This window comes from Vipera berus, assembly GCF_964194415.1.
Source record: "Vipera berus genome assembly, chromosome: 1".
NCBI lineage: Eukaryota > Metazoa > Chordata > Lepidosauria > Squamata > Viperidae > Vipera > Vipera berus.
Genome location: NC_138202.1, coordinates 54,481,472 through 54,553,560, shown reverse-complemented (window position 1 = coordinate 54,553,560; position 72,089 = coordinate 54,481,472). Strand labels below are relative to the sequence as shown.

General features: G+C 36.6%; 1 protein-coding gene across 1 annotated transcript; it reads left to right on the top strand.

Annotated features, from left to right (window-relative positions):
* Window positions 1–21,270: 21,270 nt before the first annotated feature.
* TTC6 (tetratricopeptide repeat domain 6) lies at window positions 21,271–65,588 on the top strand (the record flags this gene model as incomplete). The annotated part of the gene is made up of 17 exons (XM_081324375.1): window positions 21,271–21,371; window positions 23,764–23,933; window positions 26,415–26,535; window positions 27,110–27,260; window positions 27,309–27,312; window positions 43,002–43,162; window positions 47,385–47,519; window positions 49,360–49,509; window positions 51,370–51,510; window positions 52,033–52,146; window positions 53,279–53,398; window positions 54,080–54,153; window positions 55,753–55,963; window positions 60,090–60,242; window positions 61,012–61,182; window positions 64,684–64,909; window positions 65,452–65,588. 17 exons carry the CDS (start codon window positions 21,271–21,273, stop codon window positions 65,586–65,588), a joined length of 2,340 nt encoding a protein of 779 aa, XP_081180501.1.
* Between the last annotated feature and the right edge of the window lie 6,501 nt (window positions 65,589–72,089).

The window sequence follows — 72,089 nt, the reverse complement described above, 5'->3', positions numbered from 1 at the left end:
ACAGGGACTGATAACATTGAAAATGGAAAAGACTTTCTATATAAACCAGAAGAAATCTGAAGAGCAAGAGGAAGAACAGACTGAAGGGAAGATAAACATTCCAGGACAACTATGGGGAGATGGAATAATATAGAGACGATTTGTTAGTCCTCTGAAAAGAATGGTGATTGGATGGTCTCTTTTATCTCAAATAATACATACAACAGAGGAAGATCTATTTCATGATTTAAAAGCACGGACATGGAAGGCAAGTTGGCAAAGAAAGCAAGCTAGAATAAGGCTGAAGAAAATTGGGGTTTGGATTTATTAGTGAGGATGTTATGTTACTAATTAAAATAGAATATATTCAAACAGACAAGATGTGTACTTTGAATACTAGATTATGCTGTGAATTGAGATAAAGAAAACTTTGGTCATTTAAAACTTGGAAGTATAAATATCAAAAGTTAAATTTGAATATTGATGAAAAATTAAAAATTGGGGAAAACAAATAAATAGGATATTGATTGTCTATAAAGACTGAACGTAAAAGTAACTAAGATACATATAAGATAAAAAATATTGATAAATGTAATAAACATTTTTTTACTTAGTTGACATAATAAAAACTATTAGCTTAAATATGAGATAGTAGATATTAAGAGAAAAAGAGGAAGCATTTGATGTTGAAATAAGGGAAAATTTGGTCATTAAATTTAAGACATTTGGAAATTAGTAGAAAATAAGAATGTTATACTTCTATTATCAATTAGATAATGTAAGATGGTGAGAAATAGAATATATTCAAATAGATAGGATATGTATCTTGAATATTAGATTTTGTGATGAATTGTGGTAAAGGAAACTTTGGTTATCTAAAACGTGGACATTATAAATCTTAAATGTTAAATTTAAATATTGATGGGAAACTAAAAATTGGGAAAAACTAATTACAGGATATTGATTGTCTATAAAGATTGAATGTTAAAGCAATTCAGGATATGTATAAGCTAAAAATTATTGATAAATGTAACGATGTTATTTTTACTTAATTGACATAGTAAGAATTGTGTTAGCTTAAACATGAGACAGTAATACTAAGGGAAAAAGAGAGGAAATATTTAATGTGGTAGTTTGAGATTTGTACTAAAGATACTTGCATGCTATTGAATTTTTGAGTAACCCAGCCGCCACACTGCCTTTTAAATACTTAAATGTAAAATTAGAAAATCAATAAAACTTTTTTTTTAAAAGAAATATTAGTTCCAACTCTCACATACTGGGGCCTATCAATAAGAAAATTAAGAATCCAGTTGCACAAAGGAGTATTAAAGCCTAAAAGGCCCAGTTTGTCTACTAGATGCTGAGGAATGATTGTATTAAATGCCAAACTGAAGTCAACAAATAGCATTTGCACATGAGTGTTTCTTTCCTCTAAGTGCGCCAAGCTCAGATGGAGAACAGAAGAAGTAGCATCCTTTAGAGTAATTTGGATGGTAAGCAAACTGAAGCGAGTCAAATGCTGGAGGGAGGCTGGATATAATAAAGTATCAGCCTCTCAAAATGTTTCATAATGATGGATGTAAGTGCAACTGGATGGTAATCATTGAGACCCATAATTGTAGACTTTTTGGCACTGGCAAAATGATGGCTATCTTAAAGCATGATGGGACCACTGCCTGCTGCAGTGAAAGATTGAAAATATCAGTAAGAACACAAGCCATATATTCGCTAAGAACATGCCTAGGAATATTTTCTGGGCATGCTGCTTTCCAAATGTTAACTTTCCTCAATGTTCTCCAGACAGAGGTAACATCAAAGCTAAGCACTTGCTCATCAGGATGAGGCACAGTTTGACAAATAGTTTCCAAACTGCTATTTTGCTTACTGATTATTGCTACTTCCTATTTTACCTGGTAGATCTTAGGAGAACAGAAAGAGCTTGTATATGATATAAAGTAATAGTATCAATACATGGCAGTCAACAACACTATAAGATGTGTGAGGGGCATGGCACAAAATTCCCTGTCGTAACAGAAACGTGTGGGAGGGCTGAAATTCTATACATTTATAAAAAATAATGTAGCCTTTTTACTGCAGCCAAACATAACCTAGCCAGTTACTGATATTAAGAATAACGTAATTCCATACTGTTGCTTTGTTTCTGCAAGTGCCTTACTGTTACTGTAACTAGAGCTGTTACCAGTCCTTTCAACTACGGGTTGCTGCAATGCACAGAGAAGCACCTGTTGGAGAGAAGAGGAAGCTTTACCTCGGGACCTTTTCTCTCTGCTTTAGCTTTTGTGATCAGTTCTGGTGACTTGGCCAGCTGCCCTCGATGGCCTTATGACTCCCTCAGGGTTTATTTTGCAAATACTTTTTTAGGTCAGCCTGAGCTGGTTGGTTCCAGCCTGCTCTTTAACAATGTACTATAATTGCTGCATAGCTCCCCCTAGTGATGAGAGGTTGTCTCTCAACTCCTGAGTAAAGCCAGGCAACCTATAGGCTTTGCAGCTTCTCGTGTATTTGCATCTTGTTGGACACATGAGGACCGCAAAATGTTCATCTGTAGGCACAAACATCCATGAGCAAAGATGTTGTCATTAGCAAGTTTGTACCGTTGTTATAACTGAGGATACAAGTAGATTTAGTTTGGTGTAAGAGGGATGCTATGCAACCACATATTTCAAACTCTTCCTGTGTATTGTCACATGTAAACTACTTTGTATAATACAATATCTAATAATGGGACAATATCCAACTTTTATCTGCTACGAATCAAACTATCCATATTCAGTCTCGGATTTTTAATATATTTATTTTTGATGCGCCAGTATATAAAAAATAACTCATTCCAGAAGGGTGTACCTCATCTTCTTTTATGGGAGGATACTATTAGTAAGGAAAAAAAGTGCTAAATTGTCCTATCTTTTACAGCATTTTTTTCTTGAAGGATAGTTAGGTTGATGTGGACCGGTGAGTCCTTTTGGGCAACCAATTGTGGGAATACTTCATCTAAGTTATGAAAAGGATATGCTTTGCTTTCTTCCATCAACATTTTTTAACTTGAATAATAAATATTAACACAAATTTTCCTGATTTACATAATTGTAATTAACCAAGCTCATCATAAAATTCATACAGATTCCCTACAGGATCAGAATCTAAAACTGTTTTTCAGATAAGAACTATACTAGGCTTTTAAAAATCTTATTAATGTAAAAATATCAATTTTGTTTTTATTGTAGAATATTAGTGCAAATGGAAGATGTGGTTCCTTTCCAGAACTTGCTCCAAAGGTATCATAATTTTAAAATTAGAAGTATAGTTCATGATATGATTTTATCTGTACTTTGATAATATACTCTCAGTAGAAAACTATACTAAAATTAATTGCAGCATTGTGAACAAGAGTGATCATACTTAAATATAATTTCCGTTTCTGTGACTGTACATATTGTAAAGTTGATTTGTTGAAAGATATGATTACTTAGTAGTTATATTCAAAGAAGGAAAACCTGACCAACATAAGAATTATCAGAAATTTACATACTATTCCCAATCATGAGATGATATTGCTGTGGCTATGATGCTTAAAGTTGAAACATAATGCTCACAGAATAAAAGTGAATCAAAAGAACAATTACAATTAACAGATTATTCAGAAGGAGGCAGTTTATTTTTCCCAATCAAGGGTCAAGGGTAGTAGTATAGCTTCTATTTGTGTTGTTTCAGAACAGATTCCAAGGCCATACGCTTTGTTTTAAAACTCTTTGAGTATTCCATTCAGGCCAAGACTGGATGGTGGATGATTTCTTACCTCTATATCTGATGGTAGGTCTATAGGGGAGGGAAGCTTCTCTTCTTAGACAATGAGTTTCCAGTGTAAAATAACTTTCTCCAAGCAGAAAGAGACAGGGACAGAATAACAGAGCTGGAAGGGGCCTTGGAGGTCTTCTAGTCCAACCCCCTTTTTAAGTAGGAGACTCTATACCATTTCAGACAAATGACTGTCCAGTCTCTTTTTAAAAGCCTCCAGTGATGGAGCACCCACAACTTCTGAAGGCAAGCCATTCCACTGATTAATTGTTCTGTCTGGAAATTTCTCCTTAGTTCCAGGTTGCTTCTCTCCTTGATTACTTTCCATCCATTGCTTATTGTCTCTCCTTCTGATGCTTTCGAAAATAGATTGACCTCTTCTTTATGGCAGCCCCTCAAATTTTGGAACACTGCTATCATGTCGCCCCTAGCCCTTCTTTTCACTACACTAGATATACCCAATTCCTGCAACCATTCTTCATATGTTTTAACCTCCAGCCCCCTAATCATCTTTGTTGTTCTTTTCTGCACTTTCTAGAGTTTCAACATTTTTTTTATAATATGGTGACCAAAACTGAATGCAGTATTCCAAGTGTGGTCTTACTAAGACCTTATAAAGCGGTACTAATACTTCATGTGATCTTGATTCTATCCTTCTTAATGCAGCCTAGGATTGCATTGGCTTTTTTTGGCAGCTGCAGCACCTTGCTGGCTCATATTTAAGTGATTGTCCACTAGATCTCCACGAGCCCTCTCGCAGTTACTGCTATTGAGCAAAGTTTCAACTAATCTGTACGTGTACACTTGGGTTTTCTTATCTAGGTGCAAAACTTTACTTTTCTCTACATTGAATTTCATTTTGTTAGATAGGACTCAGTGTTCAAGTTTGTTGAAATCCCTCTGGATCTGTCTGTCTTCTGGGGTATTGGCTATTCCTGCAGCTTGGTGTCATCTGCAAATTAGATGTGTTCCCCTCCTATCCCCTCACCTAAATCAGAATCTTGGAGTATCCAGCTGCTTACTTCTCTCCATATAGATATAGTTCCATTAAGGACTACATATTGAGTGCTGTTTGTCAGTCAATTACAAATCCATCTGGTGGTAATGCTGTCTAACCTACATTTTTCTAGCTTACCAAGAAGTAGGTTGTGGTCTATTTTGTCAAATGCCTTACTGAAATCCAAGTGTATTATGTCTACAGCATTTTGTTCATCCACTAACTTGGCTACTTTTACAAGGAACGAAATAAGATTTGTTTGAGATGATCTGTTTTTGACAAACCCATGTTGGCTTCTGGTTATAACTTTGTTTGCTTCTAGGTATTCAGAGTTCTGTTGTTTGATTATCTTTTCCAGGGTCTCCCCAGGTATTAATGTCAAGCTGATTGCTCTGTAGTTTCCTGGATCCATTCTTTTTCCTTTTTTGAAGATGGGAACCACATTAGCTGTTTTCCAGTCCTGTGGTAGTTCCCTGCTACTTCAGGATCTTTGAAAGTTATAGTTCAATGGTACTGTGATCTGCCAGCTCCTTCAGAACTATGGAAAGTAATCCATCAGGTCCTGGTGATTTGAACTCATCTGGAGTGGACAGATGTTCTCTTACCATTTTCTTGCCTATTTTAATTTGAATTCCTAGTCTGTCTTTGGTCATTGGTAGGTTGGGCTATTTTTTTTTTGTGGGAAGACAGATACAAAGAAAGAAAACAGCTCTGCTTTCTCCCTGCTGCCTGTCACTTCCTTGCCATCTTCTTCCATTAGTGAATCCATTGTTTCTTTGACTTTTTTCTTGTTTTTGATATGTTTTATATGGAACATTGTTTTCTGCTTGTGCCTTCATAGAAAAACATGTTTCATATAAGAGAAATTAAGAAACACCTGCTTCTAAGCCATATTTTCATAGCAGTATCCTGAGGGAAAACGGGGGGGGGGAGCTTTCCCTCGGTCTGGCATATTCTAGAAGTGGGAGTTTACAAAACATATTTGGCTGGAGGTTCCCCAGGCCGAGGGGCATTCCCCATTCCAGCTGGTGGGATCCAGTAGAAGAGCCTTTTCTACCCAGCTGCTTTGGAACATCTTGCTCCCTGAGATTGGCTCCCACCCTCCTGATTTTTTGCTAGAGCCTGAAGACCTGGCTCTGCCAGTTGGTTTGGGACCCCAATGGGAGAATATCACACTGGAGGTTGATCGAACAATAGCGGTTCCCATCTCTCTCATATAAGGAGAAAGTTCCTGACAGTTAGAACAATTAATCAGTGGACCAACCTGCCTCCAGAAGTTGTGAACACTCCAACACTGGAAGTTTCTAGGTTTCTCTGGATTATTACCTTTAATTAATCTCTTAACAATTACATCTCATGAGCATGTAAATTTTTTTATTTAGGCTGTATAAAATCAGAATTGCTTTTTATTAAACATAATTAGTCTCTATATATTATTTGATAACTATTTTGTGTTACAGGATGAAGATATTACATATGTAAGTAGACCACTATAGAAGAGTGACTACTCTAGCAAATATGTATATTGGATTTCTAAGTCTTATTCAATTCATGTGACATTAGTATGTATAATAGCACAATAATTTTCTATGCAGCTTATTACCAAAATAATAGACTATCTGAAATAAAAATATAAAAAGAGATGCATATTTTGAAACTCCATATCCAATTATACTTACCGGAACATGAGTAGCATTTCCAAATTATTTAGTTTATAGTTATTTTCTTTACAAAAATTCTTTGGAAGTAATTTGTAGCAATTCTGAATTCATACCAGAAGAACATGTTTTTGGTCTGTGGTGTAGTATATATTTTCACAAAAGTTAGAAATTCAAAATTGTAATGTATAACATTAAGAAATAACTCATTCCTGACTCAGTTCAGCCTGCAAGGAATTTCTGTAGTAAATTTCTGTAGATGAAACATTTAAAAATGAGACCCACCAAATAGATGAGACTGTAATTCCCACAATTCTCAATTAGTTCAGGAATGTGAATTTTCCCAGGAATTTTCTCTAGCATAACCTAAATTCGATAGTAATAAATTGTTGGAGATGTTTTATAATTTTATTCTGTATATTGTCAAATGTTTCATCTCATACAGCACCATTATTTTATCAATATTTATTGAGTTGTGTTTGTTGGTCATTAAGGCCTTTTGGTTTGGACACAGTTGTTTTCAGTGAAGGCAAATGTATACTACAACTAGATATACTATGTTACTATCACAATACTCAGAACCAATGGTTTGGCCAGCTGTAATATTCACATAGAACAGTGATGGTGAACCTTTTAGAGACCGAGTGCCCAAACTGCAACCCAAAACCCACTTATTTATCACTGGGTGCCAGGTGGGTGTGGCCTACTGGGTGGGTGTGGCTGTGGTGTCCATGGAAGATTGGATGGGTGTGGCCAAGCTGGGTGTGGTCATCTCAATGTTGCTTGTGGTGAGGGACACCTGTGGGGGGCAGCTGGTTGAAGAGGGACAGTTGCCACCTCTGAAGCATGGTGCGGGTGCCCACAGCGAGGGCTCTGAGTGCTGCCTCCGGCGCCCGTGCCATAGGTTCGCCACCACTGACATAGAACTTTGCTTAAAGGGTACTTCTTGATTTAAATTGCATTATATATCAATATGTTTTCCAAAATGATGCCAATAAATTAAAACTTATTTTCTTGCAGGAACATTTGGTTAAAAGGCCAAAGAGTGCACCGGAATTGTCCTCATACAGAGACAAAACACTTATAAAGATTTCTGCAGATTTCGAAACTGTTATGGAAGAGCTTGATATCATGAGCAAACATGTTCCTTTAACAAAACCTAGTCCTGCAGTACCAGAAGCTAAAACCTCTCTGGAAAAGGATAGAGGAAGTCCTACTGCTAACCTTTCTAAAATTTGTTTTAGCCCTTCAAAACCACTGGTAGATACAGAGAAAGTTTCTGAAACAATTATGGGAAATACACTAAGACTCCCAAAAGGAAATCTGTTTGAAGTAGAGCCTGCTGAAGGTCTGCCAGATCAGACTACTCTTGCTGATGAATGTCGAAAAGCTGGAATTAAGTACATCATCTTCCCAAAGAAAAAAAGAAAATTGAAGAAAATGGGGAAAAGGATCACTCCCAAACTATTGGATAATATATTTCAAAAATTAAATGAACCTCCAAAGGTTCTTAAAAGGTTGTATGTTTAATAACAATTTTATTCTGTATTTATTTAGACTGTTGGACAGAACAGATTTAAATCACAGATCTATTGGTTACAAGATGTTTGGATTGGGAAAGATGTATGAAGGCTCTCTATATGAAAATAATTACTACTGATAGTATTTCTGGGCTGGAGCAAGGTAGTATTAATTGCTATGGAGTTGCAAACTCCTTTTGTTCCCCCAAATGTTACCAAGATCCAGACCCTCAGCTTTGTCAATCTTGATGTACAAGGTTTTGGAACCAATGTGAGGGGTGGTAGTGAAAACAAAGCTGACAGTGAAATCAGCAGAATTTTTCTTCTTCTTAAAGCTGTTAGTAAAGACACCTATTCTTTCTGTTGCAGAAAGAGCCAGCCTTTGGCTTTATGGTCAAATAATCCTCATTTCATAAGCACCAATATTGCAACAGCAAATATATTCTTCCTATTGGTATAAACCTTGCTTTATTTTGCCACAGTGAAGGAACTAAATACTTGTAAGCATTGCTAGGTTTGTCATAATTCTTTTTTACAAGCAACCATTTGAAAATGCTAAACTACGTGTAGACATCTCATATTCTTCCAGGTCTCCTTAGTATGTTTCGGGCAGTTGCTCATTTCTTTGAGTGATCACTCAGATATTCCATTGTTTCCAGAGGATATTCAGATCTCTGCTTGTGCCATGGTCAGCCCTGAGGAAAATAACCCAGTATGATTTCAAAAGACCTGAGTACTTGATTGCAACCAGGGGAAAAGAAAAGAAAAAGTGTTCCCAATTTTGGCTCAAGCAATTTCTAATTTCTCTTCATGATAGTCACCTCCAACTCTGTTCCTGCAAGTCTTGCTATAGATGGACCCTCCTATTTATACTACCAATTATTACTGGCTTCTCTTGAGGTATCTGAAGCTTGTCTAAATTGTGGAAAGCCACACTAAGATGAGTGAATAATATCTGAAAAAAAAAGACTCTAATCTTTTAGCTAAATAGCCCTTAAATTTTGGTAACTACATTAATGATTAATCACACATTGACCGCCATCTTTTGGAAGAGAATTATTATCCCATTTGGTAGAGGACAAAATATAAGCAGTTCAGTTTGTTTTTCAATGAGAAGCAGCATGATTTGCACAGGTATTAAATATAGTTCTTAATACAACTGACATCAGCAAACAGAGTCATGGTGTTGTCCATTGCTCTGAATTGCCCTGCCGGATTATACTGTACTTGACTCATACTTGGACCAATGCTAGGATTGAGGACTTTCTTTTGTATTCAGCAACAGGAATAAAATGTTTCTAAAGGGTCATAAAGAAATGCATAAATGTGAGCTGCATAACTATACTTTTATCTCTTCTTCCTCCTGTCCAAGATTCCATTGCCCTCCGTATTTCAAGGCATACCAAAAGCATACTTGGGGGCACCAGCCAGGCACTGGTACCACCAACAGACTCAGCACAGCAGAGCTCTAGGTATTAACCTCAAAACTCCAAGTCGCACCTTTGATCCTGATAGTCCCCCATATAAGCCACTCAGGGCCCAGTTCTATGGTGTGGGACTCTTCCATAATGTAGTGATTTTACTTTCTATAAATAATTATTCATTGCTACTATATGTAAAATTCTTAGCTAAACCCACACCAAGCCATTTTATAGGTCCTAGAAATCTCCAGAGTTATATTGATAGGCTTCTTTCCTTCAAGAAAAAAGGGGATTGAAAACACACCTCCAGAAGACTGCCAGCTTCTTTTTTGAGGAACTTTGCAATCCCTAAGATGATGCCCTCAGACCTTTTGGGTTTTTATTGTCCAAACAATTTTTTGAACCACTTTCATTTCAAATTTCTTCAGAATTCATTTCCGTTCTTCCCCTCTTGCAGAAAGGGATTCGCTCAAAACTATAGATGCGTAGAATGGATAACATATATCTTATACTATACCTTCATACTTTTTCTTCTTTTTATATTGTAACTGATGGATCCATGCACAGATGTTGGCCTCTCCACATCTCTGGGAATTTTCTTAAATGGATGGTACATACTGTTTTTCCTTTTCCTCCAGGATAACATTTCCCTTCACACACAGCCTTATCTAGCCAGCTGGCTTTTAACAGCTTATTTCAGCACTGACTGATCTGGCTACATGGTACAAGTCTTCTATTCCAACAGTCTCATGAGTTCTGAATAAGACTGTCTCTCCTTATTTCCTTTTAGTTTATTCAGCCTGTATAACAATAGATACTACCAACGGTGCACATTCTTAAATGCTGCTGGAATTCTGTAAATTTCAGGTGCTTGCACATAAGATATTTCTGTAGCACCAGTCAGAATCCATGATATTCTCTGCTACTGGCCCATATGATGTGATTTTGCCTGTTTATGGACACATATACTAGATAGCTCTTGCTTTGGTTATACCCTGGTTCAAGGAATTCTTCCATTGATCAAAAAAAGATGTTCTTTTCACGCTTTCTTTCTCATTAGATGTCCTCACCATTATTGCCTGATTCAGGGGCATCTGTCACTTCTCTTGAACTGGCTTTACATACAGCAGACAAGTTCCCTAAGCATAGGAAATGCATTCAGGTCCCTTCTGCTATGAGAGGGAAGTTTGACTGAAAATGGATGTGCAAAAAATGAAAGTGCTGCTCAAGCCATATGGGATTGTCTTTGTATGGGTAAAATGAAACTTTTATTTTACAGAATTATCCTCCTAGTTCACTGAGATACTACTTCAAGTTTCCCTTTGAACTGGCAAAATAGATTGAATTATTTCCATCAGAAACCAGTTATTTATTTGTGGAATGTATGTCATATTACATAATTACAAAGTTATATACTTCCATACTAATGGACAATTCTACTTGTATTTCAATTAGAAATTTTCTTACCATAACTTTAACATTATGTACTTAATCAGGGTAGTCCTTGTCATCTTAAATCTGTTTTAAGGTTGAGGTAATGTAAAATGATGTTATAAATTCATAAATAACAAGCTATTAAATGTTGCAGCTTATAACATTTCAAATTTATTTCAGTAATCTTCTGTCATTACCTCAATTACACATTGATCATAATTTTGCTTCTCCTTTTTAGATCTGTGTCTCTGATTTTCCAGAAGCTTAAGATGCATACTAAATACTCTATGAAAGTATCTCGAGCAATTAAACTTTATAGAAACCCTAGCCTCCCTTGTTTGTTAGACTTTGAAACATTTGCCAAAAAACAGGGTAAAAGATCTGAAGATTCTGATTATCTATGGGCCAGGCTATTGTGGAATAAATGGTTTGAGGAGCTATTTGTTCCCATTAAAAAAACTGCTGAAGATAAACAGATGTTAGACAAACGTTTTTTGGAACAGAAAATGGATGCTGCAAAAGAAAAAGAATTACCAAACTACGTGAATCCTTTTCTATTTGATGGCAAAAAAGAAGAACTTGCACAGTGTGAGCATGAGATTGAGAGAATAACCCAAGAGATAAATTCAGGATGTGCTACAGCGTTTAACTATTGTCGTCGTGGAGCAATATACAGAAAGATTGGAAAAATGCAATCAGCTTTGGATGACTTAGAAAAAGTTTGTGTTTAAAGCAAATACTTTGCTTACTTCTTATAAATTTTATTTAACATTGTATAGCTAAAGATTTCCAAGGGTGCCTTAAAAAAAGTCTTCCTCTTGCTTCTGGTATTAACTTTTCAAAAGAAAACTCCAGTTTTTAACATTGTCTATTTTTGTATTCTAAACTGTTTAGCAGATAATGTCATAGTGTTTCCACATATATTTGTTTTCATGTGCACATAGGTATATACAGTATGTGTACATATACAATCATTGATAATGTTCAGGTCATAAAGGGAGGTTGACAAAAGACATAAGCAAGAAAACACAAATCTAGAGCTCTGAAAAGGTGTTTCCCTTTAAGATTTTCTGGGTTTTTTGCAGATTTTGTCATTGAACAGTATCAGAGCATATTGCCTCACATGCAAATATTTAAAAAGTGTATCTGGGGGGAAAATACTAAACCTTGGCTTGTTGCATTTATTTCACAGCATCATTTAACATGTGATATACCAGTGTGAAACAGCAATCATTTAAAAATTAAAAGGTAATGAGGGGCAATTATGCAAATATTTAATTAAACAGGACTTATTTGGACAAATCTGAACTATGTCAGCCTAGTAAGTTTGACTTATAGTGGGTACTCATATAGAATCTGGAAGTATGTTATATCTCACTCAAATTTCTGAAAACTTCCATTAAAAATAATCATTGATGCTTAATTACCTGGTAAATGCTACAAAACAATTTCTAAAGCTTTGTGGCTTTATCAATCTATAGTCAGAGATGTAGTCTTAAATAATTTAAGACAATAGATCTTTCCAAGGGGGTATCTTGTCAAAAATACTCCAAGAGTATAGCATAAAACCATCATATATGTCACCTCCTGTCAGCCTTACTAGGTAGATCAGACAGGAGAAACAACCAGACAAGCTGCCATCTCCTTTACAGTTCAAGAAAGTAGGAATGGTGCTTTCTGAGCTTCTTGCCTCACCTACTGTTCAGCTGCTGACCATGGTATCTCTTATCTGTTTCCTAGGCAGCATCTCTTTGCCCCTCTCCCAAGATCTTTCCTAGATATATGACACCTCTACCTCCTCCCTCCCAACATCTAAATAATCTGCAGGCCTTTCTCATCTTGCCTAAAGTTGATTTTTACAATTCCATATCAGAGGAGCATAACAAGAAAGAAAGTGCTGCTCATAACGATGCTTATCTCAATTTTGCCAAAAAGTACCAAGATGATGATGCAGACTTTGGGGGGAATGTTATATGCATAGATGAGTCAAAAGTGATTTTTTCTGAAGCTACATCAGTATTACTGCATTTGGCAAAAACTAAACACTGTGCCCCACAGTAAGAACTTCATACCAGTTCATAAGCATGAATGTAGTAAAGTAATGGTTTGAGGATTCCTCAGCTGCCTCCAGACGTGGACAAGTTGCTATCATGAAGGAAAAAGGAATACTGCTGTACATTAGTGAATTCTCCAAAAATAAGAAATTTAACTGTTTTTTAATGACCACGTCAAAGTCCAGAGAATGTCAGGGAAACAGCGATAGGATCTAAAATGACCAGTTTGTTCTAGGAAATCTTCATATGTTATTGAGTTGAGGCAGTTTGCCATGGATGGATGGGCCAGAATTTCTACACAGCAGTGTGTGAGGCTAATTGCTAAATACAGGTAGGAATTTGGTTGCAGTTACTCCAAATACAAATGATTCAATCATTACTGAATCTAAGGGGATGATCACGTTTCACATTGCTACATCACACTTTGGTTTAACAATCTAGACTTTCTTTATAGATCAGTGAGACTCAGATGAAGCTCTTATAACATTCAATGGCAAAGATACAAAAAGTTCAGACAATTCAAAAGGGACTAATAATTTTTCATAGAATGGTCATATAATTATTTTATTATAAATGATAAAAGTATTTAATTCAAATTAGGGATTGTCTGACTCCGCATTTCTCTATGTAGTTCATAAATAACATAAAAACCAACATAATCCAAAAATAAGGTGAGATACAGGTAGAGTTATAAAAAATGCCATCAGCAGATTAATATCTGGTGGTGGTACTGAATAAAAATATATTAGATCTATAGCACTCACCTTGGATCAAGACCTTATGAAGTTCAGGCTAAAGAGAAGAAAGTGAGAAAGGGTGGTGATGGTAGTGGTAAATAAGTAAATAAAATACAATAACCAGCTAGAGAAGATGAGAACTTTAATGCCAGGCAATAATAATAACAGGACAACTTCTCAAAATGATCATGGGGATACTTCATCATGGGCAGAGAACAAAGAGAAATGCAAAACCACGAGCGTTTCATGAACACAGAAATTGTCTTTCTTAGAGCAGAGGGGAAAAGAGAAAAGGTTATTTTTTTCATCCTGATTGACTAGATGTGATCGTTATACCAATTCTCCAAGGTGGTCTACTTCGGGGGAGTTAGAGTCAATAAATTCTGGTATAATGGAAGTCTTTTGAATAAAGCCTTTGCAAGAAAAGTTCAAAAATGCAAATGGCAATTTATCATGTTCAGAAGAAAAGTTGCTCGTTGATGCTATTGACTAGGTGATCAGAGAGGTACGATACATGAACTGCATATATGATTCTGTTAATTCAATATGTAGTTTAACAATAACTAATTTCACTTGGTTAATCACATTTCTTGGTCAGAATATATAAAATATATGGGTAAATATTTCATAGTGAGGATTATAGATGTGCTATATTACCACGAGCCATATTTTAATATATTTTCATAAATAAAGATGACTATAACCAGCAGAGTAGAACAGGATGAAAATAATTCTTTCAGAAACACACAGTAAGCTGAAGAATTGACCTCGGTAAGTAATGCAAAGGACAATTATTAATGAATGGGTATTGCTGCTGCCACATGTGATGGAGCTGGCAAGTAGAGAATTTGTATACCACACTTGCAATATTATTATTGTAAGTATGGTCTGTGAGACAACTTTTGAAATAATAGTCCAAATGAAGCTGAGATGGATAGCCTACACTATGTTGATGAAGGCTCATAGCCACTTATTGAGATTATCTTGTAAGAAATAAGAAGGCTGCTAATAATGTATATTTCAATTGGCCTTGAACATACTTAAAATTAATTACCAAAACATAGTCAGGCCATATGTTAGAAGACACAAGTTACATTTTCTGTAGGAATATGCCTTACGTTTGATAAATTGATAGTATTTTATGTGTGTGTCAGATACAGTGTATAATTATTTACCAGAACTGTCTCCATATTCTTCTGTCTTCTCTGGGTCTGTAAGACTAATTGTTCCAGAATCTTTCTCAATTCTGTGATTATAGCCTTATGCATGGTGTTAGCAACTGTAACAGAGATAACCTCTTTAATGATTTTCAGGTTTTCAGGGACCAGCTCTTGTGGCATTTTGGCTGCTCCATCTGCATTGCTTCAAACAAGTACCTTTTCAGCTTCTACCAGATTTCAGTAGGACACACAGACTAATAGCAAGTGAAGCTGGGCAATGCAAGGGTTTCTCTGATGCAAAATCCAGCTGCAAACATTGTTTGAAAGGGGGATACAGTACTGAAGATTGTGCTCATGGAATGTCTCACAGACCCTGGGAAACCAGGCAGAAGAGGGAACAAGTCCATTGCAAAAGAGACACTTCAGCCCAGGGAAGCATGAGAAAGACACTCGGAGTAACCTCTTCCTAATTACACTAAGTATAAGTTCGGTGGGAGAATTACTTTGACAGGAGTTGGCCAGCCTTGCATGACTTGACATTAACTTTGAGAACCTCTATCTCTATGTTTTCCCGCTCAGGTAGTTTAAACCTAGAATAATTAGCTTGAGGTTACTTGGAATCTCTTTCTCCTGCTTCTCCCCTTCCCTGGGTTGTGAAACCACTTTTGCAGCAATCCTGTTTCTTGTTCTACTTTCCCAGGGTTGCCTGTAAACTGGTAGAGATGTTTGAAGAAAGTGCCTATGTTAAAAATATTTGCATTGAAGCCTGTGCCAGGGAATTTATGTCATGAAATAAATGTGTGGTAATTTGTATGAGAAAAATTAATGAGCAATTAGATGAAGAAATACAAAAGACACCATATGATAAGAATACAAACGCAAACTGATTTTTCCCTCTGTGGAACTAATAATATTTCTCATCAGGTCAGGATTTAAAATATTTTCTTCTACAATGTTGAAGTGTAGAAATAGTACAGAAATAAAATAATCATTCTGATTAATTATGTCATTTTCTTTGTAGGCAATACATTTGGAACCATTACTGGCTAATGCTTATTGGCACAGACACTTAATATTTGTTTACCAAAACAAAATTCTTCCAGCACTAGAAGATTTGAATTTTGTAATTAAATACAACAAAAGCTATACTGGTAAGTGTCTTTGAAATCCTGCCATAAGAACCACAATATGCAGCATATAATGTGATATTGACTTTATATAATGTATATCATACTATATATACTTACTGAGTTAGTTAGACTACTGTTTAAAACTTTGGCTAGTCAAATATTTGTGAATTATTTTTAGGTGTGATCATGAGAACAGTGTTAATTTAGATCAGGGCTTTTCAACCTTTTCACCCATTGTACCACTTTTAGGATATGGCAACATCTGAGTACCACCAGTCGCCTAGCAAGGTGTAAAAAACTTGACCAAAAAAAAAAAAAGCAAAAAAGTGATGAAGTACAGGTAGTCCTCGACTTACAACAGTTCACTTAGTGACTGTTCAAAGTTACAATGGAACTGAAAAAAAGTGCCCCCCAAGCCACAGCCGAGCAAGACACCTGCCTGCCCGCCCGGCGGCGCTCTTCCTCCTGTCCCTGTGGGACAGTTTGTTTTTTATCCCCCCTGTCTGCTGGGTGGTTACAGCAGGTTTTGGTCACTTCACATGACCCTGGGACACTGTGACCGTCATAAATATGAATTAGTTGCCAAGCATCTGAATGTAAATCACAAGACCCTGGAGATGCTGCAACATTCCAGCTGATCGGCGCTTCTTCTGGGCTCAGCAGAAGCACTAGAATCAGTGCCAAGCTCCAACTGGAGCCTGGTGCTGATCCTGGTGCTTCCACTGAGTCCTGACAGCCCTGAAGAAGCGCTGATTCTGGTGCTTCCGCTGAGCCCTGACAGCCCTGCAGCTCCAGCATCTCTCACTCAGGCTTGTGCGGTGCTGCCAGGGGTTCAGCTCATTCCCCTCCCCCACTACCACTTTTGTAGGATGGTTGCGTACCACCTGCCAGATGTCAATGTACCACAGGTGGTACCCGTACCACTGGTTGAAAAGCCCTGATTTAGATCATGGGTGTCCAACATTTTGGCTTGCCTGGGCTGCATTGAATGAAGAATTGTCTTGGACTGCATATAAAATATATAATGTAGTTAATGCATATAAATAACAAACTTCCTTTATTTTAAAATATTTCTTATTCTATCTTGTGGGGCACATTACTAGCTGCATGTGGCTTGCAGGCTGTGGGTAGGTCATGCCTGATTTCGATAGTATAATAATCCCAGATCATTGGGAAGAGGGATAGCCAGACAGGCAGAAACTTTATTTTGGTTTTTGATCAATAAAAATACATATGGTAGAACGAACAAAGCAAAGTTTTCCTGTAACATCAGTGACTGTTGGCAACCATTTGTGGGTGAAGCCTGCGCATAATGCAGCAGACCTTTGCTACTTTTAGAGAGATAATTTTATTTTGGTTGCCAAACAAATAATGTAAATAAAATTATCAAAGTGCCCTAGAAATTTAGATAAAAAGGGGTAATCAACTGGTGGCAGATGTCCCTATAGAACTGACAGTACAAAGAATATGGGCTATGGTTTCAATAGCACTCATGTCACAGGGCAGTAGCGAGTTTCATAAGGGGTTTTCCTGTATCTCCCTTCCAAAACAGCTGTGGGGAGAAGATTATGTCTGGCTAAAGATCTCCTGATTTGGGATGTGATGTGATATAAACTTGAATCTGGTTTAAGCACTAAAATTTGGTTATTTACAATTATATTTTGAGAGAAAAGCAGCAATTACTGTTTGGCCTTTGTATATCTAACATCCTTTGTTTTAATACGGATCTAGTTTCATCTGGCCCTAAAATTAAGATAGCATCTCTGCAGAAACCATAATGGCTTAGTTTTTGGATAGCTATTTTCTAAGAAGATTTGAAGTTGTCTGCCAATATTTGAAGAACAGTCCACTAGGATTGTGGTGCAGTTTTAGCCAGTAGGTAAACATATTTATCCAGAGATTGGATTCTGGTTTACTGAACCCTGCTTCCCAGTGAAGTGCTGCATTTGGGTGACTTTGAAGATGCTTTTCAAAAATTTTGTTTCAATTCTGAGTTAATCATGCTCTAACAAAGCCCCCTGTAGTAGGTATGCTTAGGCTTTAGCTGCAAATAACTTAAATGCAGCTTGGATGCATTGTGTTTGTCTGGAAAAATAATAAGGGGGCTGCTGCAGATCTCTGCTCATTACAAGATTAAAAATCCAGGTAGGCATTTCTGCTGCCTGAAGCTTGAAAAACTATCCCTATATATCTAAAGATCTTAACCTGCTCAATGGACTGCACACCTGAGTTATGGCTTTTTTTGGTCATAAAATACCCAGAACGGAGTTCCGGCACCTTTTTTGGATGGAACCTTGTAGGGCTGGCAAGGCGGGTTGTATGATGTGTGTGAGTTTCAGCACCTTTTTTTTTTACAAAAAGAGCATTGTATATATATATGTGTGTGTGTGTGTGTGTATGTATGTATAAAAGGTAATAAAGGTGTGACTAAAGATCTAATAAATAAATCATCCAATTTCCTATGAAAACTGGCATTAACATTAATTACATTAAATTGAAATTATTTTAAAAAGTGCATATGAATAATATTAAATTCCATTAATATTTAAGATATTTTTCTATTTTGAATTTGTAGATGCTTATTTGTCGAGAGCTCAGATATATAGAAAACAGGGGAAAAATCACTTGGCAATGATAAATTACACTTTGGCACTGAGATATAGACCCACAGATCCTGAAATATATTACAAGAGAGGTGAAGTCCATGAAGAAGAGGGTGAGTTAATACTGGCAATGGAAGATTATTCAAAGGTATGCATTATTACCTTTAATTTCATTATATATTGACCAGGACTTAAAGAATTGCATGACTAAAAGTATGCACCAAAAGAATTAATTAAAAGAACATTTCTTCATTTTTTCAACAGTGGTAACAATAGCTCTGAAATCCACATATTTTTTATTTTTTTATAAGAGTTTTATTAATTTTTAAAAATTACAGTCTTTAGTGCTTAGTAAACAATATGTTGTTTGGGTTCAAATATTTAAGATTAACTTCTCAATAGAAATCTTTTCAATATTACACAATCCAGTATTTTTTTTCCTGATCCTTCTTTCTTCTCCATATTTTTTCCATTTTCCCCTCATCATATTTTACTAATATACAAATAATAATATCAACTCATAAAGCAATAATGTCAATTCATTAATAAATATCCTGTTTTTTATGCTCTTGTTAAGGTTTGATTTTCCATCAGTATTTGAAATATCTTTATCAGTTATGATTTTCTCAATATTAATTATATTTATGTACCGTAGCTAAAAGTTTTATTCAAATCAATCCTCCTATCTTCATATTTTCCATATCAAAAAAGATAGAAAAAAATGCTATCTTAATTCTAAATCATATCTTTCATTATAAAAGTCCAATTATATCTAAGGGCCATCTGTTCTTTTAATCTTATTCAAACAAGTATTTAGACATATAATGCCCCCTCTAAAAGGTCAAATCTTCTATTTTTTAAATCTGACACTCTCTTTCTTTATTTGCCAAGTTGCTTTCCAAGCCAGGGCAGTTAGATCGCCCAGGAATTTTCTTTCTATATTTGTGAAAATTGCTTGGCATGAGGAAGACAATTTAGGTAGAGTATCTTTTGGGGGGAATTCCTTGAGTTACTTATAAAGTAATAAAGGTGGGATAAAAATCTAATAAATAAATAAAACAAATAAAGAATTAATTTCAATCTCCAAACATTAATTATATGAAAACAATGTAATAAATGCTACTCTAGTAGTATAACAAACAACAACAACAATAGTTTTATCAATCTTTTGGGGGTCAGCATGAACCACTTTGGGAAACCTTGATACTGTATATCCTAACCCCGAGATTTCCATCCAGGTACAGTAATGTGAACAAGTAAATATACCCTTTTTGACTTCTATGGTTTTATATATCAGGACATAGTAAAAATCATCTGGTCTTTAGCAGTTCTTAAATGTAAGTAAATGCCATCTCAGATGAGCAACATATGAGATATTATACCATGTCATCATTTCTTTTACAAAAAGTTAGCCAAAATGGAGAAGCCATATGTGTTGTGGGAGGAGCTGCACAGGCAGATGAAGCCATTCACCCACACCTTCTGTGAATAAAACCCAGATCACTTTTATCAATTTTCTTGCAACAAAAGAAGAAGCAATGAAACTTCCTCCCTTCATATTAGCATATCTGCTTTAGATGGCTGGGTATTCTATTCCTGTAGGATAGTGAAAAGCTAGCTGAGGGAATTCCTGATGGTGAGGGAAGCAATGCAGCTTCCACTTTTCTTCCAGTAACTTTCAGAGACTCAGCAGTCTCTTCCCTGTTCTCCTGAGTAGCTCCTTGATCAATTGGCTTTGGAGTTTCCTCCTTGCAATAGTGCTCCTAAGCTGCTGAATAATCAAATGAGCAATGGGCTATCATCACCTGCTGGTGTTGTGATTCAGGGTCAGCCTGTGGGTTCGGCAGTTGGGTCGGACGATTCAGAGGAGGAGGAGGGGGGTGTTGGAGAGCTTGCTGAGAATAATATTGAGGCTCCGCAGAGCCCTCAGCCAGGCCCCTCCCATCTGGTCACGACGCAGACCCAGCTGTGTGAGCCTGACAGCGTGGATGAAGATGACCCACAGCTGGCCCTGTTCAAGGATGCCCGACGCAGGAGGCAGTCAATCAGGAGTAAACAGAGGAAGGCAATGGGGCACCTCGGAAGGAGGCAGAGAGAAGCCATGCCCTGAACTGTTTAAAAGGGGAATGTGTGGGAGGGCTGGTTTGCTGAAGGCAACCGTTTGAATAGCTCCTGTTTCATGGTTCGTGTTTGCTCTCTTTGTTCTGTTTGCTGTTTTATGTTAATAAATTTGGCAGGCTTAGTTCCAGCCTCTTGCCTTCTTGTAAAGGGGTTGTCCCTGCCTTTTCTGCAGGGCCGGTAGCAGGCTGGTACAGAACAGCTGGAGACAACAAGGGGGTAGTTCAGCAATGCAGGCAATTGCACAGATGTCTGCTGATGCTAGAGCTTATCCAGTCTTGTTACATTCAGAACAAAGTAAATTATTCAAAAGCACTGTAATGTCAGCATTGTAATATTGTTGTAATGCAATTTTATATGTTTATATTCAGAAGTAAAAAGTCACAATACACAAAGGGATTTACTGGCAAGAAAATATGTACAACATCAACATCTCTGCTGCTTCAGGCAGAAAACAAATCAAAAACTTAGAAGCTGATTCATTAAAAGCAGTTATTTATTACCTTTTAAAAATGAATGTTATTTGCATTATTTAGAATTCAGATGAATATTAAAATAAGAGTAAACTTTATCAAGTGTTGTTTGTATTTTTTAATCAATTTAGTGCCTTTATTATGATCCCCAAAATGTTGATGCACATATGAAACATGGAATATATTATTTTAACAAATCAAATTGGGCTGTAGCTATGAATGATTTTACAATTGTGATTAAAAAAGATCCAAAACATGCAGAGGCAAGGTAAGCACAAATTATATTTTATTTGAAATATTTGTAGTTTATTTCTAAACTACACCTCTACAGGTATCTAATACAATGTCCTATTTAATTGTTTGCAAATTAACTCCCTCCTCTTCATCTCTGCAAGTTTAGGGACTTGTAAAATAGGTTTAAAGATATTTTTATTTGACTAGCAGGTTAGGGTTAGGCTTACAGTATATCCTGTATGAATGATATCAAACAAATATGAAGTTTATCTTGTGGCAAATACATTTAGCTATTTTTTTAAACTATAAACATCTGTGAAAACCTCAAAACATATTAGGATTCTGGACTTCATTGAAGATGTTGGATTACTAATAAGTCCCTTCCTAAGTTTGCACCCTCTCTTAATGAAAAATAAATAAGTAAATAAGATGAGGAAAATGTTCAGAAAAAGCTTCTCATCATCTAAGATTCTATTTTAATCCTCTGAATTTTTCATCTGTTTTGACTCCCAAAATAAATTAATCTTGTCCTGTACTACTTTATTCAATAGAGTAGGAGCTGTGTTACCCACAAAATGAACCCTTAAAAAGATGATCTATTACATATTCCTCCTGGTCATTAAAAGAAGCAGTTAGGAATGCTCCTAAGTGGGATAAAAATAATCTAACTAGTCTTTGGTGGGATTTAAGGAAAATGAAACTATTCTCACCAAAATGGAAACCTGAAAACAATTGAATCTTAATTTAGCAACTCATAAACATGGCACTACTAAGTAATTTGCTGGGAAACAGAAATAATACATTTGATGGAATATTTGAAATAAGTTAACAATTCCCAGATGAGAATATAAAATAGGCATGGTTCTAGCCTGTTAGGAGAAATGCAATGAACTGTAAAGGGCAGACCAAAATTGAATGGTAAAGCTCTTCCTGTGTTTTTGGATGAAGTGTGGATGAAATAGGGAGGATTTTGTGGAGCACGTGAGTATGGGAATGACATGAGGCACATCCTAGAATGTCTTGAATGAAAGTTTGAACTAACAATTATTATTGTATAGTTAAACTTATATGGTGACTTGGAAATATAAAATATCAGTATAAAGTATATCAGCAGTCAATGAACACACAAGTATATTTGCCTTCATGGAAGTGACTGGGATAGCTATTGTTTCTTTTATACTTTAATTATATAAGAGGTTTTTTGGGAAAAAATTTCTTCTAGCTTTTTAGAAGGAAAACAGCTGAGCTTTTCACAGTTGATATCTGCCAAGGTTGAAGGAGTCTTATCTGTAGTCTAGGCCAAGTTTCTTTTAGACAATAACAGGTTGTAGTATCAGATTTAGCCGCAAGATGTCACCAATGCCATTTAAGGTTCTTTAAGTCCAAACTTTTTATAATTCTTTTTCCAATTTTACTTCTTTTTTGTAAGTAAAAACCCAAATCTTCAGTAGGGATAAGAAATCTTTTGGTTCCCAAATTTTAAAAAGATATAAATCCAGTTAAAATAAGGTTATTCTTTCAGCGTTTTAAACTCCCCTGAATAGTCAGTCTCCGCTGCTCTTAGAGGGTGGGATAGAATTTCCCTTCCCTCTCTCCACAAGGGAGAAAATACTTTGGCCATCTTATGCAGATAGAAAAGAAAGTTAGGATTGAAGAGAGGTTCAGATTTCACCCAGTCTCATCTGTGTTGCTTTAGAAGTGCCTGGTGGTAAGTTTGACTTTGGCTGTCTGCAGCCTATTGACGGGCCGTATTTCTATGGCCTGTACTTTGTCCGCTGGTTTGGAGGGCTGCCCCAGATCAAGTGGAAAGGCTACTGCGCTCCTGGTATCAAGTAGGGATCCCCTCCTTGCTTATTGCCCCTTCAGGGTGACTTTTGACCCTTTCCAGGGTCCTCCAGCGGTGCAAAATCAAACGTGGAAGATGGAGCTCACCTTACAGCATCCACGACGGTCATGATGGCAAATCGGAAGTCCCATCCATCCATCTTTTTTGTTATCATATTAAACTTTTCTCATGTTCTTTTCCATTGTTTATTTTATTGTTCTATTATTTTATCTCTGTTTATACTCTTTTCATTTCTTCCTTTTTATTGTTATAAGCTGCCTAGAATAACCCCACAATGAGATAGGCGGCAAATAAATTTAACAAATTTAACAAATTAAAAATAAAAACTATACATTTTTTAAATATAAATTTATATTTAAAAATTTAATTCTTAAAGAAATACGTAGTTGTTTCATTAGATCAGATATTTGTTAAAATCTTGCTGACTTTTTAAAGTTTTAAGTATATTGGCTTGGAAATAATGATGCAACTGGAAATTATAAACAATACATTTAGGTAGTAAGGCTATTCATGCATCTAAGCACCAGAGAGATAAATACTGTAAGTATGACAGAAATTTACTTGTGAACTTTCTTTCCAGAACCTACAGAGGCAGAATATATATTAAGGAAGAGCAATATAAAAATGCAGCTGAAGATTTATCTGCTGCAATTCATTTGAATCCCCGTAACTGGATTGCATTCTATTACAGAGGTTGCATTTTGAGGAAAATTGATCCAAAACAATCCCTACAGGACCTAAGTGTTTCTGGTATTACTACTTTGATTTTCATGAAAATATGAATTGCATTTATGAAAAAAATATTTGTTTCAGTGAATTTGTTTTCTAATAATTGTGAGAAAAATATTTCATTCATTTTTAAAAATATATTTTTGCTTGTATATGCAATTTTGAATTGAAATTACAGAACTCTTAATTATATCTTGTCTATCTAATTATTCCTAATAGTTGCTTGTTTGTTCACAAGATCCCATATATTATTTATTTAAATAAAGTAACACTAACATGTATATTATCTATGCAGTTTGTCTGAAATATATACTGAGTTGTTATACACTTCTCACAGTTGATATGAGAGCCAGTCAATATGATATTTTAACAGTTCATATGAGGGCCAATTTGGTGGGATCTCGTCCAGCCTGAGGCACAAAGCCAGCTGTGTGACTTGGGCTAGTCTCTCAGCCCTAGAGGCAATGGCAAACTACCAAAGCAGGCAACTGGAAACCACTTTTGAAATCTTGCTAAGAAAACCATAAGAATTTGTCCAGACAATGGCCAGGAGTCAACCCTTGCTTGAAGCCACATACATAAAAGTTGATAATACAATTCTCCCCAAACAAAACAATTTTATATGAACATATATAAAAAAATTGATTTATACAAGGCCAAAAACCATTTTGCTGCCATAGTGCAGATCACTCAGGTGATCTAATAGTCTCAGGTGATTTCTAATAGTCCACACCTGTATGCAAAAAGATGAAAGGACACTTTTAGATATTACTAGATTCTGCTTCAAATATTGGTGAGCTATTTTATAATTGGGACTTCAGTCAACATGAATATGATTTAAGGTTCTTGTATATAGTAAAATATTATTTTTCACCTTTTGAATTATTATTTTTTTGAAACTCAAATTCAAGATTATTAAAATCTTGAAACTTCTACTAGATCAGTGAAGAGCAAATTAACTTTTTAAATCTATTTTTATTTTATTCAGAAGGAAGTTAAAATACAAAATTCCCCCAAAATTTAAAAAAAAAACAAAAACTAAAAACACAGTGAAGATTTTTTTAAAAAAGTGTATTAAAAAGAAAAATAACCCAGCCCAACACATGTATACATTATCCCCCCCAAATGAATACTGATTAATACATTACCAAAATACTGGTTCCCACTCCTTGCAAAACAGCCCCCCCATTTTAAATCTATTTGCAAATTATTGACCTGACATCTATATACTATATTAATGAGAAATTAGTTAACAGGAAGAACAACAATAATAAAAAAGACAAGGTAAAAATTTCAAAACCCTCTGTTACCAATTGTTATTGTAATCAACTTGTACAAAATTTGCCATGGCATCTTATCTATCATCCCAAAAATCAAGAGTAATTGATCCTGGATCAACTATTAAGTTTGTTCCTTAATGGTATCTCTTATCAAATTTTGTCTAATTAAATATAATAAATTCAGTCTCCAAAGTAGGTCTATTTTCCCAACACAGTCCAGATAGAAGTGGTTTCCAGTTAAGTGTAATAAATTCATTCTCTAATCTCCCTCAGTCCTCCTAGGAAAAAAACATTTTTCATTTCTCCCTTTAGTTAAGTTACTAGTATTGTGAAATAATATAGGCTTTAGCTTCAAAGAGGCATATGTGATTGGTTGGGTTAGTTCTTCATCTGTGGGGTCTATATTTCTTTGGTCTGCAACTTTCACATCAGAGTCATTTTGTGAACCTAGCTTATCTAAAGCTACATACCTTTGCATATTTTTCATGGCCATTATCATCTCATCAGACTGTTCAAAAAAAACCCCTTCAGATAAAAGTTGCATGTTACCAGAAAATCTTTTCTCAGATTTTAGTCACTCTTGATTGTTTATAATATGATACATTGTTGCTCTGTGCAACTTGATCAGGGAACAGAGCACTGAAGCAGGAGGAAACAGGAAAGATATTTTCTGGATATTTCAATCCAAGATTAAAAGAAAAATTAAAAAACCCCTGCAAATACAAAAACCCTGTGGTGAAAGTCCAGTATTAATGTAAATCAAATGAAAGCACTTCACCATCCCAAAACACACCATGTTTCCTTACAGGGAATGTGAAAGTTATTCAAAAATCTTATTATACAGCAGCCATCTTGGGGAGGAGGAGAGCAAATTAATTTGAAGAATATTATTAAAACATATAAGTGAAACTTCAGTTTACCAGACTTTGGTGCAGTAGATTTTTCATGGAACAGACTAAATTCTACTATGTTTTACTTCCTTTACACAAAAACATTGTGATGCAATTGGCAGTATTTGTGTTATTTCTGCAATGCACAGTGCAAATAACATTTGTTTAATGATTTCACATACATTATGTAACATTGCCTTGATGATGCTTTCTTCAATTGATCTGGGAAAAGGAATGCCTCCTCCAGATTAATTTATTAAAACAGGATTTATTAAAGCTGGATTTAAAGGCACATTTAACAGGTGAACATTTAGGATATTCTTGTCTTACAGTCCTTCTCAATCACAAATATGACAATATTGGTGCTTACCTTCATCGCGGGATCTTGTATGCAGAATTGAAACAGTGGCCCCTGGCCATCTGTGATTTTGAAAATGCAATTGCTTTGGACAGGTATTTTTACTGGCTTCTTCTCTTTTCTTAACTACTCACTATTTAATGTAGCAGTTAGTCATACAAACCAGTTGCAAAAACAACATATCCCACGATAATTTAAGGCACTGAATCTCTTTCATAAACACCCATCAGAAACATTAGGTTTTTTTTCTACAAATTTAAAAATGCATAATCAGGTAGCACCCTCTAATATAGTATCACTTGTTACTCCTGAAATTTACAGAAATATAGTAATGGTAACTACATAAAATGAGTCTTGTATTCTTTTCTATTTTATTAAGTATGTATATGCCTAACCCCAAAGCACTCTTAATACAACAGAAAATTCTGCCATTTTCTACTACAAATGTTGTTACCCATTCTCTTTGACTATGAACTTATTTTTCTACAATAGTAGACATGATGTTTTTCTTGTTCTTTAGGAATAAGGGTGAAAATGAAAGGAGATAGCATTGGTTTTGTGACAGAAACACTTTTTGTAAAACTTACATATATTTGCTTGAAGTCAATAAATTCTATGAAATAACTTGCTACAAAATGTAATATTTATACAATTTTGTTTCTGTTTTAGGAATCTTACAACACCTTATATAAATATTGGATTGATTACAATGTTGCATTCAGATCAGTATTTTGATGCTATTCTACGGTTCACTGAAGCCATTCGGGTTGATCCATTAGATGTAAGACCTTACTTGTGCAGGGCTCAAGCTTACCAAAAGGTATCTATTATACATATTTAATAATTATAAATATTAATTCCCAAACAGGCAGGTAGGTAGGTAGGTAGGTAGGTAGATAGATAGGTAGGTAGATAGATAGATAGATAGATAGATAGATGATAGATAGATAGATAGATAGATAGATAGATAGATAGATAGATAGATAGACAGACAGATGATAGATAGATAACCTTTATTGTCATTTTTTTTACTGTGGGCACAATGGCACACATTAAAAATGAAATTTAATTGCTTGCTCTCAAAGTGTACACGTACATAACAGACATTTAAACATACTATATACAACATATGCATAGACCTACACCCTTGCATATAAGTAACATATAAATATTAATCACTGTCCATCTTGAATACATAACGGAAGGAGGAAGTTTTAGAGTTCATATGGTTAATACTGTATGGAACAAAGCTGTGGCTGAATCTGGATATTCTGCTTCAGATAGCACGAATGTCATGATTCCAAAAGATGAAACCAATTAAAAGAACTTCAAGGCAAGAATTTCTTCCTCAAAGAACATTTTATTCAGGAAACAAAGTATTGGCACTTATATAGTTCAGGGCTTTTCAACCTTTTCACCCATTGTACCACTTTTTGTTAGCTGCGAAGTCGTGTCCGACCCATCACGACCCTATGGACAACGTTCCTCCAGACCTTCCTGTCCTCTACCATCTTCTGGAGTCCATTTAAGCTCACGCCTACTGCTTCAGTGACTCCATCCAGCCACCTCATTCTCTGTCGTCCCCTTCTTCTATTGCCCTCAATCTTTCCCAGCATTCTGGGAGTGAGTCCTTCCTTCTCATTAGGTGGCCAAAGTATTTGAGTTTTAGCTTCAGGATCTGGCCTTCTAAAGAGCAGTCAGGATTGATCTCCTCTAGGACTGACCGGTTTGATCGCCTTGCAGTCCAAGGGACTCGCAGGAGTCTTCTCCAGCACCACAGTTCAAAGGCCTCAATTCTTTGGCGCTCAGCCTTTCTTATGGTCCAACTTTCACTGCCATACATTGCAACTGGGAAGACCATAGCCTTGACTATACACACTTTTGTTGACAGGGTGATGTCTCTGCTTTTTAGTGTGCTGTCTAGATTTGCCATGGCTTTCCTCCCCAGGAGCAAGCGTCTTTTAATTTCTTGGCTACAGTCCCCATCTGCAGTGATCTTGGAGCCCAGGAAAATAAAATCTGTCACTACCTCCATTTCTTCCCCATCTATTTGCCAGGAATTGAGAGGGCCAGATGCCATGATCTTGGTTTTCTTAATGTTAAGTTTCAACCCAAGTTTTGCACTCTCCTTCTTCACCTGCAACAAGAGGCTCTTTAGTTCTTCTTCACTTTCTGCCATTAGAGTGGTATCATCTGCGTATCTTAGGTTGTTGATATTTCTTCCGGCAATCTTAATTCCAACTTTGATTCATCTAACCCTGCCTTTCTCATGATGTGCTCTGCATATAAGTTAAATAGGCAGGGCGACAGTATACAGCCTTGCCGGACTCCTTTCCCAATTTTGAACCAATCCGAGTACCACCAGTCACCTAGCAAGGTGTCAAAAACTTGACCCCCCTCAAAAAGGAAAAAAGTGATGAAGCACAGATAGTCCTCGACTTACAACAGTTCACCTAGTGACTGTTCGAAGTTACAATGGCACTGAAAAAAGTGCCCCCCAAGCCACAGCTGAGCAAGACACCTGCCTGCCTGCCCAGTGGCGCTTTTCCTTCTGTCTGAGGTTTTCATTGTTGTGAGCCTTTCTGTTGAGGATTGGCAGCAGGGGTGGGGGTGGGGGAGGTGTTTGGTTTTTATCCCCACCCCCTTGCTGGGTGGTTGCAGCAGGTTTTGGTCACTTCACATGACCCTGGAACACTGTGACCGTCATAAATATGAATCAGTTGCCAAGCATCTGAATGTAAATCATAAGACCCTGGAGATGCTGCAACATTCCAGCTGATTGGCACTTCCTCTGGGCTCAGCAGAAGTACCAGGAACAGTTGGAGCTTGGTGCTGATCCTGGTGCTTCCGCTGAGCCCTGACAGCCCTACAGCTCCAGCCATCTCTCGCTCAGGCTTGTACAGTGCTGCCACCAGTTCAGCTCATTCCCCTCCCCCGCTACCGCTTTTGTAGGATGGTCGTGTACCACCTGCCAGGTGCCAATGTACCACAAGTGGTACCCGTACCACTAGTTGAAAAGCCCTGATATAGTTGAACCCAAGACAGATTCCCTCCCCCCAGATACAAAGTAACAAGTTGCAATTCCCACCCCTCAAAAGCTGTCATAAATCACATTCCACAATTAGAGCAAAACGTGGGCTCTTCTCTCTGGCTCCTCAGCCTGCCAAAAGCTTATCAGACAATGTCCTTGAGTTCCCACACTTCTGCATTGTTATGGCTAGCTAAACCTTCAAGCATTTACCCCATCCCCCTTCTACATCTGAACTCTAAAAGAACAGAAAAGGCACATTAAAAGCAAAGGTAAAATGGCTGCTGAATCTCAGTTGTCAGAGCATGGACATCCATTGTCACAGCATTGACAACGAAGCCTCCTCCCAGAAGGTAACAAAGAAAACAGGTTGTGAAGAGGAAGTGTAATATCCCAGACAATCTTGCAAACCCTGCTCAAGCAACACTTATATGCTATGTCCTGGATGGGAGGGAGGGAACTGCCAATAATCTTTTCAGCCATCCTCACCACTCTCTGCACTGCTTTCCTGTCTGAAACAGTGATGCTTCCAAACAAGACTGTAATGCTGTATGACAGGATGCTCTCGATCATCCCTCTGTAGAAAGTGGTAAGGACATGAGAAGGAAGATGTGCTTTTCTCATGTGATGCAGAAAATACAGGCGCTGCTGTGCCTGCTGTTGAACGACCAAGCCAGCCTACTTGTTAACTGCACACCCAGGAATTTGATGCTGGTAATCATCTCCACAGGTGAATCATTAATGCACAGAGGAGTGTAGCTGTGCCTGCCTTTTCTGAAATCGACAATGATCTCTTTGGTTTTCCAGTGTTTAAAACTAGACTGTTCTCCTTACACCAATTCACCAAACCCTCAGCCTCCTTGCAATAAGCACCCTCAATGTCATCTTGAATAAGGCCCACTACTGTTGTATCATCCACAAACTTCACAATGTGGTTGGTGGCAAACCTAGCACAACAGTCATGGGTCAACAGGCTGAACAGCAGCGGACTTAGGACGCAGCCCTGAGGAGAACCTGTGCTTAAGAAAATGGTGTTAGACATATTTGTTCCAGCTCACACATACTGGGGCCTGTTAGTAAGAAAATCAAGAATCCAGTTGCAAAAAGGACTGTTTAAGCCTAAACAGCCCAGTTTGTCTACTAGATTTGTTTGCCTGTTTACCATGGAAGAGTGAGAGATGTTTGATTCAGGGCTTTTGTCTTTCTTAATTGTTTGTGAACTCATCTAGTTTTAAAATTATATAACTGAAATGGAACAGGTTTTCAGTTTTCTCAAAAAAGGTAGGCAGCTGCATTCATTGTCTAGAACAGAGTCCAAATACTCGTCAACAATCATGTTCCATGATCTCTTAAACATTTTCTCCTGGTTTGCCTATGCTTTCTCTGTTTGATCTTTGTCTAACTGCAAACCTGGGGACCAAAATCCTAGCAGCCAAGTTATTTTCTTGCTTCTTATGGTAAACCCCTATGAGTTTCCACTAGTTGCCTCATTTTCCCAACTTTATGGGAAAATGGTTACATTGAACTTATAATTTAACTAAACATTTCCAATACCATTGACAAAAAAGGCTGATATGAACATACTATTTTCAAACAAAACAGAATTAAGAAGGAATTGTAATTGGAGAAGTCAATTTCCTAGATAGCATTTTTGTTATTAGACAATGGTGCTGATGATGTATCTGCAAGTAATCCAAGCCAATCTTTTCCCCATCCCTTACTGAGGAACTTTTTTCTATGAAGTGTGCCCCTATCCAAACTAGATCGTCTACCTTTTCTTTTCTCCTCTGTGCACCATTATTCAAATATTGTATCACCTTCATAGTCATCCAGGTTTTGCCATAATATTCTATTTTATTAATCTCTTCTGTTGAAAATACGTTCTGGGGAATTACGTATGTACTGCAATATCAGATCAGTGATATAATCAACTACATACTAAGAGAGAATGGGAAACTGAAGAGTCACAGTTTTAGGGAAGAAGGATTTTAAAGTTTCATCTAGTTTGAGGAAAGCCAGTTTGGTGTAATTATGGAGATACCAGATTAGAAAAGGGGAGACTGAAATCTAGTCTCATTTTAAGCATGAAAGCAGTTGAATTATCTTGGACCAGCCATTCTCTCTCAGCCCTAGGAAGGAGGCAATGGCTAATGACTTTGAAAACATTGCCAAAAACCCTGCAGGGACTAGTTTAGGCAATTGCCTGGAATCAAGACTGCCTGAAAAGCACCAAAGAAAAGGAGGGTGTGTGTGATCTAATTTGGTCTTAAATGTTGAAAAGGGAAAGAAACAATTGTTTTTAAACAGAATGTACTTAATGTAATAACAGCGTTCATGACTGATAAATAAAAATGTCTTTTTTAAAAACAACAACACAGGTTCATGATTTAAGGAATTCAGTTAAAGATATAAATAGAGCTATTCATCTACATCCCAATTTACCCCATTTATTCTTAACAAGGTAAGCACTTATTGTGATAATTATCAACAGCAGAAGTGCATTTCTCCAGCGTCTTGCTTAATTTTGTTTTCTAAATGTCCATATAATTATGATGTGTACTATTAAGTCTTAAGTTCAATTTTTTTTTCATTTGCAGTATAAGAACACATCTTCAATGTAGGATAGCAAGGGCAAAAGATGAAAAATCAGGTTGCCCTTCACATCTTTCTAATTTTTATGAAGTTTTCTGATTGGAGCCCAAACATTACAGGGTCAATGAGTAGATTGTAGGCCTTCATTAGAAAAATGTGCAGTAATTATGTGCCATAGAAATAGTAGTAATGAATCAAGAATGCTGTTCAAATTAAAGTGCTTTTTAGATGAGAGGTTTTGGAGTGGATAGGAGCATGAAGGCAGTATCCGTTTTGCAATTCTTTAAAGTAGTCATACCATTTGTTGGGATTATGCAGCTACTGTCTGAGCTGGTAGTGTTCCCAGCTTCTTTAAAGAATTATAGAGAAGAGCTGCATTTATATTTCATGAAGCATCTCTTTGGGATGGAATCTAAAACTCTGTATGGTCATAATATTTGACTGTAATAATTGTATAGTTGAATAGTTCTTAAGGTGTATAAATTGGGGAAAAATAACTTTTACAAACAATTAATTTGGGTAAATAAATTTGTCAGCTAAAAGAAATTAAATTTGACCATTATGTATTTATTAAATTGATATGCCACTATTGAAAAAGAAAAAAAATATCTTAAGTAAATGAACTATTTTTAATGTGTCATTAAATGTCTGACTCAGGAAAAAAGTGAAAGTTTTGGGCATTTTTTTGTAATTATATTTAATAGATAATTTCTTGACACAAAGGTGGTTTAAATGAATTTTGAAAAACACTAAAAATGTTCTCTTATTTTTATAGAGCAGCTGCACTGGGAGTAAGAGACAAGGCTAGCCTTCATATGTCTCTATAATTGTCCATGATCATAGGGTTAGCACAGAACCTTTCCTCCTTTTGTGTTAGGCCTTCAAAAGACTGTGGTGAGCTCCCAGGAATTAGTTATTTAAAACTGTAGGCTTTCTACTGAAATCAATAGAGGATTAAACAGAATAATTGAACTTTGGAATCTCAGAAAACACACACACACACACACACACACACACACACACAAACACACACACACACACACACATATATATATATATATATATATATATATATATATATATATATATATATATATATGTAGATCTAGAGTCTCGGGTTTCTTCCCGCGTTCCTTTCATCTTCAGAAAGTTGTGGCGACGTTTCGACGAAATCCCATCCGTCATCATCAGGCCGGAGTGTTCCTCCTGCTGCTTCCAGGAGCAATGCGTGGTCTGGCTGTTCCTTTCCTTCCAACTGCCGGTGGGGCTGTGTTCTGACTGGGTGGAGGCGTGGCTGCTTTCTGATTGGGTGGGGGTGTCCTCCGATTGGGTGGAGGCGTGGTTGTCTTCTGATTGAGTGGAGGCGTGGCTGTCTTCTGATTGGGTGGATGCGTGGTTGTCTTCTGATTGGTTGGAGGAGAAGACAACCACGCATCCACTCAATCAGAAGACAACCACGCCTCCACTCAATCGGAGGACACCACGCCTCCACCCAATCAGAAAGCAGCCACGCCTCCACCCAGTCAGAACACAGCCCCACCGGCAGTTGGAAGGAAAGGAACAGCCAGACCACGCATTGCTCCTGGAAGCAGCAGGAGGAACACTCCGGCCTGATGATGACGGATGGGATTTCGTCGAAACGTCGCCACAACTTTCTGAAGATGAAAGGAACGCGGGAAGAAACCCGAGACTCTAGATCTACACATACAGACACCCGCGAGAATCTACGAAAACATATATATATATATATATATATATATATATATATATATATATATATGTTTAAGTATTTGTCAAGGCTTTTTGAATGAACTTTGCTAATTAACTCTTTCACTCCTGTTTTGGCCCGACTCAGGGCTTATCCACAGGACATAGTCAACTTATGACAGCTCATTATTTGTGCAAATTATTCAAATTGCTAATAAAGAATTTGGGAGGCTAAGATGATCATTTCGAACTCTTTATGTTCTCATCAGTTAGTCATACCCTTTATCTGAGATTCGAACCTGGGCTGATTATATATCAGGCAGTGTTTTAACTTCCTGAGCCAACTTCCTCCCAAATTCTTTATTAGCAATTTGAATAATTTGCACAAATAATGAGCTGTCATAAGTTGACTATGTCCTGTGGATAAGCCCTGAGTCGGGCCAAAACAGGAATGAAAGAGTTAATTAGCAAGGTTCATTCAAAAAGCCTTGACAAATACTTAAACATACATTTGCCTTGCCTTCCAGCTAATAAAAGGGAGAAAGAACCCGTGGCTCAGGAAGTTAAAACACTGCCTGATATATAATCAGCCCAGGTTCGAATCTCAGATAAAGGGTATGACTAACTGATGAGAACATAAAGAGTTCGAAATGATCATCTTAGCCTCCCAAAATCTTTATTAGCAATTTGAATAATTTGCATATATATATATATATATATATATATATATATATATATATATATATATTATGTACACAAATATAGTAAGGAATTTGTGTCTGTTGAAATATTTTATTACAGGGGACAGTATTTACTACAAATGAAGCATTTTCAACTTGCAAGTTTCTGTATACACCAAGTGGCAGAAATGGACAAAGGTACAGCTCTTTCAAAGTACTGTGCAATTTTGGTCAGATTCAGCATATTTTTTTTTCTTGCTTTTATTTTTGTACAGTATAGGGGTCTCCAAACCTGGCACCTTTAAAACTTGTGGACTTCAACTCCCAGAATTCCTCAGCCAGCCATGGCATAGTAGATCCACATAACTGATTATATTTTTTTGAGATTTCATGGGCAACTATATAAACAACACATACTTCAAGACTGTGGCTCTCTGGATCCTACCCATCAATTACAGTTTAACAATACTATGTAAAATATAAGATAGTGTTAGTGTTATAATTGATATTCCATATATTTTTGTTTTGATACTTTCTCAGTAATCTTTTTTTAATAACAAATTTTATTATTTAAAACTTTGAACAAGGTGTTAACGGTCTGACAATCCTTCTCATTACATCATTTTTGTGTTTTATATACATATATACACTTTATGTACATATCATTTATATATAGTTACAGAATATTCAATCTTATCAACCACCTTATTCTAGTAATATGTGAAATCAGCATCATATGTGTTTCTGTTGTGACCTTCCTTTCTGTTCCCACCATGAGTAAACCTTATTTCAAATTTTGTAGTAATCTGACTGGTCTTTATTTTTAATTTCCAAAGTTAACTTGTCCATTTCTGCACACGCTCAAATTTTACTTATCACTTCACTCTCTTCCAGTATTTCACTGTTTTTCCATTTCTGGGCGGATGTCATTCTCACTGCTGTGGTGATATGTATTATTAAATATAACTCTTCTTTGCTATGTTTCTCTTTTGTTATGCCAAGCAGGAAAAATTCTGGTCTACATTTGACTCTGTCCTAGCCATGTCCGAATCCTTTGCCAATACTTTTGTGTCTTATTACAGAACCACCAAACATGAAAATAAGTACCTAATTCTTCGGAACACTTCCAACAGCTAGGGGATATTTTCTTGTACATTTTGGCTAATCGTGCTGGGGGGAGATGCCACTGATAAAACTTTTTATATATATTTTTTTTATAAGCTGAGGCCAGTGTTATCTTTTTATTTCTATCCCAGAGAGTTTGCCAGATATCAAAATCTATGCCATATCCCAAATTTTTAGCCCATATCAGCATTGGTTCTTTAACTTGTTCCTCAAACATTTTGTACCTCAATAACAAACTATACAATTTCCTTATTTGTTTCTCATCTGGCCCCAATAAAATTTTATCCAATGCAGTTTCTTGAATATTTATCCCCCACTCTTTCTTATCTTTCCCATATCGTATTTGTATCTGTAGGTAAGCCCACCATTCCAATTTTATACCTTGTTGTTCTAGTTCCTGTCTATATTTCAGTTCTCCCATTTCATTCGTAATATCCTTATATGTAGTACTGTTTTCCAAATTAAACAAATTTGGGTAGACTATCGCTTCAAGGGTGGACAACCAGACTGGTACTTTAATGTAATTTTGTTTTCTAATTTTATTCCAAATTTTAAGTAGCGCTTGTCTAATCCGATGGTTTTGAAAATGTTGATATAACCCTTGCTTCTCATTCCATAGGAATGCGTGCCAGCCTAATTGCAGATCATGGCCTTCTAGAGTTAATAATCTTTTATTCTTTAAAATTATCCATTTTCTAATCCAAGTTAACGCCGCTGCATGATAATATGTTTCCCAGTCTGGTAGTCCAAAACCTCCATTTTCTTTAACATCCTGCAGATGTTTCATTTTAATCCTTGGTTTTTTCCCTTGCCATATAAAATGTAATGTCAATTTGTTCAGGTTCCCAAAATTTTTTGATCAAGTTGTATAGGAATATTTTGGAAGAGGAATAGGATTTTAAGTAATACATTCATTTTTATGACAGCAATTCTCCCTAACAATGAAAGGTTCAAATTTCCCCATCTTTCCAGGTCTTCTTTTATTTGTTTCACTATTTTGTCACAATTGTCTTCTTTAATTGAAGTGCATCTGGCCGTAATAATAATTCCTAGATATTTTATCTTCTTAATTATTTGTATATCCATAATCCTAGCCAAGTTTTCTTTCTGTTTATTCATCATATTTTTAACAATCATTTTAGTTTTACCCTTGTTTATTTTCAGCCCAGCGACTTCTCCATATTTATCTTATTCTTCCAACAGTTTCGGTCCTGATTGTTGTGGATCCTCCATAATAAAGACCAAATCGTCTGCAAATGCTTGAAGTTTAAAGATTTCTTTTTTAATTTCTAATCCTTTTATATGCAGTTCATTCCTAATTATCCTCATTAGGACCTCTAGTGTCAGTATAAATAGTAATGGGGATAAAGGACATCCTTGTCGTGTTCCTTTTTGTATTTGAAATTTCCTGGTTGTTTCCCCATTTATTATTATTTTAGCTTCCTGATTAGTATATATTGCCTTTATTATATTTATAAATTTTTCACCCATATCCATATACCTAAGTTGTTGATATATAAATGGCCACTTAACGTTATCAAAAGCCTTCTGGGCATCTAGGAATAACAATGGCATTTGTTGTCCACTATGTATTTTGTAATATTCTAGGGTGTCCAATATTATCCTAATGTTGTGTTTAGTTTGTCTTTTGGCTAGAAATCCATTCTGGTCCACATGTATAAAATTATTTAAAAACCTTTTTAATCGCTCAGCTATAATTGTTGTGAATATCTTATACTCAGAATTAAGTAAAGATATTGGTCTATAGTTTTTAATTGATGTATGGTCTGTGTTATCTTTTGGAATCAGGACAATATTCGCCTCTGACCATGACTTTGGGGTTTTTGCTTCATCCAGGACCGCGTTAAACACATCCAATAAAGGTTGTCCTAAAATGTTTTGTTGTTCCTTATAAATTTCTATTGGGAGGCCATCAGGACCCGATGCTTTGTTGTTGTTTTTTGTTTATTAATAGCCATTATCACCTCTGACATCCTAATTTCTTCGTTCAAAATATTTTTAATTTCCTCTGTAACTTTTGGTAGTGTTGCTTTTTTGAAACATTCCTCCGCTTTCTCCTCATTTTCCTGGCTATCTTCCTTATATAATTTCTCGTAAAATTCCTGGGCTATAATTTTTTTCTCCTCTTCTTGATAGTGTATTCTCCCTTTGTCATCTCATAATTTACTAATCCAACTTTTTTCCTTTTGTTTTTTCAATTTGTGTGCAAGCCATCAACCAGGTTTGTTTGCATTTTCGAAAAAGTTCTGTTTTATACATCTTATCTGTTGTGCTAATTTTTCTTTAAGAAGTTAAGTTTATCTTTAATTAAGTCCATTTGTTGTTTTACATTCTTTTTTGTGGTTCTTGTTGGAGTATTTTTTCTAATCTTTTGTATTCCCCTTCTAACATTTTCTGTTGTTTTTTCTCCTTATTCTTTTTCGCCATATATGCTATAGCTACTCCTCTCATAATATCCTTAGCTGTGTTCCAATGATTTTGGACAGACGTGTCTTCAGCTTTATTTTCTTTTAAAAAGAAGTCCAATTCTCTCTCCATCGTTAATCTGAAGTCATCTTCTTTTAATATTGATCTTTGTATAGTCGATCTAGATGTTTTTTCTTGACCCTTTCCAGCTAAATTTCACAGGGTTGTGGCCTGCCCAGGTGCTTGTCTCTATGCACACATCTTCGACTTCAGAGTTAATTTCCCTTGACATCCACACCATGTCAATCCTAGACCATGAACTATGTCGATTGGAATAATATGTATACTGTCTAGCCTCACAATTCCTTTCTCTCCATATGTCCTGGATATTTAGATCTTTGGCCAATTTGAAAAAGGATCTTGGTAGTGTTCTTCTTTTCCTTTTCCTGGTCTTATTACCCTTGTAGTCCAAATTATTATCAATAATAGCATTGAAGTCTCCTAGCACACAGATCTCATCGTAGTCTATATCACATATCTTATTAAGTAACATTTTAAAAAACTTCTTGGTTTCCATTCGGGGCATATATTTCTACAATCACTACTTTCCTATGGTTTATTTCTACCTCAACTATCAATATTCTACCTTCTCTATCTTTATAAATTTGTTTAGCTACCAATTTCTCATTCACATATAATACCACCCCCCTCTTTTTTTGTTGATCTAATGATACAAATATATTTCCTAATTTTGGTTAATATAACAGGTATTTCTGTTCTTTTATATGAACTTCCTGAATTGCAATTATATCTAATTTTTGACGAATAAGTTTATTAAAGATTTTCTGTCTTTTCATTGGTGAGTTTAAACCATTAATATTCAGTAACAAAATCCTGCATTCATCTCCCTTTATTTTACTTATAGTAAGTCTTGTGCTTCTTGTTGTGCGGATCTCTCTTGTTTCTTTGTCTCTGCCTTTATATTTCTCTGTAGTCTCTCCAGATTTATTTCCTCTAAGCTCTGTTCCTAGTACCTTCCCTACTATAGCCTTGCATCCCTTTCTCTTATGTCCCCTCCATCTTGGTCTTCTACTTCATCTTCGTTGTTAAAGTGGAGCTTATAAAAATCTTCTGCCTTGTCTATCAAGTCTAATCTATACCTTCTATCTTGCCACGTGACTAGAATGCCTTCTGGAGTTAGCCATCTGAAGTTCACATTATATCTAATCAATTTCGATGTCAAAAATTGGTAGCCTCATCTCAAATCCCTCATTCTTTTAGGTATTTGTTTGAGAATTGTTATTTGTTGTCCTCCATATTCTAGTGGCTCCTCTCTTGATCTATGTAGTAATTCATCCTGGGTCGATTTTTTAACCAATCTCACATGTACTTCTTTCGGAAGATTATGTCTCCTCGCATAGTTAGTTTGGACCCTATACGTCTCATCAATTTCCGCCAACATTTCATCTTTTCCTATGCCTAATGCCTTCACCATTAAGTCTGCCATCATGTCCGTCAGGTCTTCACCTTCTTTTTCCTTAACATTTTGAAAGCGCAGATAGTGGGCGGCTTTCTCTGCTTCCAGGAAGATCACTGTTGTTTCAAGCTGTCTGTTCGCCCGGATTAGTGTTTCACTTAAATCCTCTACTTTCTTCTCCTTCTCCATTCTTACTTCCATTTCCTGTAATCTTTGCTCATTTTTTATTAATTGTTGTTGAATCCCCTCAAATTTACCATCAATTGCTTGTATTTTTTCCTTGAGACCAGTATCATTTCTCACTTGGCCTATCTGTTTCTTCATCTCTTCATGATTCTTGCTTCTTGCATATTTTGCAGAAGGGCTTGTAAATCTTTAAAGGAATTTGACCTTTCCCTTTGTAGCATGTCATCAATGGACTTCTGACTAGAAGGGCTTGAAGACATCCCTAACCCCTGTGGCGCTGCCCTCTTTCCTGCACTAATCTTTGTTAAGTTCAGTATGCTTGTCATATTTAACCAGATTTTTATAAAAATACTCTTTATGGGGTATTTTCACCTTCTTCCCCCCCCCTCTATCTTCCTCCACCACTACCTCCTTTTCTATTTCCTAATTTGGGGGAGATATATCAAAATCAACAGCCACCCTGTCCTCTATCTCTAATCTGTTGTGGCTCTTATGATATTAATAAATCTGACCAAACCACTAAGACATTACTCAATTAATACCACTCTTTACAAATACTTAATTCCTTTAACCTTAAATAAACCTTTATCAATATATCAATCAAATTATATATATTGTTAAATATATATATATATATATATTTAACAATCAAGTGATTAATTCCTTAGCTAATTGATTATTTCAATTCTACCCAATTCTAGCAATCAACAGTCATAGCAATATAGTTATTTCACGAATATAGCAAGCAGTCAGTCTATATATTTATATTTATGTGTGTCTTTTTATCTATATTTATATATCACCTTTATCTTCCTGTCCCATCAGAGTCACTTTCCTTTTAATTATAAATTTCCAACTCTGAATTTGTGGCACCTTTTATATCTTCTTCTTCAGCCAATAGCCAGTAATTGTCTCACTATCAAAACTGCAGTCCTAAGGTTGATGTGTCACTTTCTCCATCTTGGATCTGTTCTACTCCTGTGGCTTATAAATCAAAACTTCAAAGTCTGTCCAAACTATTCACTTTCCTTCTACTTATAGTCCACACTCGTTTTCTCAAGAGTTCAGTCTCCATGACTCAAAAGCCTATCTTTTCTCGTTACCTTTCTATCAGTTCGCCTGATCTCATGGCTAGTTTATGATCTTCTAACTTCCTGGCTCCTTCTTCTTGTTGCTCTCGCCTGTCACCTTATCTCTCGTCACTTCTCTCGCCGCTCGCTCCCTCTTGGTAAGGCTCCCTCTTCTAGACAGCGTCTCTTTCAAAAGCGCTCTCTTTCACTTTTTAAATGTAAAAAACTTGGAATTATTTTTCATCAGCTCCGTTCCACCGTTGTTCCACTAAGTCAATGCTAGTTCCGTCCCTCTGTCAGATCTTCATGTCGGACATTACTGGCCTCCTTCTCCCCGGTCTGCTTGCATCTTTTTTTTCTCCGGATCCCCAACACGGGCTGCCGCTCATGTAGGTTCTCCAGGACACCCGCAACTTCGGCTGTCCCTCCAGGACCTCCTATGGCTCCGAGGAGCCCCTGCAGATACTGGGTGAGAGGTTGTGTGATATAGAGAAGCCCATTCACACAGCCGCCCGCTCTGACAGCTGGCTCCACTGTCAGAGTGATAAGTAAAAGTGATAAGTAAAATCTTAAGCATATTTATATGGGAATAAAAATTACACTGAAAGAACATACTATTAATATGTGCTTGATGCATGGTTTGCAGAACTATTGTGCAAGTGATATATATAGGATTTATGAGTAATGGTGTGTGGAAATGACTTTGGTAGACAGGGCAATGAGACGTAGCCAAGGAAATAGTCAGATAAAAGGCAGCTTAACCTGCAACAGGTATATTACATGGTGTACCGCCTGGATGTGCCTTTTCTGTGTGTCTATCGAGTTCTTGAGATAGATGTGGATGTTTGATGATGTTAAAGGTATCATCGCAGGATGTAAGCTGTTCCAAATAAAGCTGCTTTTTGCAATTGCCTGATGGTGAATTTGTCAATGTTGATAATATTCAAGCGATGCTCCAGTTGTTTTGGGATTGCACCCAAGGTGCTGATGTCCATTGGTGCTACCTTTGCTTTCTTTTGCCACAGTCATTCTATTTCTACTTGCAGCTTTTTGGATTTTGTTATCTTCTCCAGTTCTTTCTCTTCTCTTCTGCTGTCTCCAGGTACTGCCATATCCACTATCCATACTTTTTTTCTTTCTTATTGACAAATATTAAGTCTGGGATGTTATGTGGCAGGTGCCTGTCTGTTTGAATTGTTATTAGTTATTAAATTTATTTGCTGCCCAACTTGCCACAACAATGGAATGGGGAAAGAGGCTCAGAAAAGACCCTCCCTAGTTTCTATGTCTCTAAGGGGGACAGGGTGAGAGAAATACAGATGGTCTTCAGTTTAAGGCTACAATTATGACCAAATTTGTTTTTAAGCAGCATGGTCATTAAGTGAGGCATTATGTGACCACACCCAATTTTACAACCATTTTTGCTGTTTTATTAAGCACATTACTATAGTTGTTAAGTGATATGTCACGTGATCTAGATTTTCAGCCTTCCCTGCTATCGTCTTTGCTTGTTAGAAGTTGGTTGGAAAACAAATTCATGTGATCACAGGGTTGGTGCAAAAAAACCACAATTTTGGGGAGAGTTTATAGGTCACTTTTTTCAGTATCACTATAACTTGACCCATTGATAAACAAATGGTTGTAAAGCAAGACTACCTGTCCTTTCAGACTTGCAAGATTCTATTTATCTAACTTTATAGTAAAGCAGAATTAGGTCACCTGGTCGTGTTTCCTGTCTCATCTAGCTAGTATGATTGACAGAATGTGTCTGTGTGATTTGTCTGCAATGTTTCACTATGTCAGTATGTATAATAAAAATGTATGTATGTTGTTTAAAACACAAATAGTGTCACATTCAGAGTCAGCAGCATCTGCTGATGGAAGCAATGGGGATCTGAATTCTGATAGTAGCAGTGCAGCAGAGTGATTGATGCAAGCTACATTCTTTTTGTACATGTGCACCTACAAAATGGGCAGAACCTGGGGAACATCACTTCTTTTGTCATTCTGTCAAAAGTCAGAACTTCCTGTGGGACTTAGAAAATTTGTGCATTGACAAAATTTCCATCTGTCAATTGCAAAAAGTTACACTGCTTGGATCTGCACATAAGCTATTTTGATACATTATGACATCCTTGGTTCTTAGGAAGAACAATGTTTATCAAGGCCAACACTGTCTCTTTTCGTTATCTGTATACCAATGTCTGCAGTAATAATAACTTGATCTATTACTAGTACAGTTATTTATTATTATTTAAATCTCCTACAGGATCGCTTGGATGTTCACTTGTTCAAGAAGCACTTGTGCAGTCGTTTTGTCAAAACTATAACAAGGCTATTGAGTGTGCAGTTGCAGCCACAAGAAACCAACCTGAGCCAGCTTTGTATAATCTACTTGGAAAAATCCAGATGAAAGCCAAAAAATTCAAGGTTAAGACATGAGTTTTTGTTAAATCTTTTAAAAAGGCAAATTCTAATGAGTATTGTAGAAATACTGTTTGTTAAAATGGAGTTGATTAATATTCGCTTCCTTCTTCAGCACTAATTATTTATTTCCAAATATTTTATTTTTCTGTTTTGATAGCTAACACACAGTGCTTTACTAATCAAGCTGTCATCCCTTTTGTTGAGTAGGTTTTTTTTTAAACCTTTTGGTTTTATTTATATAGTATGTTTAAAAACCAAGCACATCATCTCTATTGGAATATAATTAATCAACTGTCTATTCCTTCCTGTTCTGGGGCTGTGTATAGTTGAGGATCAAAGGATGTGTGTACGAACACTATCCAAGCAAAAGAAAAAATCCCCTTTTAAATTGCCTCCTGCCAATTTCCTGTTCCTCTCTCTTCCTGCTGCAGCCATGGTGTATTTTACCTTCGGCTATGTAAGAAGTCACAGGAAAGAGGAAAGAAACCTTTCTCTTCCTCCCCTGGTACATATATTTATTTATTTCTCCAGCTTGCATGGCTGCCTAACTGAAAATAAATATGGGAAATGTACATACAAACAAACCCACAACACAGGCTGAAACAGCAGAGCAGATCGGCAGCTGGAGACAGCAACCAATATACTACCCTTCTTCCTATAGATGAGCTCATTCAGCACTCTAGCCCAGTGCCCAAACAGCAGTCAGGTCTTCAGAATCTTACCAAAGATCAATAGATCAAGACCATATGAATAATTTGGGGCCAAACTGTTCCATTGGGCAGGTGTCACAATGACAAGCATATTTTCTGAGTCCCATCAAATGACATAGTTTTCTGGAAGGGACTTGGAACATGCCAGCTTGGAGAAAATTCAGCCCAAACTTTCTTTAAACTGTGCAAAGCAGGCAATCAGAAATGTTCTGCATTAACATTCACTTTTTCTTCAAAGAAGTATTCCTAGAGTCTAAAATGTAACTAGGTTTTTGATTTTATCAAAAGTTATATGTTGGTTTTCTTGGGTATGATTTGGTACCTTCTATTTCTACCTGTTCCCAAATAAATCATCTTTATAAATTCCAACATATGACTTTGTACGTTTGAAAAGCTCCATTTCTCTGCACATTTTTTCAACTATGACATTTTTATGCTCCCCTAGGGGTCTAAAGATAGCTCACTAAGTTCTGTGGGAACTGGAACATTCTGGTTTGGGAAAATTAATACAAAAGCTCTTTGCCATAGTTTTTCCTATAACTGAGCACGAGGGAGGGTGATATAAGTTGCAACAAGGCAACTTATATCTAGCAGAACATTCAATCTGCTTATTAGCATTGTGAAGTAATTGCTTTCTAGGGAAGTTTTACCAAAAGGTCTCTCAAGTGAAATTAAAATTTCACATACTACTTGAGTTATAGTTTTCAACAACCACAATTCGATCCAAATTTCCAATGTAAGTTGTTATTGTCATAAGTCGAGGCACCCCTTGAATGGATCTGATTTTATGACATTTTTTGTGTTGCTCATTAAGCAAATTCATGGTCATCAAGTAAATGCCTAAGTGTGAGTCTCTTCTTCTGTATGAGCACTTTTTGCTGAAAACTGGTACAAAAGTTGCAAATCACAGTCACATGACTGTGGGACACTGCAACTAGTTGTAAAGGCAGGCCAGTTTGCCAAGTGCCCCAAATGCAGTCATGTCACTATGGGGGGAAGAGGGTGGCACAACATTTTACAATGGCCAGACGTGCTTTACCATAAAGCACCCCATTTTGACTCTGTTGTAATTTCAAACGGTTGTAAACCGACTGTTTTGAACAATATTGTTTGTTAATATTTTGTACAGTATATGTGCCCCACTGCTCTTTAGTGTTGAACTTGTTACATGTTATACCATATTTACATTCTTTATTGGGACCTGAAATGATTCAATAAGCAAAGAGGCAGGAAGCTTAAACAGTTTAAACAGGTCATTGGCAAGGAGCTAACTTTGTGTTTCTGCTATTCATAGTCATTAATAGACGTTTTTAGAACCATTATTTTTGTTGAAAGAGGCCAGAATAATTGGAAGGAGAAGAGGGGAATTAAATCTTATATGAAGGACTATAAGCCAATTGTAGGAGTACAGACAACCCTTGATTTACAACAGTTTGTTTAGTGACCATTCAAAGATACAACACCACTGAAAAAGTGACTTCTGACCATTTTTCATATTTATGACCATTGCCGCATGCCCCATGGTCACATGATCAAAATTCAGATGCTTGGCAACTGATTCATCTTTATGATGCTTGTAGTATCCTGGGGTCATGTGATCACCTTTTGCAACCTTCTGACAAGAAAGTCAATGGATTCATTTAACTGTGTTTTAACTAACTTAACAACTGCAGTGATTCACTTAACAAATGTGGCAAGAAGGAATGTAAAATGGGGCAAAACTCACAAAACAAATGTCTTGCATAGCAACAGAAACATTGGGCTCAAATTTGGTGGTAAGCTGAGGACTGACTGTACAAAGTTGACCCAATAGAGATCCCAAGTATTTGGTTAAACTCTTCAGTTCACCAACCCCTTCATGATGATTCAGACCATCTATAGATTCCAAAATATTTATTATATGAAAATTCTTTAATAAATACTACTTTAACTAACAGTAGTACAAACAACAACAATAATGACTTCATTAAAAATAGGTAATATTAAAAGTATAAAAATGTAAAATTTAACATATTTTTTTAATTAAACTTATATACCACCCTTCTCCCGTAGGACTCAGGTCGGTTCACAAGGTTTTTTAAAACAGTACAACAAATTACATATCTATTACTGAAACTGTTGATATGTGAAGGATGCATCACATGAGCATCAACAAGGGCACTGATACTTGATTGGAGAATAAGGAGGTTGGTGAATATGCTCAGTGTGGGAGGTGATCCAGGAATCATACATATGCATGTATCCTTCCCAGGATAGGGGAGATGAGAGAGACAAAGGGGAGAATGGAAGGCACACAGACACACAACACAAAGCAAATGGGTAAATGAGGCTAGTAACAATATACAACTGATAGAGACCACTCAAGGCGACTCTTGCTGGTGGCTGACCATCCAACCCTGGGTTACTCGCTGCTAGCCCTGTCACTTTCAGGACTAGGGACTTGCATGGAGCTCTGCAGAGACCTGAAAGATTAATGGACCCGAATTGACCTTCCATCATTTTTTGATCACCTATAAACCCTCAGTATTTACTGACCTCCTTTGATTCCCAGTCATCTATCAACACCATGGATAGTCCCATCAATACTTTGGGATTGATACTAATACCTTTGGGAAACTCTGTTTTAAAGGGTCATGCACTGTTAAGACAAAAAAATATCCTCCTGTGAACTTGGATAGGTATTGCCTAGAATAATGCAGCTTTCTGTTACACAAATGGCTTGCACAGAGTAGTGATGGATATAAATATATTGATTGTGTTTATAATAACACATGTTTGTATGTAGATAACATAGGCAAGGCAAGTTGGAAATTTTTATTTTGTTGACAAAATGTGCAAAATTAATGTAAATATGATAATGACAATTTATTTTCTTAAGCAACTATGAACAGGAGAGCAGCACTGCCTTCAAAAGTAGGGGTGCTCCCATACAAGCTTTTATTATATAAAAGTAAAGGTTCCCCCGCACATGCGTGCTAGTCGTTTCCAACTCTAGGGGCCGGTGCTCATCTCCGTTTCAAAGCCGAAGAGCCAGCGCTTGTCCAAGGACATCTCCGTGGTCATGTGGCCGGCATGACTAGACGCCAAAGGCGCACGGAGCGCTGTTACCTTCCCACCGGAGTGGTCCCTATTTTTCTACTTGCATTTTTACATGCTTTCGAACTGCTAGGTTGGCAGAAGCTGGGACGAGTAACAGGCGCTCACTCTGTTACGCGGCACTCGGGATTCGACCCACCAAACTGCCAACCTTCTGATCGACAAGCTCAGCGTCCTAACCCACTGAGCCACCGCGTCCCTCCCTTTTATTATATAGTCATTCATAAAAGTTTTGGAATGTCCAAATGATGTTGCCTTCTGCTTGTAATCTCTCTTTGTCATATGCTGTTTTTTCCTGTTTTATATCTTAGCAGAAAAAGGTTCAGTTGGGAAGAATAATGGAATAGTGAAATAGCTCTGGACAATGCCATTTGGCTGGTGGTGCTATCAATTAACTATATACTTCCTTTTTATTACAGGATGCTCTTTCCAGTCTTAATGAGGCTTTGATGCTGCTAACTGGCCCTGACAAATGTCTTCCTAATACCTTTGAGGCTGCAGAATTATATTTTTTAATGGGCCAGTGCTACATGGAGCAAGTTTTTCTATTAGAGGTATGCATTTTGACTTTGACCTGGTTCAAAAATAGTTTGAAAGCTGGAAATAACAACATTACAAGAATTGCCTGGGTGTCCAATTTATCCCTTACCCTTATTCACAAACTGGCAGTTATGAACATTAACAGCCTGAAGTATTAAGACCAGGCTGGCTAAAGAACTGTTTTTTCCAACATAACATTCCCACCATTTGCTCTTTTTCAGATTCGGAAAGACTCACCTAACCCCACTTTTGTCAATTTGTTTCATTTTTTTTTGAAGCCAGCTTTTGATCTGGCTAGTTAAACTTAGTTTTGTCTCTGAGTACAATTTAATTGATATACTACTCTTAATTTTCTATATGGTGGCTATTATTACTTCATATTAAATATTATACAATATATCATTGATATTTAGTTCAGTATATTTCAGAAAATATTCATTGTTATTTGCTACCTTAAACATTATGACTGGAAAGGTCAGCATTATTTTGATTAAAAAAGGATCACACAGTTTGGCATTCTTCCTCTCAAATCTCTTTTCAAAGATTATCTGCTTGAATGTGTGTGTGTGAGAGAGATATTCCCTTTATTTGTTTCTTACATGAATATTCCAATTTTATAGAAAAAAAGTTAGGTGATTATCTATTTGTTAGAAGAACCAGGGCTTTTTTTTCTCATAGAACGCTCAGAACGGAGTTCCGGCACCTTTTTTGGATGGAACCTTGTAGGGTAGGCAAGGCGGGTTGTATGACATGTGTGAGTTCCGGCACCTTTTTCTTTTACAAAAAAAGCACTGAGAAGAACATTCTGGTTTGATCCTGAGTCAGGGTCACAAATTAAAGAAATACACTGGGCAAGGTCCTTGAAAAGGAAGCTGTTTATCTGAGAGCATAGACTAGAGCTACTTGAGGCTGGTAATATTTATAGGAAAGGTGATCCTTTTTGTGAATGTGCCCTTTGAAGCATTTGTTCTGGTGGACATGTAGCCCTAGTGGGGAGATGTCCTTATCTAACTCTGCTGAATCTATAGATCTTTCCCTTGGTGTGCGGTTATGGACTGATTTTAGGCACCTCATTGGTGTGTTTGGGAAAACTCTGTATCTTAAGGGAATTCCCTTGTTTGCTATTCTGCAGTTTAATCAGTTCAACCTGCCTGCCAATCATTAGGTTGAAAGAGGTTAAGCAATCTTCACAACGTTGTATGGTCTTTGTTTGCAACATAGCTTCTTCTGATTTGCTTACTTGCAAATCAGGTTTGTTCTCTTTTCTTGTGGGTTGGTTTCTGAACGTTTCGTTACCAGGCTAACATTTTCAGTGGAGTTTTGGGGTTGTCAGTGTCAGTGTTCTTCTGTTTACCTACTTTCCTAAAAGTTTGGAAACCAACCCACAAGCTTGGAGAACGAACCTTCACCTTCATCCTACACCTGAGTTATAGATATTCACCACTATTGCATACAGATACGTGTATTTGATTTCACAAAAAATCAATGTCAGTTATTTAAGTGTTTTTCTTTTACACACACAACACACACATATTATTTAGGTATCTATGTGGAGCCCTCAGTTAATAACTCCCTGTTTAATGACTGTTTGAACTTACAACAGTATTGAAAAAGTAGTTTTATGACCAATTCTTGAACTTATAACCCTCACAGCATGGTGATGTGCTAACCATTCAGTTGCATTTCAACTTGCGTGCATTTATGATGGTCGTTAAGTGACGACTACGTATATTCTTTTCTACAACTGAAATAAAAATGAAATATGAAAAATAGAGGAAATTTTCTCTAGGTTTTGGTGTTTTATTTATTTTGTAGAAGCATGATTCAATTAAATCTAATGTTGAATCATTTTAGGCCTGCGATGCTTTTACTTCTGCTGTCAGGCTATATCCACGATATGCAGATGCATTTTACCAGCGAGGGCTTTGCAGAATGCAGCTCCAACAAGCTAAATGCATCTTAGATTTTAACAAAACACTTGCTATTGTACCAAGGCATTTTCAGGTAAGAGAGATCATTTTTGTATTTCTGAAGGTTTAAAAATAATCCTTAATAATAGAGTTTTAAAAATAAAGCTAAAAAATATATTTGAAACTATCTTGCTCTTTATTAATTGACCAAAAATGGAATATTTAATTTTTTGGAAATCCAAGATAGGCAGGATATGTTATGAAACACATAGAAAACAAGCGGAAAATATGCAGAAGAGGCTCAGATAGACACCTCCTTAATTCACATAATTATAAGAAGGGGGGGCACAATCAAACTTTCAAGATTTTTTTTATTGTAGCCACTCTCAAAAAAAAAAAAAAGGAGCCATGGGCTTCCTGTGGATTTGATTCTTGGCCTGGTCTATCAGGTGGGGCTGACATCAACTAATTTGTTCAGATCTTCTCTTTTTGTATTCATAATTAAACATCCAATGTTAAATACATTGGTTTAAATGCTGTCAGGGTGTCCACAATAGGAGGCAAGAAAGTCAAGATATCTTGACAAAGGGGATTCCAAGCAAGCAGGGTGACAGATACAGATCCATGATGCAAGCCTTCTTCCTTATGTATGCATGTGAAATTCAGGACCCACAAATCAGCCAACATTAGTACACAAAAGTTTACTTAGAGTACACAATAAAATAACCATTATAATCACAGATATGATGTGCAAAATAAGGCACTCCAGGGAAGATTATACAAAAATTAGGCACAGGCTATTGCTGCCCTCTGTAATTTGCAGAGAAAGAAACAAATTAGAAATAAGCACCTGTGACCAAGGACAAGGCTACACTTGCCTAAATTTACCATTGTCTGTTCCCAACTAGACATGCAAAGAACATGATATACCGTTTGTAACTATCATGATAATTTGCTGGCTTACTTGAAAAATTGGTATTACATGCGAATTGGGATCAGTGGTACATACTGTATATTCCTAAGGATTAAAACAATTCATGGAAAAATATGCTGGAATCTGCCTTGTTAACTATCATTGATATATATATATATATATATATAAAGGTAAAGGTAAAGGTTCCCCCGCACATGCGTGCTAGTCGTTTCCGACTCTAGGGGCCGGTGCTCATCTCCGTTTCATAGCCGAAGAGCCAGCGCTTGTCCGAGGACGTCTCCGTGGTCATGTGGCCGGCATGACTAGACGCCAAAGGCGCACGGAACGCTGTTACCTTCCCACCGTAGTGGTCCCTATTTTTCTACTTGCATTTTTACATGCTTTCGAACTGCTAGGTACATATATATACATATACATATACATATATACATATATACATATACATATACATATACATATACATATACATATACATATACATATACATATACATATACATATACATATACATATACATATACATATATATATATATATATATATATATATATATATATATATATATATATATATTTATTTATTTATTACCAATATTCTTATCTACACTAGGAGAAGTACAAAGACTTGATATATGGAGAGTCAGAATTTAGAGGCTAAGGGCTTAGAGCCATCTTTCAGAACAAGAGAGAAGTGCCTATAATGTATTTATTATGGATTAAGAGATAGCAAACAAATGATAATTGTATGTGAGCTTTGACATTCTGTATTTAGATTCCAGTTAGTCTTATTGAAACTATTACATAATTTAAGGGGTCAGATAAAGTATTCAGTGTGTGTCTGTGTGTGTGAGAGAGTGAGATAGGAGGGGGAGGGAGGGAGGGAGGAAGAGAGAAGGAATGTTTTATTGCTATTTATAAATATTTAAAGCTTTAAACCTATGTAAGACAACATAGAAGTCTCTAGATATTTCCTCCCTAATGTGTTCTGCAGTGAGTTTGTTGTTGTTTTTTTTCTGTTAAGGCTTACATAAGTCGTGCTGCTTACTATGGTAGCAAAGGAAGATACTCTAAAGCAATAATGAATTGCACTGAAGCCCTCAAAATTGAGCCATGTAGTGTGAGAGGGTATCTTTACAGAGGAGTACTGAAATTTTACAACAGGGTAAATATGCTTACTCTACTGCTATTTTAATTTGGGATATATAAGTGAAGGCTTCACAGTTGTCAAATGAGTACAGAAGGATATTTAAACATCAGAGGTGCTTACTAGCATTGTAATGAGATCTTAATCACTTTCACAAGAAAGTGAAATCTCGATTGAAAGACCAATATTGAAATTAGTTTTAACAAAACATGACTTCTGTTTTGTAAAATGGTTGTTGTTAGATGGAAAAACACACACACAATAAGAGAAGATAGAGAAAGGCAGGTGCAGGAAAAATCAGGGCTGTGAGTAAGTGGACATTGGATCTGCTATACTTCAGCTGAAGCCCAGTGGGCATTCTGAAAAAAAGGAGAGCAAAGTGCTAAAGAGAAGTGAGGGAAAAGCCAGCTTTTCCTTATTCACCTCCATTGTTTCTGTTTTGTGCACATCCCTTACAAGGACTGTAAGATGTAATATGGTACCTTATTCTATGTAGATTAAATAATACTGCTATTACTATTATGTCATTTTTTTCGATAGACTTACAAGCATGCTGTTGAAGATTTAACTAAAGCTATAAAATTGGATAAGGCGTGCACTTTGGCATATTATAACAGAGCAATTGCGTTTCAACAATTGAAGGACTATGAACATGTATGGTTTGTTTCTTCTTAAACAGTGATTTGTCATTAAGTTGCTTTGGCACTGGATGTGTACTTCCAAACATGCTTTCCTGTCTTACTCAGATTTTATAGTGGATCTAGGGGCAGGGTTTGACACCTGTAAACTTGTGTGTTAATACCACTTTATAATGCCTTGATAAGGCCACACTTGGAATACTGCATCCAGTTTTGGTCACCATGATACAAAAAAGATATAGAGACTTTAGAAAGAGTACAGAGGAGCAACAAAGATGGTCAGAGGACTGGAGGCTAAAACATAAAGAACAGTTGCTGGAATTGGGCATGTCTAATTTAATGAAGAGAAGGACTAGGGGGGGACATGAAAGCAGTGTTCCAAAATCTCAGGGGTTACCACAAAGAAGAGGGAGTCAAGCTATTCTCCAAAGCACCTAAAGGGAGAGCAAGAAGCAATGGATGGAAACTAATCAAGGAGTGAAGAAACCTAGAACTAAGGAGAAATTTCTTGTCAGTTAGAACAAATAATCAGTGGAACAACTCCCTCCAGAAGTTGTGAATGCTCTAACACTGGAAGTTTTAAAGAAGAGACTGGACAACCATTTGTTTGAAATGGTATAGGGTTTCCTGCCTGAGTAGGGGGTTGTTGTTGTTGTTGTTGTTGTTATTATTATTATTATTATTATTATTATTATTATTATTATTATTATTATTATTATTAATATTATTGTGTATGACATGTCTGAGAAGCATATTTTAATCAATTTCTAGCAGGATATTCATTGTATTTATAGCATATCTTTGTACGCATCCTTATTTTTTTTTAAATGAATTCTAAAATGAAATTTACAAAAACGAACATTTGCATCATACTTTCATTAAACTTGAATATTTCAAATTCCTATGTTGATCTATAACCATAATAAATATTTTGTTTCTCTAAATTCATAGTTATAATCTAATGAAGATGTAAAGAAAAAAACACATTCCTGATGTTATTATTACATTGAAAAGCATACAGGTTTTTAATCAGCTCAAGTTTCTGGCAGGGTTTTTTGAAACAGGAAATAATTCATGCTTTACAAAAATTAGCTGTGCTTTCTATTTCACCAATTCACAGATGACTTTGTGGATTCTGTTTGTTTTAGAGTTTGATAGATTATGAAACTGTTCTTCGTCTTGAGACAAACAAGGACATTGTCTTGAAAGTGCTGAAAAATCGTGCTCTGGTTTATATAGAAATGAAATGCTATGAATATGCATTAAAGGTATTTTTCCCCTAATATTATAGATACGTTTGTTTCTACATTGTAGATTGGATTTGTTTGAAAATATTTTGTAATCTCTAGTAGGAAAAGTGATAAAAGAAACAAAACAATGTTGCCTACAGACATGGTTAAACTGTTCATATACATTTAGAAATGTAGCTAACCATAACAAAGGAAGTTCTTAACATATAGTTAATTTGCAATAAATAAATATGCAATTATCAATGTTTAAAATTAATTTGTCCAAAATGTATTAAATTGGTTGAAGGAATATCTTGGGCTTTTAGATGTTGTTAAATTTCAGAGCCTACACATGCATGCATTTACTAGAGAGGTTTGTGCCTATAAAATGTTCAGTTGTCAGAAAATCACATGTGTAATATCCATTTTATTATTTTTGTACATATTACTTGATTTATACTCTATAAGATATATTACTCTATCACACACATTACATCTTAAGGCTGCTTACAATATAAAAGATAGTTTATGAAAAGGAAAAAAAGGAAAGCAATCATTACTTGAAGAAATGAACATTTTTTCTCACCTATGCAGTAGTGGCTTTTAGAATATAGGTACTTCTAGATGGGTATCAATTTTATTGTTTTTGCTGCAAAGTTAAGCAGAAGGCTAAGCTTCTGAAAAACAGTACATTTAACATAGTGTCTTTCCATGTTTTAGGACTTTGCAGAAGTGTCAATGATTGAACAAAAAAACACAGAATTATTGAATGCTATTGGACTTTGCTATCACAGGTAATCTTAAACACTGCTGAGTAAGATTTGGGAACATGAGTTTGGTTCTCTTGTGTTACAGAGAGGTTTTATGCAGCAGATGCAGAGAAAAGAAGGCAACAGTGATGGCCCAAGGTGTTTTATTTCTTGCAACAACATCCAAATGCCTTATTCCCCAGTTCTGAACTAGAATAAGCATTTCTAAAAGCCATGAGGCATAATTCAAACACTATTAATTTCTGTTTTCATCAATTTCTCTCCTCGGCAGGACAGCCTTCAGTCTGTTGCTTGGTTGTATTGACTTACCACTTCCATCTCTCCTGTTAGCTAAATAGTTACCATGCTGTTTGCAATTGACAACTATTACACTGAAACATATCTGGAGGTCACTAGGCTAGGGAAGGACAATTAAAGGGAAAGGTCTACCTTGTTCTCAAGAAGCCAGATGTGTTTTCTTAATCTATTTTCACTGTTTGGTTCAATTTCTAATGGCTATTTGGAAACAGTATCCCATAAACCAGAGGTGTCGAACTGCTGGCCCGTGGCTGGATGCGTCATGGCGAAACTGTGCCCACCCCATTGCTGGCACTAGAAAAAAAGTCACAATGTGTCGCAACACGTCATGTGATGTTGCGAATTTGACACCCCTGCCATAAAGGGTAGTACAATAGGAAATCAGCATGTTTCTTATATGTCTTTTAATACTGTATTTTGAGAAATTGAGTAATGCACTTTTCCCCCAACATACTTACGTTATTGTATTTTTCACAACATGGTAATGGTAACACCACCTCATTTATTGTGAATCTTCTTTCTGTGAGAACAAGAACAAAAGTACATTTTCATTTGCTACCAAAATTGCTTGGTTTATGTTTTAATCATGTTCTGATTTTTAAGTTCATCTGGAAAGCACTAGGTTGAGGAGGTTTGATTTACAAAGAACATGTAGAATATAATAGAATGAGGAAGTGCATGTAAAATCATATCATTCTGCATAGATTCATTCATTTATTCATTCATTCATTTTGTAATAGCCACCCAATTCCAATGGACTTTGGGGAGTGTACAAAGCCAAAAAGGAGTAAAAACTAAAAAAAAAAGGCACAACAGCCTGGATTGAAACAATAATATGGGAAACAAAACCCATAATATTTCATTGACTGAATTAATTTGAATATTTCATTGACTGAATTAATTTGAAGTTATATCTTTACATTATAATATAAATTATAATAGAAACTGAAATGCAGCTTGTTTATTTGTTTATTATTAGGAAATAAACAGTGAATCCAGTGTTATTTCCTAATAATAAGCAAGCTACATTCCAGTTTAATGTAAGACAAGCCCTCTTTCAGGAAGGCTATGGATTAGGTTTGCTACTGATCTCATCTCCTTCTGATGCAGCCCAATACAATAATACTGAATGAGAGCTAAAAAAAAGGAGCTTGATGATATTATAATCAATAAACCAAAGGATAGGGGGAGAAGGTGGCTATAATTATATTTAGACTTGGTTTTCTGCACTCCTGCATGTTTTCTTGTTCAAACACGCACATCTCAATATACAAAACCTCAATATCACTGTTAAAACACTAACGTTTAAATGGCCATTGATTTCAGACTTCAGAAATACGAAGAAGCTGTGGAATCATTTTCTAGAGTTCTTAAACTCAATCCCTTTTTTTTGGATGCCTACATTGGTCGAGGAAATGCATACCTGGAATATGGCCATAGTAAAGGCACTAGACAAGCCCTAAAGGATTTCCTGACAGCAGTGCATATCAATCCAGTGTGCATAAAGGCTAGACTTTGCTTAGGATACAGTTTGCAGGTAATATATTTGTGATTGTATCTTTATGCTGTCTTTCTGGAAAAAAGAACATAATTAAAAATTGCTGTTTGACAAGGAGTAATTTAGACTTTGTTAGAAGACTTCCATGCTTGTTACTTTATTTTATTTGGTTTAGTTCAGATCTCTATTAATTAATGAGAGTAGGGTGATACCTTCTGCTGTATAATCTCTGTATTAGTCAATGCCTTTGTTTTTGGTCTTAAGGAAATATGAACATATACACAGTTTTGACTTTAGAAAAAAATGTCTTCCCTGGAAATTATTCCTAGGAAACAGGAAAATATTTATTTTTTTATTTTTATTTATTTATTTATTTATTTATTTATTTATTTATTTATTTATTTATTTATTTATTTCTCACATTATAACTCTTTCTACGCTGTGTGAAACAGATGTGAATGTAAAGTTGAATTATTTCCATGTGAAATTCATTCAGAAACAAGAAGTGTTGGGATCTCCTGTCAGTATTGGTTTGTGTGTGCATGTCTGTGTGTGGTGGTGGGGAAACAGAATTCCCACATACAGGTAGACCTTGCTTAAAAATGCCCAGTTTAGTGACTGTTCAAAGTTTTGATGGCACTGAAAAAGTAACTATATAACTTTTTCTCGCACTTATGACCATCACAACATCCCCAAAAATACATGATTGAAGAATTCAGGCACTTTGCAGCCAGTGGGCATTTACAATTGTTACAGAATCCCACAGTCTTGTGATTGCTATTTGTGCAGTTCACAGCTAACTTCTGATAAGCTGAGTCAATGGAGAAACTAGCATTAAAATTTCAGGATTGTGGTCATATAATGTGTCCCTTAACAACCGTATGGAAAATGATGTTGTAAGTTCATTGCAGTCCCATGATGTTTCACTTAATGACTATGTCACTTAGAATGGAGTTGCTAGTCCCAACTGTGATTACTAAGTAAGGTCTATCTATATAGTCTCTTTGTTTCTTCCCTGGCTTTCAAAAGACATTTCTTCTGATTAGGTAAAGCAACTGAGGAAGAAAAAGCAGGCAGACTTTGTAAAGCTGTGGGACATTATTACAAAACAAAGATGGGTAACTGTAGGCTTTATATTAACTGACAGACCAATAGTTTCCCTTCACGTTCAGATAATTTTGCTATATTGTTATTACATTGTGCATTATTGTGATTCTCTCTACATAACAGTTTGAATTGCTGTAGTATTTACCACACTAGTCCAATTAGATCATATTTATACAATACTGAGTGTTAAGCTAAGGTGACAAAAGCAGTTGAAATTATAGTTTTCTAGGCTCCAGAATCGATAAAAATGGGAAGTGTGCAAAAGTGATTTAGAGAAGACTAACAAAGGGCAAAAAGGCACATTGAGAGGTCCTGGACAAGTTCATGGAAAATTCAGATGTTTCAAGTAAGAAAAAAATGGAAAGATCATCCCAGCATATTCTCTGTTATGTTATAAGGATGTGAGGAATGGACTTTGCACAAAGACATAAAGAAGAAGATTGACTTCTTTGAGCTATAGGGTTGAAGAAGATTATATCACATTCCTTGGACAACCAAGAAAATAAACTATTCAGTAAGAGAAGAAATAAAGTTAAAATGTTCTTTAGAAGTAAAGATCATGAAGCAAACTCTTCTATACTTTGGATACATCTGAAAGACTGATGGAAGCAATAATCACGCTGGGCAAGATAGATGAAAGTAGGATAACAGGCTGATAGCAGACGAGATGGGGTACTGGAATCACAGATATGGCACCTGCAAGAATTGCATAATATGGCAAAAGGCAGGACAGCTTGGAGACCTTTTATCCCAAGAGTCACCAGGAGTCAGCTATGACTCAACAGAGCTTAACAATACAAGGATTAAGCTCTGTTAATGAAGATGCCCAAGCAGGCAGAAATCCTTTTACACTTAATACAAAATAAAGCAATGCAAATTTTTGAAGGGCACGCTTCATTAAAAAAAAGCTTTGATGAAATAACTCTATTAAGACAATTTGCATATTAAAGTGGAGACCCACTTTAGTGCACTGACTTGAAACAGGTGACTGAAAAGCACTTTGCAGAATTTCAAAAAGCGTTACAGATTTAATTAGTTTTCTATTGCTTCTGAAATTGTTACAAACAATTCTGAAATTGTTACAAACTCTGGAGAGGGAAGAAGTTGAGTTGATATTTTGGCTTTTTGATTTAAGATTGAAAGAAACCAGATTATTACCTGAAGGTGTTACAAAGAAATATTTGGATGGCGTCAGCATATTAATAGTACTCAGTTCCAAGTCTTCTCCTGACATTAGTAGTAGAATGGAATATAGAGGTATGCCATATAATAGTCCTATTTCAAGGAGCAACAGTCTTCAAGCAACATCATTCAGAATTTAGGTTATAGATAGAATGGAATAATTGCAAAGAAGTGCTGTCCATTCCCAATTCTAGATGATCCAGATCATGATCGATGATACTGAAAACCATTAATAAATCAATAGCAACTAACAGGATTATATGCTTTTTGAAAGTCTGTAAAAATCATTGATTAGACCAGCAAAGGAAATATCAACCTCATAGTCTACTTTTAAGCAGTTTGAAATGGGCCAAAATATCTGCTTTCATGAGAACTATCTACAACTGAGAGCTTACACCATTTTGAGCCCTTCAACCAACCTTGAAAGATTAATTTGGCCTATATTGCCCTTCTTTGAGTGATCTAATTCAGGCTTCTTTAAAAGAGTTATTTCTTATTGCCTCCTTTCAACAAGAAGGTTGTTTGCCTTCCTTTAGATTCTCTTTTATCTGTAATAAACTAAAATCGATAAACAAGTTGGGTAAAAATCAATAGGACATACAGTGGAACCTACCATTCCAAGTAGCTTATCCCTATAAAAAGATGTAATAAAATATTTCCCCAAAATCTGAATTATAACAGCACAATTCCCCAAAGTTCTCTAGCAGAATGATAGGAGCAGTGCAGTCAGCTCCCCCCCCATCTGAAAAAATTCAGCAAGCTGCAAAGCAATATATGTTAAAAAAAAGCTTTTTGCTGCATATATATTCATAGTATAACCCAACAAAGGAATAGATCATCATGGAGAAATGTGATCACTAGGAATCAAAGATGACTTAGTAGCGTATAACCAAGTAATCAATCAATCCTAACCCATCAAGTGGGCTTTATATCTTTTTTTTTTACTGAGTTTGAATTAAATCTTCCATCTGCTCTATAACTACCTGCTTTACAGGTTCAAGTCCCACAGTTCATCAATACATCAGGGACCACATTTGAGGCAGTTCAGAGAGGACATTTGTGAATTACGATATGAATTCCCCTTATAAGTTCATTATTCCAGCTATTAATCAGAGCATCCACAGAGTTGCTGATCAGACTAATCAAAACCCTTCAAATGGCATTTGGAATTTATTTGGAATCCAAATAAATCCAATTGCCTTTTTGGCAGGTTATCCGACAGATCACGACCCTTATAAAAATTAGATGTTGCTAGTAATCCAGCCTTAACACCATGATGGTCTGCCCATAGTCATGGGGAGACATGAAGGATTTAACATGTATCATATGTTGACACTGTGATTAGTTTGGATAAACCATTGTTGTCATGATTGCTATGGTTCCTGAGCCATTCCAAACAAAACACTCAAATGGATATGAGGCTGGGGAATTCCAACATCAGTTCTGAAAAACGTCTGAACAGATGAGTAAGAAATCCCATTAAGTTGTGAGATGGATAGTCCTAACAGAATCCTCAGGCTGTTCCTAGTCACAGAACTGAAATTTGCACAATTTCCTTCTCAGTCTCTCAGCCTGCTCTACTAGTGGGAAGTAGCTAGTCCCATACAACCTTCCTACTTCAGTCTGCCAGGTCTCTATTACTCTATTACTCAAGCCTAATCAAATCTGTAAAGATATGATATATTCCATTACATATCCAACTTATTCATGATTTCTTAGGCACCACTGAGTGCTAGTTACTAAAGGAACAAGTACTGTACTTGCTATTTTGATCTTCCTTCAGTAATAACTTTCAGCTTTTCTATGGACATTCCAATAATCTCTTCAATCTTCTGTATTTTCTTTATTTATTAATGTTTTTGTTAAATTACTTCAGGCTCTTGGAAAATTTCAGAAAGCCTGGACTCAGTTTTCAGCAGCCATTCATTGTGATCCTAGCTGTCACATTGCTTATGATGGACGTGCTATAGTCTGTCTACAGATGGGGGACATTTTTGCTGCTTTTCAAGATACAAATGCTGCACTAAAGGTAAATAGTTGTTTGTAACTGATCAAGACTGAAGATTTTCTGCCCTTTTTAATTAATGCCTTCCTCGGAGTTTGGGTTATTCTCGCTCACAAGGCCTTTTCAGGTACTCAGAAAATGCAAGCATGAAAAAGGGAGAAACGGGAATAGGTGCTCCTTCCTGTCCCCAATCCCTTGCTGTTTTAGAGCTGTGTTTTTCAAATTTGGCAGCTTTAAGATGTGTGGACTTCAATTTCCAGTATTCCCCAGTCAGCATGGGGAATTCTGGCCTGAGTGAAGTGCCTCATCCTAACCAGCCTTCTGGGACACCTTTAAACCTGGCTTTTTCATCAACCTTGGGGTTCCTCTGGTAAGCCTACAAGATGGCTGTATGATATCAAATGATGGTTGTTCTCCCACATTCTTGTTTTTGTAAATATTTTTTTTTATTTATGTTTATGTGTTTTATGGTTTAAATTGTTAATACATTTGTATGTGCCCAGAGTCATATTTTATGAGATGGGCAGTTACCTAAATTAAATAAATAAATAAAGTTTGATAGATATGCTTCCAGTGCTAGGAACTTTTAAATTATTTTTTAAAGATGTAGCACCCACTGGAACACGTTTTACATCTCTCTCATGCACTGTTACCCCATTATGAAAGAGGGATTCAAGTATTTTGGGCCATAGCTTAAAACCACCTACCAGATTAAGATATACTTTATACATGTACTGCGTCTTATGCATCTTTTATGCATTTTAATCTAAAATCTAATTTGTCTGCATTTCAGATAATCACTAACGCAGAATTGCTTACAAATCGAGGTGTGATTAATCAGTTCATGGGATATTTAAACTGTGCTATGCGTGACTATCAGCAGGCTATCACCATTGACCCCAATTATGCTTTAGCCTATTTCAATGCAGCCAATGTCTACTTTTTAAACAAGCAATTCTCACAGGTTTGTATTTGGTTCTGTGCTGGCATAGTGGGGTTTTTTTTTAATCTCCTTTGGGCAAGCTTTTTTAAAATTATAACTACCAATTGCTCATTTTTGTCTTTATAAAATATAAGTGAATAATAATACAAATTTCAAATATATGTTGTTTTGTTAGCTGCGAAGTCGTGTCCGACCCATCGCGACCCTATGGACAACGTTCCTCCAGGCCTTCCTGTCCTCTACCATCTTCTGGAGTCCATTTAAGCTCACGCCTACTGCTTCAGTGACTCCAACCAGCCACCTCATTCTCTGTTGTCCCATTCTTCTATTGCCCTCAATCTTTCCCAGCATTAGGCTCTTATCCAGTGAGTCCTTCCTTCTCATTAGGTGGCCAAAGTATTTGAGTTTTAGTTTCAGGATCTGGCCTTCTAAAGAGCAGTCAGGGTTGATCTCCTCTAGGACTGACCGGTTTGATCGCCTTGCAGTCCAAGGGACTCGCAGGAGTCTTCTCCAGCACCACAGTTCAAAGGCCTCAATTCTTTGGCACTCAGCCTTTTTTATGGTCCAGCTTTCACTGTCATACATTGCAACTGGGAAGACCATAGCCTTGACTATACGCACTTTTGTTGACAGGGTGATGTCTCTGCTTTTTAGTGTGCTGTCTAGATTTGCCATGGCTTTCCTCCCCAGGAGCAAGCGTCTTTTAATTTCTTGGCTACAGTCCCCATCTGCAGTAATCTTGGAGCCCAGGAAAATAAAATCTGTCACTACCTCCATTTCTTCCCCATCTATTTGCCAGGAATTGAGAGGGCCGGATGCCATGATCTTGGTTTTCTTAATGTTAAGTTTCAACCCAACTTTTGCACTCTCCTTCTTCACCCGCAACAAGACGTTCTTTAGTTCTCCTTCACTTTCTGCCATTAGAGTGGTATCATCTGCACATCTTAGGTTGTTGATATTTCTTCCGGCAATCTTAATTCCAACTTTTGATTCATCTAGCCCTGCCTTTCTCATGATGTGCTCTGCATATAAGTTAAATAGGCAGGGCAACAGTATACAGCCTTGCCGGACTCCTTTCCCAATTTTGAACCAATCAGTGGTTTGGATTTTAAGCATAACTTTACTAGCATGAGAAATGAGTGCAATGGTGCGATAGTTTGAACATTCTTTGGCACTGCCTTTCTTTGGAATTGGAATGTAAACTGATCTTTTCCAATCCTGTGGCCACTGTTGAGTTTTCCAAATTTGCTGGAAAATTGAGTGTAGCACTTCAAATATATACTGCATAATAAATATCTGAGTTGACAATCTTGAATGTCAACTTAGTTATTAATAAACTTCAATGAGTAAATGAAATGAAAATAATTCCTTGAAAATATATAATCCTAGGCCAAGTAATTTAAGGAAATTTAACTAAGTTATTGTTATGATTATGATTATGATTATGATGATGATTTATTAAATTTACATGCCGCCCTTCTCCCCAAGGACTCAGGGTGGCTCACAACAATAAAAAATTAAAAAACATAGAATACAAAGATTAAAAAAGAATTAAACAATAAATAAAGAAATAAAGGACTATTTAAGCCGATAAAAACCAAATTTAAAAAACCATGATCAGTCCAGGCCCGCTTGTTGGAACAACCATGTCTTCAGGTTGCGGCGGAAGGATCGAAGGTCAGGGGCCGTCCGCAGCTCCGGAGGCAGTTCATTCCAGAGGGTCGGTGCACCCACAGAGAAGGCTCTCCGCCTGGGGGTCACCAGCCGGCATTGCCTGGCCAACGGCACCCTGAGGAGGCCGACTCTGTGGGAGCGAACCGGGCAATGGGAGGTTGACATTGGCAGCAGGTGGTCTTGCAAGTACCCTGGGCCTAAGCCATGTAGGGCTTTAAAGGTCATTACCAGCACCTTGAATCACACCTGGAGGGCAACCGGAAGCCAATGCAGCTCGCGCAGGAGTGGTGTAACATGGGAGTATTGAGATACTCCCATAAGCACTGGTGCGGCCGCATTTTGCACCAGTTGAAGCCTCCGGGTGCACCTCAAGGGCAGCCCCATGTAGAGAGCATTGCAGTAATCCAGGCAAGAAGTGACAAGGGCATGGGTGACCGTGCATAGGGCATCTCGGTCCAAAAAGGGGCGCAACTGGCACACTAGGCGAACCTGTGCAAAGGCCCCCCTGGTCACAGCAGTTAGATGATCCTCCAAATTAAGCCGTGAATCCAGGAGGACACCCAAGTTGTGGGCCCTTTCTGAGGAGGGCAGTAGCTCCCCCCCATCAAAAGAGATGGAACATGTTGGACAATACGAGATGCCGGTATCCACAGCCACTCGGTCTTGGAGGGGTTCAGCCTGAGCCTGTTTCTTCCCATCCAGACCCGCACCACCTCCAGGCACCTGGACATCACATCAAGGGCATCACTGGGTTGGCTTGGGGTGGAGATAAACAACTGGGTATCATCGGCATATTGGTGATACCTCACCCCAAAACCATGGATGATCTCACCCAGCGACTTCATATAGATGTTAAAAAGGAGGGGGGAGAGAACCGACCCATGGGGTACCCCACAAGAAAGGGGCCTCGGGGTAGATCTCTGCCCCCCTGCCACTACGAATTGCGAATGGCCCAAGAGGTAGGAGGAGAACCACCATAAAACAGTGCCTCCCACTCCCAACCTCTCGAGCCGTCGCAGCAGGATACCATGGTCGATAGTATCAAAAGCCACTGAGAGGTCAAGTAGAACCAGGACAGAGGAACAACCCCTGTCCCGGGCCCGCTTAATCTTGACATAATTCTTGGAAACATCTGTCTCAAATAATGAAAACCGTCCATGTCAGTAGAGAAAACAAGGTTGTCAACCTGAACCCAATCGAACTGCCAACAATTCCTGCTAACTGTTTACTGTTAATAGTAAATAGTCCAACCAAAGAACCTCCAAGACCTCTCTCACCAACACTGACAATGCAAGTCTTTAAAATATAAATTGAGAGCAAACTCCATTCCTTACTAGCACTGAAGATGATACCTATGTTGGGTAATGAAACATCTGCAAGAAAACAACCAAGCTCAGAGAGCACTGAGGACCCCCTCTTTCAACCCTGAGTTACAACTATTATCCTTTATTGATAGCTTCCATTATACAAAAATTGCCCTTTCCTGTTTATAGGCCCAATAATTTTTTTTGCTGAGATGAGATAATAATACTATGGTTTGTTTACAGCAATGTAGTTTTTTGTGCATCTACAGTTCAATTGTAGTGGAGATTAATGTATTTAAAAACATAAACCAAAAATATGGGGATGCAACAATGATTAATCTGAATTCTCCAGAAGAAATGAGTGAACAAATGTTATAATTGGTGAGGAAAACAGCAAAGTAAAACAATATTGGCTTGCAGTACTAGTATAGGAGATCTCTTGAAGATCAAGTTAAGATGATAGCATTCTACTTATATTTTATCCAAGGTATTACTATTTTGACAAATCAACAATAATAATTAAACATTTTATTTAATTTTATAGGCAAATGACTATTATAACAAGGCCATAGAACTTGATCCCCAAAATGAATCTGCTTTCCTGAATCGAGCTATTACAAATACGCTCTTAAAAAAATTTGAAGAAGCAAAAACAGATTTTGAGAAGGCAATTTCCTTGTCTCCTTTGTCTGCAGCAATATATTTTAACAAGGCAAATCTCTACAGCATGTTACAGCAATATGAGCAAGCTGAGGAAGACATTTCAAAAGGTACTAATAACAAATTCTTGACACACTCATCACTTAAAACGGGTAGTACCAGACTACAGAATGAGATGGTTTGACATAATGAATCACTTGTTGGGCCTGGTGGGAGTGATGGGTGAATTATGCTGATATGAGGGTCTCCATCATTTTGACAAATAGATCATCAGTGCTGCTCAAGCATTTAGCACTAGCCATCTGTTCAGCATGGGAAATCCTTGCATCCTACAACAAATTGCAGTGTGCAAGTCTTTAAAGATCAGAGCACAAGGGATGATTTATTATCCTGCCCCACCACTTTTCACTGTCTATGCGTAGAGATTTACAAAATCCAAACATACTTTTTTGAGCTAATGCTAGGCCTCTTGCTTAGACTTTTAGTCATTGGAATTCATGTCTCACTGAATTGAGTCAACCAAAGAGAAATATAATCGATTAACTTTTAAAGAATTTCAAAGATGAAATGCATGCAGTATTTTGACTAGAAATGTTAGCTTGTAATTATTATTTTCTTGAGAAATCACCTAATAAAATGTTACCTTTTACAGCACTTTCAATTCAACCTTATGATGCCTTGATGTATAAACTCAGAGCTGATATTCGTGGCAAAATGGGATTAATTAAAGAAGCCATTGCTGATTACAAGAAAGCCATCAGCATCCAAGAGCTAATCAACAGCAATTGAAAAGATGAACACTAACAAATATTTATAGTAGTATTAAAAACTGGACAACATTTTCTGCTGGTATAGATAGCTTGCACTAGTGTTTTGTGCTTATCACAGTTTTAAAATATATACATTTCAGTATTTAATTGCAGAACTTGACAAGAAGCATTAAATAAAGCAAAATAATGTTAATGAATGAAGTAATGTTATTATTTATTATGTTAATACTTATATTCTGTTTTTCTACAGATAGCCATGTTTAAATTCAAATATCCTCAATGCAGTTACTGTAGAGCTAAAATAGAAATTCACATTTTGCATTTTGCTTGGACCAACTGCATGTCTGGAAAGTCTGGTTCATGGGTCTGTCAGGTATTTAGCTTTTCCTATGCTTGCAAAGACCAGTCCTTCAAAGACATCATCCAGGGTTTTTTCCTTATTCTGTCTGAATAGATAAGCTTGTCCAGGCACAGTTTAAAATAACATGAATTTGGGGCTTAGCTGTTAGGTGTGCAATAATTTAATAACTGGCTTTTTTGAACCTGACCAAGCTATCTAGTTAACACACCTTCTTGCAGAAGATTTGAAGGCTTTCTTTTCCTCACAAAATCTTGAACATTAATTCAGCCTAGAAGGAGAGAGGATAGAGATTAATCGATATACTCACACAGTGTTTAAGAATCTATTGTTTCTTGTGATAGATTTGAAAATAAGTTCTGAATCTACTGAAATTGCTACAAAACTCCTTAGACATGAGGAAAAATGTTCTCTTCTGGCAGAAAGTACTGATGTAGACATTTTGGCAGCAGAAGAAATTCTTGACCCCAAAACCAAGTTTATTACAAATTGTAGAATGGATTGTAGTGATTCTTCTCTATATTGCAGGGGTGCAAACTCAATTTCATTGAGGGCCGTATCAGCATTGCGGTTGCCCTCAGGGGGCCAGGTGGGTATGGCCTGGGTGGGTGTGGCCTACTGTGTGGGTGTGGCTAAAGTGCGTATGGCCTACTGGATGGGCATGGCCAGCTCTACATTGTTCGCATCAAGGGTGCCTATGGGGGCCTGGGCAGGAGTGGGACAGATCTGAGGGTCTCTGGCAGAAGGAGGGTCTCTGGGCCAGGGCCAAGGCAGTGGGGGCCGTTCCCTCACTGTTTCCAGGATGGCTTCATGGGCCGCATGAAACCACTTCGCGGGCCGGATCTGCCCCCCCGGGCCTTGTGTTTGACATGTCTGCTATATTGCCTTGGTGAGTCTGCACATCAAACATTACATTCAGTTCTGGATACAACATTTTAAGATGGACATTTACAAATTAGAAAGGACCTGCAGAAGAATAAGAAGGAAAAACAAATGAGAAAGAATGAGAGAATATAATTAGAGATGTGATAGTTGTGTTCAAGTATCTGATGGGTTGCCATGTAGAAGGAAGAACAGAATTGTTCCAGAAGATAGAACAAGAACCAGTGAATTTAAATTACAGAGAAATAGCTTTTGATTGGCCACCAGAATAATATTCCTAATGGCAAGAGCTGTTCAGAATGAGACAGACTGTCACAGGAAGCAGCAGACTTTCTGTAACTGGAGTTCTTTAAATAGAGGACAGGTGTCATCCATTGGTGATGCTGTAGTACACTAGTCAGAGAGTTGGACCAGAAGAGCTCCCATTTTTACATTCTGATTCTAGGCATTCTAGTTGTTATTGCTCTAACGTGAGCTAAATTAGCTTTTCTACAGTGAAGGGGACATAGAAACATTATATATATATTATGACATCCCAGAAGGCTACTGGACTGATTTTTTCCTTGAGGAAGAAGAAAACATTTCTGGATGATGTGTGTGTGGGGAATGGAAGGATAGGTTCTGACAGGGTGTGGGGAGAGAATGGAAGCATTGTATTTCTTTGCAGTCATCTGCTCGTTAGCACTCTCTGAGAGCTGTTGAGGCCACTTCAGGGTTTATCTGTGCCCCATGTTTTATTATTTTTTATTATTATTATTTTTTATTATTATGCCATGTTTTGTTTTCAAAATTGTTAATCAACATTATATGAAACCATAAAACATGTTATTGTGGTTTACACAAGCATTTCACTAAGCCAGTAGAAAATAACCTTATAGTTTAGGTTGGCAAGTGGAATAAAACTATAAATATATCTGTCATGCAAAAAATTGCAGTATTTTGTTTTGCAGTGGATAATGTAGGTTAAAATAATTTAAACTAATAACTTACATGTTTTTATTCATTTTGATCAATTGAAATAAATTGAGCTTTAATACTTCATGATCTATTGTGAAGTTACAGTTGATATCATGGAGCATTTTCATAGGCCTTAAGAAAACTTTGCATCTAATGATATCTTGAATGTTATTAACGTGCTGCCATGACTCTTGAACAACTAAATTATTTATGTATTAAATGAGCAAGCAATCGATTTTGAAATAGTATGCAATGTTTGCATTCTGAGCAGGCATTATTAGGCAAATTGGTTTAAAAATAATAGAAGAAAGCAGAAATATGTAATGCCATCTATCAGAATCCGTTCTCAGTAGTATGTGGGAATAAGACATGCTAATGGGGTCCCTTTCAGTACAGTGTTATCTTGGAAGTTTTAGTTTATAAAGAACTGATCGCTAGTCATTCTTACTAGGGACATGAAAAACATTTCAACCTCAAAATGTTCTGAGAGTAAAATTGCAGACAAAACATTTTGAGAATTTTGTTCCAGTCATGGGGTGTGTGTGGAAATCTTGGTGTTTCAAGAAGCACTGTCTTGAGTCTTTTAATTGCCATGAACACTTCAATAAGTCTGATATTTTGTAAGCAAATTCAGATAATTGACATATTTGATAACAGGGGTGTCAAACTGCCAGCTCGCAGGTCGGTTGCATCATACGGAGGCGGCACCCATCCCAGCTCCGGTAATGCAAAAAAAAAATCATGATAGATCACATGTCATGTGACACAGCAAGTTTGACACCCATGGTATAGACCATCTCAACAATTCTGCAGACCTGGGATGCAAAACAAGGCATCAGCTAATGCTTCTGGAATAATTTTGTTTTCTATGACCAGAACACTGGTCAGTTTTTGCTTCAACGGAATAAATAACATTTTAGCAGTTTCATGTTTTGTTTTGAGGAATTGCACAAAGGTCCCTCCCTTAATTGTTGCCATCTGGCTTTGGAGGCATACCTCCTTGGTGGCCACCACAGTCTTAAAAGAGATCCTTGTCATTTTAGCTTTCCAGTGGGTGATGAAAACCTGGCTTTTCCATCAAGCATTGTGTTAAGGTGGATGGTGGTTGTGATGTTGAGTTGTGAGGCAGTTTTGTGCAGAACCTGGCAGGAGAGAGAAGGGTACTTTTGTTTTCATCCATGTTTTTATGGACTGTTGTGAGCTGCCTAGAATCATTATATGAAATAGTCATATAAATCCTGAAAGTAAAGTAAAATAAAATAAAATAAATACTAAGGAACAGGTTATTTAAGAAACATCCTCAGACATATCATTGCCTTCAGTTTTGTAGAAGCCACCTTGTTTGTGATATATATATCTTATTGGTGCTTATTTTAGTAATGATTTGGTGGTTGTTGGGGAATCCAGTATAAGAAATTATCTACCTCTGAAATCTGGAGGACTTCTAATATATTGTATGTCTATTAACAACTGGTCAACATTGGGCTTAAATTATCTGACAAATAGTTCTTGGTCCTCAGATATCATAATGGGAATAAATATTCTGGCTTATCTGGAAAAAAACCTTAGGCTTCAAACTTGCCTTTGCATATTAGAAGAAATAGGGATAAATAGGGATCTCGGAGTCCTAGTAGACAATCACTTCAATATGAGCCAGCAGTGTGCTGCAGCTGCCAAAAAAGCCAACACAGTGCTAGGCTGCATTAACAGAGGGATAGAATCAAGATCAAGTGAAGTACTAATACCACTTTACAATGCTTTGGTAAGGCCACACCTGGAATACTGCATCCAGTTTTGGTCACCACGATGTAAAAAAGATGTGGAGACTCTAGAAAGGGTACAGAGAAGAGCAACAAAGATGATTGGGGGACTGGAGGCTAAAACATATAGAGAACGGTTGCTGGAATTGGGTATGTGTAGTTTAACGAAGAGAAGGGTGAGGGGTGACATGATAGCAGTGTTCCAATATCTCAGGGGCTACCACAAAGAAGAGGGAGTCAAGCTATTCTCCAAAGCACCTGAAAGCAGAACAAGAAGCAACGGATGGAAACTAGTCAAGGAGAGAAGCAACCTAGAACTAAGGAGAAACTTCCTGACAGTTAGAACAATTAACCAGTGGAACAACCTGCCTCCAGAAGTGGTGAATGCTCCAACACTGGAAGTTTTTAAGAAGAGACTGGACAGCCATTTGCCTGAAATGGTATAGAGTTTCCTGCCTGAGCAGGGGGTTGGACTAGATGACCTCCAAGGTCCCTTCAAACTTCATTATTATTATTATTATTATTATTATTATTATTATTATTATTATTATTATTATTATTATTATTATTATTATTATTATTATTATTATTATTATACTATACAGGTAGTCCTCAACTTACAACTATTCATTTAGAGACTGTTTGAAGTTACAGCACTGGAAAAAATGACTTATGACCCTTTTTCAGACTTATGACTGTTACAGCATCCCCATGGTCACGTGATCAAAATTTGGATGCTTGGCAGCTGGCATATATTTATGACAGTTGAACTGTCTGGTGTGTGTGGGGGGCTGTCCTGTGATCACCATGTTAACCTTCCCAGCCAGTTTCTGACAGGCAAAGTCAATGGGGAAAACGACTGCATGATTGAGTTAACAACTGCAGTGACTCGCTTAACAACTTTGGCAAAAATGATCATAAAGTGGAGCAAAACTCACTTAACAACTGCCTTGCTTAGCAACTGAAATTTTGGGCTCAGTTGTGGTCACAAGTCGAGGACTACCCGTAATACTAAATTTATTTTCAGCTACTTTATTCATTTTCTTGCTTGCTTTATTCAGAAAGGAATAGGTGGGTGTGTATTTCTGTGGTTTATCATGCTAATGTTCCAGTTAACTACCAGTAGATGGCAATATAGAATTTCTATTTCTGTATAAATGAAGGATGTGGAATAACTGTATTTTGCTTGTACTTTACATATCTGTGGCTAATATATTCACCCAGAAATATCTGTACTGCATATCTTACATAATAAAATACAACTTTTTTTTGCTATTTCTCTCTTCCTCTTTAATATGCATTACGAAACAAAGGATATATAAACACCTTGGCACAACTATAGTCTAGAGGGATTTATAGTCTAGATGGATTCCAAAAAGTGAATGATGGTTATATCAACAACTCTATTTTCTGCTAGCTAAGGTAATTGACCATAAATCCAAGCAGTTTTGGTTGTCTGAATATATAACTGCAAAATGACTACTGTGGTGGATCTTTCATAAATAAGAACACATTAATGCAATAGGAGGCATACAGAAATGAAGCAGCTAGAATCTATAGGAGGGGGGGAAACTAAATGCTAGCGGAATTCTGTCTGGGCATTGAGGGGGCATTGAGGATAAAGTTAGAAATGGAAAAGCAGTGATATTTCTCCAAAGATTTATTGAAATGTATTCATTAATTTATTTATTGAGATTTTTAAGCATTTAGAAAGTTATCAAAAGTTCACCATGTATGCTAGAATTAAGTCTTGGGCTTCTGGAAGAACTGTTAAGGACAGAATCAACACGATATATCAGAAGATGTCAAAGAAATGAACTAATTAATGCTCCATTCTTGAAATAAAGGTTGTTACTGTAATATCAAAAATGGACAAGACCTTTAAAAAATCTTAGGGGAACGCAATACTGTTCTATATTTGGGGAATTCATTAATGTCTGAATTCCCAAAAGGTAGCAAGATGACTGTCAGTGTATTTCTTCATGCTTATGAAGCGCTCTGTTCTACCTTTTAAAAAATATTCTCTTAATTAAAAAAACAGAGAATTTTAGAATTACCAAACTTTTTTGCAGCATTCAGGTATCTGGATTTTTGTAGTTTAGCTAGGCAGCTCAAGAGAAGCTAGCATGCCATATAATAAGTACTCCTTCAAGTATAATATATATTCCCAGCAAAGTGTCTGCCTCCTCAACATTTTACATCTCTATTGGCCAGAAATCTGAGGCTCATTGAAATAACTGGGCCAGACTAAATACAGATACAAAGCAAATGTCAGGACCCACCTCAATCCACATCTTAGGAAATAAGAACTCTTGGATGCAAGTTTAGTCCAAAAGGAAAATGTTTACTAGGATGGAATCGATTGTGGCAATACAAGATGGAATCTGACAAAAGTTACATTTCAATCCTATATAAAGCATTCCCATTTCAGCCCCTCCCCTCATCCATTTGGTCAGGCTCTCATCAGTTGCTAGGTGTCAGGGCCTTCCATGGGAAAGGGAACTCTCCTTGGTTTTATGGTTATTGCTTTCCTTTTCAGTTGTAAATGAAGATGCAATCCAGA